General features: G+C 34.8%; 4 protein-coding genes and 1 non-coding gene across 10 annotated transcripts; 3 read left to right on the top strand and 2 right to left on the bottom strand.

The window, feature by feature from the left end:
* Positions 1 to 14,226: 14,226 nt before the first annotated feature.
* Positions 14,227 to 17,579, bottom strand: LOC132276384 (octanoyltransferase LIP2p, chloroplastic-like). 3 transcript variants are annotated; one of them, XM_059777788.1, is made up of 4 exons: positions 17,303 to 17,572; positions 16,964 to 17,228; positions 15,772 to 15,922; positions 14,227 to 14,809 (listed from the first exon to the last, which is right to left on the bottom strand). In XM_059777788.1, exons 1-4 carry the CDS (start codon positions 17,449 to 17,451, stop codon positions 14,466 to 14,468), a joined length of 909 nt encoding a protein of 302 aa, XP_059633771.1. In that variant the 5' UTR covers positions 17,452 to 17,572; the 3' UTR covers positions 14,227 to 14,465. The 3 variants fall into 3 exon arrangements, with proteins under 3 accessions (XP_059633771.1, XP_059633772.1, XP_059633773.1); XM_059777789.1 differs by having other exon boundaries at positions 14,668 to 14,801; positions 17,303 to 17,579; XM_059777790.1 differs by having other exon boundaries at positions 14,725 to 14,846; positions 17,303 to 17,579.
* Positions 17,580 to 17,622: 43 nt separating this feature from the next.
* Positions 17,623 to 21,882, top strand: LOC132276385 (protein FAR1-RELATED SEQUENCE 6-like). Of its 4 annotated transcripts, XM_059777793.1 has the most exons (3): positions 17,623 to 17,782; positions 18,619 to 18,724; positions 20,800 to 21,882. In XM_059777793.1, the coding sequence occupies exon 3, from the start codon at positions 20,822 to 20,824 to the stop codon at positions 21,593 to 21,595; it is 774 nt and encodes a 257-aa protein (XP_059633776.1). In that variant the 5' UTR covers positions 17,623 to 17,782; positions 18,619 to 18,724; positions 20,800 to 20,821; the 3' UTR covers positions 21,596 to 21,882. The 4 variants fall into 4 exon arrangements, with proteins under 4 accessions (XP_059633776.1, XP_059633774.1, XP_059633775.1 ...); XM_059777791.1 differs by lacking the exon at positions 18,619 to 18,724; XM_059777792.1 differs by lacking the exon at positions 18,619 to 18,724 and having other exon boundaries at positions 17,775 to 17,838.
* Positions 17,906 to 17,993, top strand: LOC132280675 (small nucleolar RNA SNOR75). Its single transcript, XR_009471675.1, has one exon. It is a non-coding gene; the product is annotated as a small nucleolar RNA SNOR75 (small nucleolar RNA).
* Positions 21,883 to 22,906: 1,024 nt separating the features above from the next.
* On the top strand, positions 22,907 to 24,750 carry LOC132279419 (uncharacterized). The gene is made up of 5 exons (XM_059781394.1): positions 22,907 to 23,359; positions 23,537 to 23,614; positions 23,763 to 23,865; positions 23,983 to 24,107; positions 24,211 to 24,750. The coding sequence occupies exons 1-5, from the start codon at positions 22,991 to 22,993 to the stop codon at positions 24,448 to 24,450; spliced, it is 915 nt and encodes a 304-aa protein (XP_059637377.1). The 5' UTR covers positions 22,907 to 22,990; the 3' UTR covers positions 24,451 to 24,750.
* Positions 24,751 to 26,670: 1,920 nt separating this feature from the next.
* Positions 26,671 to 52,348, bottom strand: LOC132276414 (exocyst complex component SEC3A). The gene is made up of 25 exons (XM_059777828.1): positions 52,030 to 52,348; positions 50,833 to 50,903; positions 48,762 to 48,842; positions 48,533 to 48,600; positions 48,326 to 48,428; positions 47,312 to 47,457; positions 45,544 to 45,661; positions 44,900 to 45,004; positions 43,079 to 43,180; positions 42,840 to 42,977; positions 37,370 to 37,498; positions 37,201 to 37,281; positions 37,013 to 37,087; positions 35,234 to 35,407; positions 34,963 to 35,116; positions 34,821 to 34,885; positions 33,861 to 34,031; positions 33,691 to 33,770; positions 32,685 to 32,766; positions 31,278 to 31,375; positions 31,040 to 31,148; positions 30,790 to 30,858; positions 29,218 to 29,283; positions 29,054 to 29,143; positions 26,671 to 27,003 (listed from the first exon to the last, which is right to left on the bottom strand). Exons 1-25 carry the CDS (start codon positions 52,205 to 52,207, stop codon positions 26,893 to 26,895), a joined length of 2,664 nt encoding a protein of 887 aa, XP_059633811.1. The 5' UTR covers positions 52,208 to 52,348; the 3' UTR covers positions 26,671 to 26,892.
* Between the last annotated feature and the right edge of the window lie 19,741 nt (positions 52,349 to 72,089).

The raw sequence follows: 72,089 nt of genomic DNA on the forward strand, positions 1-72,089 counted from the left end.
TAAGTGCCATTTTATATGACATACATAATATGAGAAAATATCAGAAAAGGACAAGTTTACAATATGTTATATAAAATGCTGAATTTGACACTTAATAATTAAATTCCATGCCAAAACCATAAAGCAAGTCCCAATTTAATTGATGGGAACATTAAAAACACTTCATCCCATATCAGCAATTGTTAGGATGGCCCCAATTTCTGCCTTACATAGATTTTTGAGGAACAATTGGATTTCCTAACCACAAAATGCAACGAAAAGAAACCAAACACTAGTATGTTGAAGCTAATCGTTCAACAAGAGTAACATATATGCAATCATCAAACACCAAATAAATAGATATCAATGTGGATCACAGTCAATACACCAAATTGGTAACTGCTCATTTGCAGAACTCGTCACCAGAATTTCCCAAAGTAAAGGACTAAAGGGCAAGTGAAACTAGAACAAAATGCAAACAGCATACACAGTTCTCAAAGCAACACCACTAAAAACTACAACCACTGTACTCAGTAAGCTACAATGACCATAACCAAAACCTTACAAAAGATATCCACATTTATTTATACTACTAATAAATGAAACATTAAAAATATGTTATGCATTTGGCAAGTAGTTCTCACCTTTTACCCAAGCATTCCAAACTGATTCTTCACTAAAAGTATTGATCCTCTCTCTAGTGTATTTCCAACAAAAACCTGATTTGGAGAGCATGTTAACCTATGATTGTATAATGTTTGTCCCAAGTTCTTAGACGGGATTAAATGTTTTGCTTCGTGACATCAATACCGAGCTGCTCTTTCAGAGCACTAATAGCAGCAGTCCAAGCAACCTGTTTCCTTGCCAATTTGCCGACAGTTGGAAAGAAGGCTTTTGGCCATTGTAACAGTTGGAAAGAAGACTTCTGGCCGGTCGGAGCCTTGCCCCGTAACGCACACGTATGAAAACAATTTAAGTAGACATGGACATGTAGTAACGAACCCAGAAAATTTTGTGAGGGGGGCGGCTTTTTAATTTGTGGGTACAAAATTATATGATGGGTTCATTTTTGTAATTTTAATAGAGTTTTTTTTCATAAATTTTAAAAATTTTAAAGTATAAAATGAAAAAAAAAAAAATCAGTGGGGCAAATTATAATTCTAGTGGGAGCATCTTCATAAATTATCAAAATTTGAAGTATAAAATGCTAAAAAAAAGAATCCAATGGGGGCAAATTCTAATTTTAGGGGGGGCATTATCATAAATTTTTTAAAAATTAGAGTATAAAATGAAAATATTAAAAATTTAGGGGGGCATTTGCACCCCCCCCGGGTCACCTGCTGGGTCCGTGCCTGTGGACATGTAAATCCGTCCTGGGTTATGAGTTTTGAGAAACATTCATATATATATATATATGTCATATGTGTTATACGTGGATGCAAATTATTGTGTTCATATATATATATATATATATATATAATTATTTATTATGTATCTTTATTATATAAAATTTATATCAAATTTATAGATTTTATAAATTTATTTATCATATATATAGTCAGTCATTTTTGTATTCGAATAGACCAGTATTGTCTTTTGAAATTAACACATAATCAAGAATTAACAAAATAAATAAATTAATAAAATAAAACTAAAAAAAATAAGTAAAAATGAATGAGAGACAACAATAAAACTAGAATTGAAGATCAAATTAAGAGAGAGACCGACAAGCTCATCCTATTATATAAAGCAGAATCACAATCTTGAAAGCCCTCTCTCCATCATATCAGCAATAGTATTTTGATCTCCCTCTCAATTTGATTTATTTCGTACCCTTCGCTCAATGAGAAAATGGGTCAAATTCTACATGATCAAATCTATGGGACCTAAGGAATGATGGAAAGGAATAAAAAAGGAGAGGGAAAAATAAATAAATAAAAATGAAGTAGAAGAACCCAGATTCTAAATGAACAAATTCAAACTTGAAAAAGATCTTTTTGATTCTCGAAGAATGAGGGGCAAGGGGATTGATCGATAAAGATCTCTTGCTCTCATTGTAGAAGGTTCCCACAATCCCACCATTCTCTCCCCTCTTTTTAAAAAAATATCTTCCACTACATGTTTTCATTCTCTAGATCTCTGATATTTTTATTTATCTGTACATTTATTTAGAATGTTGAAGCGGCCTACGTTGGTATAAATAGGGGACGAGAAGCAACCAACTTGCTGTGGAAAGTGTGAGTGAAAAGTGTGACTGTAGTTGTATACAAATTTTTGGTGTGAGTGAGTTGTAAAATAAGCCAAAGAAATAAAAGAATATAGAAGTAGAAAGACAAAGGAGAACAATAAAAAATGAAATAGAATCTATATGGTTGATATGTGTGATTCGTGTGATAGACTTTTTAAAGTGATTGGCTTTCAATTTTATGTAAATAAATTTAGTTGATGTAACAGGAGCGATTTCATGTTGTCGAACGAATTTAAGAGAGAATAGACCAATCCATTCGATTTCTAAAAATGATTACTAATCGTTAACTTTTCGAGGAATCCTTATCAATGGTGGTAAATGACTGATTTTTTCAATCTTTTCGACCTTCGATCTGTTGGAGCAAATTAGGACAAGTCAGAAAGATAATGTTTTTATAAACATATTTTGAAATATACCATAAACATTTTCATAGAAGTGTTTTTCATATATATATATATTTAACTTGTTACTATTATTATTATTATTTTTTTACGTGGGTCTCATTTTATGAATGGGTTACGCCTAATACAGGCCTCGTGCTGTGGTAAATCGAGATTGGTTAAGTTCTGTTTTATTATGCAATAAATGTTCTTTATATTTTTTTTAAACTCGAAATTCCCTTGGGCAGGGCCTTTTGGATCCACCCCAAGTTATAAATCAAGGGTGTTGCAACCGGCCTCACAATGACAGTACCGTTAAATCAAAAATTATAATGAGGTGTTTAAAACTAGGACATATTAGAACCCAGCCTCTTACCTTACCACCATCACCAAAAAAATAAAAATAAAAATTGTTTGCTAAATGCTACCTCAACTTTTGAACGGTAATCATCGAGAGCTTGTTTGGATGAATTCACAAATTATTTTGATGGTGCCAAGAGATGTATGCACTTGGCATTTCCGTTATGGAGGGCTTGTTTTGTTTTGTTTTGTTTTTATTATTGTTTTTTTGTTTATTTTGGAAGTAATTACTGAGGGCTTGTTATCATGAGATTCATCAATTATAAGTTAATTGAGCTAGTCTTTGCAATCATGTTCCGCAAATTGACATATTTAAACCTAACATTAATTAAACTTGTGAATCTAGTTGAAGATTTCAACAAAAGACCAACAACGATGGAGGAATCGAAAACATGTTCGAAATGGAGGAGCCGAAGCTGCTTCTCTACTCAATGCATTGCATTTACCTCAGACATAGTGGAATAATTTGAGACATGCTTGGTTGACTAAAATGGGTGATAAGTGGATAATAGTTGGGAATTTTAATGACATGGTGCATCCTTTCAAAACATGAGGGAGGTACTCCAAAGTAAATTTGGAGATAAGTGAGTTGAGACAATTGTTGGACGGCTGTGATTTTTAAGATTTGGAATATACGACTTCATTTATATGGAAAAGCATCTTATTCCATTTTAATTTGTGTGACTATAATATACTACTATACATGATAATTTTATTTCATGTCGGGTGTGATTCTCACAAACAACGTCAACCCCACTTCACATGAAGTGATTTCACCTTTCCCTTACGGATATGATACCCTGTGGTAAAGTGGGAGAGTCATAAATTTAGTGTATAAGAGATAATCATTAATAATAATATGATAAAAAAATTAATTACAAATGAAAGGTATTTATAAAAGTAAAAAATAAACAACAGATGAGAGGTTATTTTTGAATTTTGATTCTTAAAAAACTTACGTGATCTGATGAATTCAAAAAAGACATGGGTCTTTTCTGAGTTTTAAAATTTTTATTGAGTAAATGAGTTAGAAAATAAAGTGTCCGTTTTTTTTTAAAAAAAAATTATTATTTAATTTTGAAAGTTTTTCTTAAGCTTTCATGTGTTCGTTAATTAAATTTCAAAAGTGCATGTATTTGTAATTTTATATATATATATATATATATATATATATATATCAAGTATAAACCCTATAAAACGTATATCTATTCCTATATCATGTGTAGACTATCGAGACGAGGAAACAAAACCCTCGACTCGACTCAACCTTGTTACAATTATCACCTATATATCATAATATCTCACTTTGTTCACTTCGATTTTGATTTGATTACTCATCATTGTTCTCTCTTGGTTTACATCACCAAACATTATTGCAGACTATTCAGGTGAGTTATGGCGGTTACTCATATTCATATACTATTCATATACAAGTATATATTAGCTGAATTAATTACGATTATTCTATCTTGTTTTCATGTGCTCGAATAAATTCACGCATTTTTAATTATATAAATAAATAACAACAGATTTAAGTGCTATAGCTTTCAATTTTTCTTTTCTTTTTCTTTTTTTGTTTTTATTTTTTAAATCATTAGTTTAAGATTAATTTTTTCCCAATTAATTGATTATTTTGATTTTTTTACTTGGCAGTGGTGTTGGTTATGGATATGGTCTCATTATCAGAGACACAGTCAGATTGGGCATGGCTTCCAAAGAACTTATTGGATATGATTTTATTTTACCTACAATGAAATATAAAAATGCAGTTGGAAAGAAGTGCAAATATGATCAATCAAAAGTGTTTGATCAATCAACTCACTTTGATGTAAGTATCACTATTATTTGAAATTTCTAAATAACTCTCTTGAAGTATATTTTATGCATAAATCCCCTAAACTATCACATTTAATTGCAAAATGTCCCAATGATTATATTTCATTAAATGTCCATGATGCCATTTCTTAATGAAATCTATTTTACTTATTTAAATAAATTATGAAAAAAAAAATACTAATTTGATGACATATTCTCTGTTAAATTTACCTTTAATTTTGGAAATTAATTTTTTAAATAAAAATCTTAAGTAGAAAATTTAAAAATAATTTAAGTAATTTTTTAATTTTTTATTAATATATTGCATAAAAAGAAGGTATTTTTTATTTAAGTAATTTATTAATTTTTTATTAATATATATTATGAAAAGGAAGATATTTTTTATAGTAAAAAAGCTTATAATGAGTATAATAAGTTTTGTTATAAAAAGTAAAGTTTTAATAATAAGTTAAATCATTTTAGAAAATAGTAGTTACAAATATATTTATTTATTTTATCATTTTGTTTATATAAATTACTATTTAGTAAAGAGAAAAGATAATTAAAAATAGTTTAATAAGAAATGACAAACGTAATTAGAAAGGGTAAAATAGTCTTTTTCGATAGATTTTTTTATAATTGCAACAAATCAATAGTTGAGGAGTAATTTGTAGTTCAGGTGTTATTTGCGAAGAGGCAATAGTTTAAGGGAAATTTTTTGCACTTTACCCTTTTATTTATGTATATAATAAAAGATAATGCTTAGTTACTCACTGGTAAGTAGAGTGAAATTACTCACGTCTATGTGGTCCAATAACAAAATAACACATTACCTTTAATAATAAAATAATCCATGCCTTTCTCTACTTTTTCAGATCAACAATTGAATAAACGTATATAATATTTTTAGGTGTAGATTATTTTATTATTAAATGTGATCTGTTATTTTATTATTGGACCACATAGGGGTGTAGTGTTTTTAGGTGTGAATTATTTTATTATTAAATTTGATGTGTTATTTTATTATTGGACCACGTAGGGGTGAATCAGTGAATAGCTAAGCATTATCCTCTAATAAAAACACACGTCACACTTAATTGGTGAAGGGTAGGGACTTCCCACGTACAAATGGAACTTCAAGAAGTATGATTTATACAACTTATCATACTGTATTATAAGATGAGGAATTTTAGGAGTACGTAAGAATTCTCCTCAATATCCTGAAGGGCACGTCTCCTCTCCAAGTAGAGGTTTTCTGTTTTTATCAGAGTTAGGCGATTTCTCCTTGATGGTTTGTGGTTCTTTGGGATGTTTTCCCTTTACTCACCAATTGTTGGTGCTTATGGTATGTATCAGCCAGTGACGGGGAATGAAGGGCCAGGCCCCCCTGGTTTTTTTATTTTTCCTTTCCTATTATATATATATTTTTAAAAATATATATATGGTGCCCCCCTCCCCCCGAAATTTGTTTATATGGTGCCCTCCCCCTGCGAAATTTGTTTTTACCAATTAAATTACTGATGAAGCAAGGGTTTTGATGCACCTTCACCTACACAATCAAAACAATTTTATTCGAAACCCTTTGATCGACTTACCCTTTTCCTTTTTCGATTTACCCCTAGCCTTTTCCTTGTTCGCTCGAAACCCTTTGATCGACTTACCCCTTTTCTTTTTTCAATTTACCCCTTTTCCTTGTTCGCTCTCTACTTCTGAATCACCGACTGAAAAACAACAACGATTCTTTGGTATCCCCTTATATTCGCTTCAATAATTTCCTTCTATTTTTCACCCTTATATATTTTCTTCAATATTTTCCTTATATTTTTCTTTCTTCTTTTATGCTTCTTCTGTTCTTCAAATAAAAAAAACCCTATCAATGATACGGTCAGATCTGCCATAAGAAGAACTGGAATGTTTTCCACATTGACACAAAAAATAAATAAACCCTAAAATTTTTCTTTTCAAAATTTCTTTCATGGTTTCCTTCCTTTTATTATATATTAAAGTCTAAAGTTACCTCTTTTTTTTTTTTTTTTTTATGTCCCCTAATAAATATATCACAATAAATTAATAGTAATTTTTGTTGGGGGGGTTCAAATTTTCAAAATTTTTTTTTTTGATTTTTTTTTTAATACTTTGATTCTATTTTCACAAATATATATCATTATTAGCTTGATGAAATAATTCTAACTAAACATATCTCACAAGGTTTAATAAAACACAATTATTATGATTAAAATATAGTAGTACTTTAATAATTTATATAACGAGTAGTTATAGATTCTTTTATTTATAACTAAAAATATTAACATATATAATATCACTATTGTTGTTGGCATTCTTGCAATCGTGCTCTCACAATTTTTCTTTCTTTCCACTCCCAGGACTTGTTGATAGAAATTTATATATAATTCTAAATAATTTTCTTGTAAACACCATCTTTAAGGTTTGTTTGGTTAAATGGAAATGGTAAGAATAGAAAGAAAATAGAATTTTTTTAACATTTTAAGAGTTTGGGCTGACAACGTTTGCGGTGATGGTGGTCCTCCATGGCTTTTGGAGCATTGATAATTTTTCTAATGAGGGTTACACCATCTAATCTTTTGATCCCAATATTGGAAGTTCAAGAACTATGATTATACAACCGACAATACTTAGCTATTCATTGCTGAGTAGTTTCACCCTACTCACCTCTTATGTGTTCCAATAATAAAATTACACATCAGCTTTAATAATAAAATAATTCACAACCTCCTCTACTTTTTTAGATTAATCATTGAATAAATGTACATGACTTTTTTTCATTAAAATTGATGTGTAATTTTGTTATTAGAATACATAAGAAGTGAGTTGAGTAATCTACTCACGAGTAGTTGGCTAGCGTTGGTGAGGCAAGAGGGTGACCCCCGTTTATCATTGTGAGTCTCCAGGTTTGGGTTGTGCTTTTGATATAACACATACTCCTCTCTATGGGCTGTGTAGTTTCATTGGTCCAGTTGGACCTAAGTTATTTAAGCCTAGTCTTGTTGACGGAAACCACAAATGCCAAAGTTTACTTTATTTGTACTTGGGTTAACCAAACAGCAGGCCCATTGGCTTCTGGGTTGCATCCTGCAAGGTCCACAAGTTCCTGTAGTGAGATGGGGTAAATGTATTAGCATCCTAGCCCATGCAGACACTTATGTGCAAAGTCCAGGGCAGTTCGAATATCCACAAAACCCCCCATCAAGCAGGTGTGAATTTAAGGGAACCATTGGATTTAAGGTTTTGCTCACAAATTTAATTTGTCTTAAATTCATTGTCTAAATGTGGTTCACCCGAGTGTGCATTGAATTTTATTTATTTATTCCATTGAAATTGGTTCTTCAATAGTGTTTACAAAAATCTACTCATCGCAATGTTGGCAACATTAGAAAATCTACAAACTTAAAAAATGATCTAGACGCCATCCTTAGTATTTTTTTATTTAGGGTAAAGTACAAAATAGCCCTTGAAAATTTGCACGTCGGGCTTCCAAAGCGGGTTTGGGCACCCTCTCCAATTGCATGGTCTTGTGTATAGAAAATAGGTATGTCATCCCAGTTTTTCAATGAGATTTTCTTCCAGTACTGTACAGCTCCAGGATGTTCCTGCAAATGCATAAGTTCTCTAACACTACAAAAGAGAAGAATGCAAAATTTCAAATCGATCCGAATCTGGAAGGGTCTAATGACAAGAACTGGTCAGAAGACGCTGCATTATTTTTGTTTAATTCTGGCATGAATTCCAGAAGTAAGAGAATGGTTGCAAGACTAGAAAGAGAGACAAGATACAGTAGTACTTCAACTTTCTAACATATTTTAAATCTTTGTCATGCTTAAACCATAAGCATTCAAGTAATATAACTGCATGATTAGCTATAAAGTGAATCCCATGCTGAGATCACCTTATGCAGCCATAAATTTATATCAATTTATACCATAATTTCAAACACATCAGATGCTAAATATATGACATTATATGAGAAAATATCAGAAAAGGATAAGTTTACAATATGTTACATAAAATGCTGAATTTGACACTTGAAAATAAATTTCCTTGCCAAAACCATAAAGTAAGTTCCAATTTAATTGATGGGGACACCAACAACACTTTTTCCCATATCAGCAATTGTTAGGATGGCCCCAATTTCTGCCTTGGAAATGTTTTTAAGGAACAGTTGGATTTCCTAACCACAAAATGCAACAAAAAGAAACCAAAAATATATAGTAAGGCTCATCAGCAACACAACACTAATATTTTGAAGCTAATTGTTCAACAAGAGTAACATATATGCAATCATCAAACACCAAATAAGCAGATATTAATGCGGATCTCAGTCAATACACCAAACTGGTAATCGCTCATCTGCAAATTTCTTCGCCAGAATTTCCCAAAGTAAAGGGCAAGTCAAACTAGAACAATTTCCGCACTATAACCAAAACCTTACAAAAGATATCCACATTTATTTATACTACTAATTAATGTAACGTTAAAAATATGCTATGCATTTGGCAAGTAGTTCTCACCTTTTACCAATTAGCTTCCAAACTGATTCTTCACTAAAAGTATTGATCGAAAAACCTGATTTGGAGAGCATGTCACTTATGGTTGTATAATGGTTGTCCTAAGTTCTTAGACCAGATTGAATGTTTTCCTTTGTGACATCCATACCGAGCTGCTTTTTCAGAGTGTTTTGCTGACTTCCCTTTCTTGCTGCCCTCTCCGATTTCCATGTCAAGCAAATGCATACACACTCAACTAAGAATACTGGTTTTTCTCATGAATGTTTAAAGTAATTAATAATAAGTTACATCACAAGCCTAACATTCCTAGCAGTAGAATAGTTGTCAGGATTTAAGAATATTAATTACTGCCAACGGAACTTGTCCTGAGAATCACACTGACAAAGATATAAACCCTAATTGAGTATTGAGACATTTTATCCACCAAATTATTTTCAAATGCCACAAGACTGTTTACAAAGGATTAGAAGTCAATGTTCAGTGAGAAGAACACAAGGTGATGTTTTCAATGGTGAGTCCCAACAAATGTTGAAGGTTCAGACTTCAGAAGTCAGAAAAGTCATTTGGAGGAAGATGGCTACTAAATATACCACTCTGACACAACTCATCCTCCTACAAATAATAGGAGTTCTCAAAACAGCCCAAGATTCCTTCACTGGCTAAATATTCCTCTTAGCATACACTTCTGAAATCACAACATCCTCGAGTGGTTCTCAAACTTCAGTCCCCAATCAAAATGAAATTTTGAACATTCTAGTGTTCCGCATCAATGCTTCAAGCATATTAAGATTGAACTTCAGAAATATTTAGTGATTTTAACTAGGCGCTAACCATCTTAATGAACAGCACCGCACCAGAAGCATATTAGTTATGGGAAGTTGGAATAAATCCCTTCACAGATAACCACTTGATAGAAAAGGTGCTCCACAGAGCTTCAACCACCGGCCTTATAAATTCTAATTATCATGTTATAGAAACAGATTCACACACAAAACAAAAAATAGAAGAATTCACACACAAACAAAAAATAGAAGAATTCGCAAGATTAATTATTATGTAAAAACTTTTTGGAAAGCGATCATCAAATATTCATTCTTTTATTTTATTTTCGTTTTGCTTTATTGATAAGTAATGGAAAACATAACATCCTAGCTTCACTATCGGTAATCAGGTTTCTCGAAACTGAAGTATGAACAGAAATACTACTTGCCACTACAAATAGCTAAAACTATAACAGAAATGAGGACTGAGCAAAACAGATTCTGAGCATATGCTTGTGTGTGTGTGATTCAGCCCAAAGTAAAAGATATGCAGACAATAATTTAAGTTTCAAAGTAAAAGACAGAGGGTCGAAATTTCTCTAAAATATTGTGAAAGTAATTTGTCACAATTAAAAAAGTAAATAAAAAAAATAACCCATCCTAATAAAGATATAGAAACTAGAACCTTATTAAGAAGGTAGGATACAAAAAAGAATTAAATTGAAAAATGAATAATGAACAAAGCAGTATCAACTAATTAATCAACTGAGAGTGATAGATAGATAATGATGATGATGATATGAATGTCAATCTATCTCGTCATCAGTACTGTTATAGGGTTACTAATAGGAAAGTCAACTTAATCACTGAGGGGGGGATCCTAGATTAATGCCAACTGTATTTTAATACAAGTTTAAATTAATCAAAGTTGTATTATTAATTTATCCTCTTTACCCTCGAGACAGTGAGTAAGTGCATTAGCAATCCTTTTTAATACACTTTGCCCACTTCAATAATTATTAAAGGATACTAATCAAAGACCAAGGGCTCAATCCTTTGGCAAGCAAATATCATCACAATTCATATATACATTTCAAGACACTTCAAAGAGGGTTGAAAAAAACTCTTCCATTTCAAGACACTTCAACAGTGAGTAAGTTGTTGATAGGTTAAAGAAAAGTTTTGATCAAGCTTTTTACAATGGTGGACTTATTTATTGTCATATCTTTGAGACGATTTCAAATCCCTTGTGTCATATTACAAACTTTTTTGTTAATTTTCTTAAGTTATTTATGATGTCAGTATCCCCATTGTTAGTCAAACAATGAACACAATTACTTGAACGGCTCGTTTCCTACAGTTAGGTGAACTGTGTCAGTTTGCCCTGTGAAGGTGCATTATAGAACACTCTCATAGTTAAACTGTTGGCCTAACAAGACAATTTTCAATTTAGTTCAATTTGAAAACTCATTTTGTTCCAATATAGGCTGCGCAAGGAAAGTCCTGGGAGATCTGTTTGAGACAAAGGTAAGCATGAACCAAGGAAATAATATATATATATATATATGTATGTATGTATGTATGTATGTATGTATGTATAATAAGAGATGTAGCCAGAGTTAAGGATAAGTCAAGAATGTAGACCTTAAAATTACTTTCAAAGCTAATTTGAAATAACAGATTAAAATCTATCTACTCATGATGCTAAAAAGATGAAATGTAAAAAAGGAAACTATATGCTTTTCCCCTCTGAAAATATCAATCTTGATTCATTTTTTACTTTTACGTTGTGTTCCTTTTCACCTTAAACTTGTACTTTTTGTGGAAAATATTAACAGAACAATGTCTTGTAGTGGGGTTGGGGGGTAGAAATGACTGCACTTTACTTCAGGTACTTAACTAAAATTTTCCACGTGAAATTAATTCAGTATGCGCTTGAGCATCTCACTAATTTTGAATAGTCTTATTGTCTCAAAGCATTGAATTCAAAATTTATGACTATGAATAGCTTCATTAATTTCTATCATGGGAGACATTTTTTTTTAGTACGGAATCCTTGTGTAATCAATCTGTTTTCCTATTGTTAAGGTTTGTTGTCCTCAGCTATATTAAAATGAAAGAAAGAAGACAAAAAATTTAATATTGGGAGTTATCAGCACAACTGATGGTATAGAATAATTCTTAGATTTTCTTCAGATGTGACTCTTTCAAGTATTCATCACCTATAAATGTTATGAAGAATTCTTGTATCAAATGTTAAAAGTGACCCAAATTCATCAAAAGAACAAGGATGTCCATATGTGCTATTAATGATGTTGTCAGTGTGGAGGTTTGACCTGGTGTCAGTTTGAAGGTAATATTGCCAAGAAGGGATAACAGAAAAAATGAGGAAGAAGAAAAGGGAAAGACCTCCAAAAGAATTCACTTCTAATACATAAAACCATCATCAAAGCATCATTTTAATACACAAATATAATCAATATGATTAAAGAGAATATTATCAAAGTTATTGTACCAAAGTAAAAAAGTTCTGGCAGGACATTTAAAAGAAAAGGACAAGGTTATGATAGATTCTTCTCTCTAATAATAATAATATATAAATGAAATGAAATAAAAATTGCAATATAAAAAAAATGTAAAAAGAAGAAGCTGCAGTTCTTTTGAGGGTGTGAAATTGTGAATTGCAACTAACTTCCTACCAGCCACCAGAACCAAACCAATTATTTAAAGGACAATAGTTTATTAAAGCAGCCCTGAAAGAGAGGTTCTGGTTGTCACTTTAAGGGTCAAATGGTTATTTACTATAATCTCATGAGGGTCAATAGACACCCCCCCCCCCCCCCCCCCCCCCCCCCCCCCCGGTCAAAAAAATTCACTTGGTTAAGAAATCTCCATAAGATCCAAAATTTCCCCATTTTTATAGGAAATGCCCAACACAGCTTCTATGACAAATTTTATTTTAAAATATAGATGTAACAAGCAAATCTACAACGACATTAGTGCAGTAACATACAAGACAATGAATATATACACCCACTCAAGCCCATCAGAGATTTTGTCATGCACAAAATTATGTTCTCACAACCAGAATTTGAAGCAAAACACAATGAAGTATTTTCTGTGTCCAAAATCAAACAATGTTCCACTTATCAGAAAAAAAAAAAAAAAAAAAAATCAAACCATGTTCCATATTAACATGTCTGCAACTATGCAATTATTAGAGGCAAAAGTCTAGGCAATTAGGGAGTAACACAAGTCCAAGTTCCAAATGCACTGAACAACAAAGAACAAGAACAGAAATCACTCTCTCTAAAAAGCACAAAAAACCACAACATAAAAATCAATGCAAGCAATCAAACCAGCAAAAGCATATAAACAGAAAATCAATTATATTTTCATCATGAAAAATGATAAGATACGTAAATACTAACCTCAAAACAACACTAGAACAGTTTTGGAAATACAAAAATGATGAAGGGGACCTTCACAGTTGAAGAGTAACTGAAGAGAAAGGTTGAGATAGTGATGATTCTCTGCAAAGCAACAAATGCATAGTTAGGGTATAAAGAAGAAGAGCAAAGAAGGGAAAAAAAAAGTAGAGAGAGAAATTGGCATACACTTTGCTACTAATCATGATCTTCATCTTCAACTGCACGATTAAGCTAGGGTTCCAAAATGATGATCAATGAGCTAGGGTTTGAAGGCTGATTGAGATGGAAAAGCTAGGGTTAGAGATGGACAATCTAGGGAGCTGGATTGAGATGGAATGATGGAGTGGAGTGAGCCATAGAGAGATATCGAGAGGCTGGGGTCGAGTGAGTGCCAGGGAGAGAGAGACAGAGAGGTGTTGTGTTGGGTTGGTTTTGGGATTTCAAATCCGTGGTTCGATTGTGGTATTGAAATTGTTGATTTGGGGTGTTTGGGATTGTAATGTAATCCCAAACCCATGTTAGTTATAGTATCCAAGCACAGAATTTGGAATTGGAGCATCCAATTCCAATTCCAAAGCTCCAAAATGGTCCTGCCAACCAATACCCTTAGGTCATTCACTTAAATGAAATGCTTCATTGAACTTAACTGTTTAAGTCTTTTGTTTAAATGAAATGCTGCAAGGAACTATACAGGTATTAAGAGTAATGTTGAAGAAATTTGGAACTATAATTAGTATCCAGAAATATTCATCACAGACAAAAAAATAGAATACAAGGTATCTAAATATTTCAAGAACACATTCCTGCTGCAGGGTTGTTTCATTGAAGTAGATGAGGTCCCAATTTATAGATAGAGAAGACCATAAAGATTTTCAAAAGTATTCTACAACAGATACATTGACTGGCTGAGATGATTCAGACAAGCTCTTTTTAATCTCTCAGTTAGATTAGGTTCCCAGTAAGGTAGGTTGGCAGTTTCCCCTTTCAAAATGCGGGATAGATTTTTGGAGGAGTTCAACTTGGAAAACTTCACAAAACGCTCTGACTAATGATTTGTGAGTAATATCAATTAGTTGGCAATCATCATAACATTGTATGTCCATTCTTCCGCATCCATCAAGTGACAAAGATTCCATCAATAATCCCTTTATGCTTCCAACACGACGATTCCTTATTCCACATGGAACTATTCTTTCAAAAGGAGTTAGATCTGCGGTGATATTCAATGCTAAGCCATGATATGCTACCCACTGTGATACTCGTATCCCAATAGCAGCTAATTTCTGATCTCCTGAAGCAATTCAATCTTTTAGGCTGCTATTGTTTTTCTTAGCAAAATAAAAACAGGAAAAGAAGAAATCAATTATGTTGAATACAGTTCAGGAAAAAGAAAATGTTTAATAAAAAGTACTATTAGAGTAATAATGATAATATGCTATTATTATCAAAGATATTCATAACAAAGATGAAATATGCAGCCCATCTGACTTGTCGAAACAACTTGCGTGAAGACAAGAAATTAACATATAAGATCATCTTTAGACATCCTGCAGACCAAATTTCAAGTAGCTGTATAACCATATATGCAAACAGTGTGTGCATTTTGGCACCAAACTGAGACCGTTAGATCATTGATCCACACAATTCAAATTGATGAGGCATAAATCAAAATAATCAAATGTCAAGTTGACAATGTAACCTCTACAATGCATTATTTTTGTCCTCCAAATTACGAAAAGAAAAAACTACAATTTATAACATTTTACATATCATCATTTATATTTCTTGTTAATATAGAAGAAGATTCCACTCTTATAGAATGAATGAGAATTTTGGATCCACAGGCTTCAAAAAGGCCTAAAAGAAGTGCAAGTACAGAGAACCATTCAAGTTCTGAGTTAGTATTCATTCATGATCAGTGGAAGTGTGTAACCTAGAAACTGTTCCATTTCACATGCATTTACTCAACAGAAGAGCAAATAGTATAATGCTCGCTACATTAATCTTATCTTTGACCAATTCACAGAAAATGGTTAATGATAAAGATGAGCCAATAAATATTTATGGTGTTAAAAAACATAGATGTACAAAAAGGCAAAAAGTTTCAATAGTATTACGATTCTCAGATACTATACATTCCTTTAGAAGTCAAATAATATCACTTTTGAAGCTCATGTAAACCTAGCATAACAAGCAATAAGATAAATTATATAAACTGAAAAAACCATAGATACAAGGATTTATAAAACATACCAACCCAAACACCAGTTAAACCTTCAAGCCGGGAAGCTTTGATAGAAAATGCTGAGGAAAGAGCAAGAATGATCACCTCCTCAAGCGCCCTGAGGTACCAATGCAGATCCATCTTGTGATAACGCAGATTGATAATAGGGTACATAACTAGCTACAGAGCAATACATGGGCATGAAAAGTTAGAAAATACAATAAAGTCGGTTGATCTCATAGTCAATTGCTTCACATACTCAACCAATCTTTTAGCATAATCCAGCATACCCACAAAATGAGACTATAAATCAACACATAGAAATGTTAACTTAGTCTGGATTCATTAACTTAGAAACTCGTATCCCAAATGAGCAACTCGAGACTTGAAAAGGATGCTTTGAAGATAAGCTCTTCTAAATTTTGATCTTTGTCATACATTCATATCACATTTTTCTTTAGGGCAAGCTTACATGCTAATTTCATTAACATTAGTCACCACTCATATTAAGGCTACGAATTTTACATCTCATGTAGATAGTGCTTTAGGGTGTGCAAAATTCCATTTATATATATTCAATAATAGGGAAAATATCATAGTACAAAATACAATGGAGTGATTATCAAAGGAAATCCGGTCCTTGGGCTTGGGCACCTCGGCCCCTATTTATAGGCCCGGGTCCTTACATGAGTGGGGAAGTTTCCTCGAGACTCCTACTAGGGTAGCCATGATGGTTATTCTAGATACAATAGGGGTATTCCCGTACTTTTGTCTTGAGGATAGGTACTACCCATCCTTTCGAAGGTGGCAGTAATTGAACTATATTAATGTGATTGTCAGTGTCTTGGTAATTGAACTATATTAATGTGATTGTCAATGTCTTGGTCGGACTCGTTGGCATTTAGCTTGCCAAAGTGCCCGGCTCGAGTGGACTCTGGTGACATCAGATGTGCCAAGTGGCTAGGTGGACTAAATCCCCTACACTATCTGCTCCAGAACAATTTCATTCCTTCTATTTGCCACCTATTAATGTGGCTTTGAATACGATGCTTTAGAGTATACAAGCAAAGTAAGCAAACGCTAATCATCATCCTTTAAAACCCATTAAACTGATTACCAGGTAAAACAAAAAATGATGAGATTAATATCCATATCAACTATTGAAATTCTACAAATCAAAAGAAAATTAATGAAATGTGTTCAAAATAGCAGAACAATTACCTGCCCTGGTCCATGATATGTAACTTCCCCGCCCCGTTCGGTTCGATACACATCCAAAGGAGCTTCCTTTATGTCAAAATTCAAAAACTCTTCTGAGCTACCAGCACCCAATGTATAAACAGGTTGGTGTTGTAGAATGATCAAAGTGTCAGACCAGTCTTCGTTCCTTTCAATTAATGCTTTCCTCTCTTTGACAATGGATTTTTGCCAAGACCACGCTTCCCCATATGGAATTAGCTCATTATACAGATCAAACCAGTCGCACCTGTAACAAGAGCTGATCAAGCATTACAGTGCACAGAAGATGTTTGTTAAAAAGCATGACATAGCGATTTTTACCTTCTTTTTCCTTTGTGGGTTATGGAGTTGGCCTCTGGAATCAATTTCGACAAGACAGAGTTTGACGGAGAACAATTTGATCTCTTTGAAGGCTTTTGAGATAGACATGTTGGGATTGGCCCCAATTTGAGACTCGCCACAACAATCATATCACGTATATATATGATTTATAATTTATATATAGTTCGAGAAGCCAATTATCGCAGAATTGGTGGAGAAACGAGTCAATTTCAATGGAGATTGAACTAGGGGTTACAAAAGGAGGAGAGAGGGAGTAACATAGCAACGTAATATCATAGCGGTGAAAGGGGTAATTCAGACATTTTGATTTTATTGTCATTATCTAGGAAAATATAAGGCCACTTTTGGTATTCACCATTCCAGCTCCGCGACGCAATAAACCCTAGAAAGAGAGACTGTTTCGGCTATAAAAGGAGCAAATAGCAGTGTCGCCTTCATCGCATTGCTCTTTTGTCTGAGGTAAGTTTCGCATCCAGATTTGTGGTATGAAGATTTCTCTCTGTGTTGCTCACTTGGTTGGTAATTTTTTCCGAGCTTCATTTTTTCATTTTCTTCGGAACAATGTATAATACTAATGGGGTTTCTCAGTGATGATTCAAAATGATGACGAGTCCGATCTATATCCATTCTATTAAACCTGACGACAAATCGAGGCATTTGTCTGAGAGAAACCCTAATATGGTTTATTTAACTTTTTTTTTTTTTTTTTTTTTTTTTTTTTTTTTTTTTTTTCCCCTTGGTTTCGGTTGTTGATTTTTACATACATCTATGTGCAAATATAAACACACACACATGCATGTGATTCCATATGAACACATTTTATCTGCCTTTTTTTTTTTTTTTTTTTTCTTTCATATAAGTACATTTGTCATGTTATTGTATATGAGCAGTAATATTAAAATGAACTTGTTAGGTGTATGCTGATCACTGATCCAAGTGTTTGGATACTTGAATTTTTTCACTTCAATTGAGTTGTATACTTTGTTTCTGCTTTCTTTTTCAAGTTCTTAGCCAACTATATGATTATATAATCTATAAAAGACTCTTAGATTATAAATTAGTGTTGGGAGGTTATTGCTTCTAATAGATTGGTGTATGGTAATCACTAGTGAATGATTTTGTTTTAGAAAGAACTAAAAAAATATATAAACCATTTCCTCTTGTATGAAGTATTATGCAAGAAGCCATAATACATAATATATACCTTAGTAAGATCAGATTTTGTTGGTTGTATTGTTTTTTGTTAACTTAAGGTTCAATTATAAAGTTACAACTAGACAATTATTTACTCGTAGGAAAGCTCTCGAGTTTTTTGGCCATACAATGGTAGAAGGAGTTAAAGCTGAGGGTACTATCCCTCTGCAATGGAGAACCTATGAGGTGTTGAGCAGAAGAGATCATGTGAGCAATAGCCTTCTTGCATTAATGTGATTTAATATAACTAATTGTTGGAAAGGCATATGACTTTTTCGCAGGAGTGGTGTTATATGCACCGATGGAACAGAAGTCCCGCGTCAATTAAGTTGGCAATTTTTTTTAAGTAAGATACAAACTTGACCCGCTGAAACTCTAACCATAGTTTTTGTCTGATCCCTCTCTGCTCTCTTCTCTCGTTATTCCATTTGCTTCTTGTCGCATCACTTCTGAATTCTTCCATAAGATTAGCACCACTTCAGCAAATGGTTTTGAAAAGTGAGTTATTTATCCCCAAAGCAAAGAAATTGTATCAAGAAAGCCAAAAAAATTGGTTTTTTGTAGTTTGGTAGAATTATCATCACTTCAGCGTGGGGTATTATAAAGTTCACTGATGTTCAAAAGTATCCATTTTCTTGAAGTGAAAATTTTGCTCTTTTTCTTACTCTTATGCCGAGTCCTTTTTCCACACTTTTTTATTGCCCTTTTTTTTATTGCTGTTTGGAAATTTTTCAATGATTTATGAGGTTTTTACATTTCATCCCAAGATTGGCCCAATTCAATTGACTAGTGCTGCCAATTAGATCCCAAACTCAGCCTTGCCAGTTTGTGTATTATATATGAAAAGACAGGAATTGCCGACCTCGTGCCTCTTTGAAGAAAGTTCATAGATTGATTTTTGACTAAATCAGAAGTTGCTTTCTCAAAAATCCACTTCAGGAATTGTCGGTTGATTTATCGCTGTTAGGTGGGAGTTGTTAAGCTCTGTAGCTCTGTTTTCTCTGACCAGCGCCCATCTTGCTTGGCTGGCTTCTCTTTTGATGCTTCTCCCCAGTGATCAGGTCTTGCCCTTGCTGGTCTGCTTCTTCCTCAAGCTTGAGTTATGGTTTATCTCTGTTTCCATGGTCAATGACTCAGATATCTTTCCTGTTTATCCAGTTATTTATTTATTTATTTAAAAATAAAAAAATTGGTTGCCACTCCCAGTGGTCTATTTTGTTTTGGCCTATTGTTGTGTTAGCCTGCTCTGGGCTTGTTTCTCGTTTTTGGGCCTCTTTTCGTCTGCTGGGGTATGCCCCTTTGCTCCTGTATAATATTTATTGTGTTGAAAATGTGCTTATAATTTGGTCTATATATATAGAAACAAAAGATGTGTTAGGGAATTACTACTTATGTCTTTGAGTTGATGTGCACCACTTCTTGTCCTTTTGTGCCCAGTTTTAGTTCAAATGTGCACCATTACTTTTGGATTTTTAACTTCAAAAGAAATGAAATATGATTTTATTACATATTATGATTATGTGCCCACTTTTTGTTTGAAAGTGCACGATTTCTAGGTTACAACCCCCCACCCAGCCCCGACCCGCAGGGAAGTTGCACCAATTCTAGTCTGCACCTGTTTAGTTTGAAAGTGTACAATTTTTTAGTTTGCTTGTACACCACTTCTAATTTGAAAGATCATCACATCCAGTTCAAAAGTGCATCATTTGCATGTGTCTAGAAAATGCTTTACTCCTTTGGATTGTTTATCTCAAAAGTACAATAGAAATGTGAATTCATTACCATATTGTAAGCATATGCACACCAATATTAGTTTTTATGTGCATTGTTTTTCGTTTGGGTGTGCACCACTCTTAATTTGATTACCCAACATATCTTTTTTGTATTGTTAATTACAGAAGTATAAAAAAAGTGTGATTTCATTATTATAGTTTGAGCATTTGTACCAATATTAGTTAGATGTGGAAAAAGGCACTATAGTTCAAAGGGCATACCCTAGGTATTAAAATTTAAAAAAAGAAAAGAAGAGAGCCCAACCAAATCAAGAGAATCCAATAAACCCATATGTGCACTACTTTTGTGTGCAATATTTAGTGCCTGCATTATACCTTCTTTAGTGAGTGTGTGTGGCTTTTGTTTTTAGTAGTAGAAGCAAACCTTGACTTTTTGATTTCCATCTTTGAATTTAATTTTGTCATGGGTCATACTAATGCTATTAAAGTTTTTATTTTCACTTGTACCTTATTCTCACCCTTCTATTAATTTTGGTTTTGATGTTGTAGGGTGTTTATGTGTTTGTCTTGAATGGATGATCAGGGTTGTAATGCTGAAGACTCACCAATTGTGTCTCAGCAGCACTCACCAATTGCGTCTCAGCCCCTGGGAGACTCTGAATTGAAACCGAAGTATGGGATGGAGTTTGATTCGGAGGAAAAAGCATATGATTTTTATAATGCTTATGGATACAAGGCTGGATTCAGCGTAAGAAGAGAGTATGCTAATAAGCACCGGACAACAGGACAAATTACTTCAAGATTGTTCGTGTGTTGTAAAGAGGGTTACAGAGGAAAAGACAAGAGGGACCATCGTACTAAGAACCCTAGGGCTGAGACGAGGACTGGTTGTGGTGCATTGATGCACGTCAAATTGGATAGGAACAAGGGAAAATTCTGGGTGAACAAGTTTGTTGAATTGCACAACCATCCCATGGTGAAAGAAGAATGTGCGCATATGTTGCCATCGCAGCGAAGAATTTTTAAGCCTCTCGTGATCGATAGAATTTTCAAAAATAAGGCAGTTGATGTAAATGAGGGTACTCAGGCAATTGATGTAAATGAAGGTGCTGTACAAGATTCATCTGGTGGTGGTAGTGAAGTCGATTTGGATCCGAAATTAGTAATAGCTCAGCGGTATAGGCATCTTTGTCGCATGTACGAAGAAATATGTTTTATGGCGGCGCAGGATGAAGAAATGTATAATCTGGTCCTAGACTCGGCATTGAAGTTGGAAAAAAAGCTTGAAGACGTGAGAAAACGAAAGCATGATGCACTTGAAGATCGAAACTCATCCTGCCAGTAAGTATGCTTTTGATCAATCTAGTAGCCTACTTGATGGAGGCTTTTGTTCATACCCCAGTAATTGTCATTGATCTAGTCTAACAGCAATGACAATTTAGTCGACCAGTGAGAGGAATTAACGGTCCTTATTTGTATTTGTTCTAAATCGGTACTGGGACTGGTAGCCTATTGTTGCATATATATACACATGTACATGTACATATTCATGTATTTAAGCAGGTACTTATTTTATGGATTTTGCTTTATTTATTTATTTATTTAATATAATAATGGAAACAATTTTGTAAATATGGTTGCGAAAGATGGTCCACAAATACGAAATTTGCTCTCTTTTTGTCGTCTTCCTCTCTAATTTGACGTGCATCACTGCACCACCACTAGTCTTGGCTCTTATTTTTGTAAAAATTGATATATTCTACGATAGCAATTTGTTTTTCTATCAATGCTAAATTTTTTAGAGAAAAAAATAAAATAAAATAAAATATGATTGCTAATGCTTTTATTTAATACGAGCGTACCACGGTCTTAACCGAATGGAATCGAACTACATCCAACCATGGTTCGATTTGGTTTTACGGTAAAAGTTATACCTCTGCATCCTCTTTCTCATTTATTTATTCTTATTATTATATATTTTTTTTTGGTGAAAATATTAGACCTATTTGGTTTAGTTTTTGTAGGTTTAGTTTTTGGAGGACCAAATAACTGTTTTTGTGTTTCTCTGAAAACTAAAAAGTATTTTAAATACAACTTGAATAATAATCAAATAAATAAAAAGATACAAAGTCAAAGTTATAATATAAATCAAAATCGAACTTGAGTTGCCTATGAAGGGTTCAGCTTATTTGCTATTGATGTTTTTTTTTTTTTTTTTTATACACACACACAAGAGTCAAAAGTATTTTAAAATCAAAGTCGAACTTGAGTTGCCGTCAATACTCGCACGTGTGTTCAAACAGCTCATTCGCATCTTACTATGTTTTCCGTCAATACTCGCATGTTTGTTCATCGATGAAAGACGAAGCTACGTTTCCAGTTTCGGGTAAAGCCATGCACAATGCACATGCACTCCCGACCAAGCTAACGGTCTTAAAACACCAACCAACCAGTAAAATTCCCAGTACAATACAGCTGCCACCTGTCCGGCTCACATTGCCAGTGGCCCCACACGCTTGACTGAACCCAATTCCACACGTAGACGTTTGGAATTCCAAAGTTAAAAAATCAAAACCACGCTCTCGAAGAAAAGTGGAAAAAGACTAAAGACAACCTCAGTAAAAGACAGACTCAGCTAATATGCTGCGAATCTTCTCTCTTGTACTATAAATTTCATCACCACCAAAGCAACAATTGCTACCAAACCAAACTAAGCTAAGCTAGAGACACAGCAACAACAATGGCAACTACTACTAGATTGCTACGCACTTCTAGGCCATTGGGTCTAGGTTCTTCGTCTTCCTCGTCGCCGTCTTCTTCTTTGTATAGGTTGGAATTGTCTAGGAGTACTAAGACAATTAGGTGTCTAAGCAAGGTGGGGATTGGTGGTGATGGTCACGAGGTTAGGAAGCTATTGGTGCCGGCGGTGAAGGTGTCCGTGGCGGCTTCGGAGAATTTTGTCACTTCGAAACCAGAAACCAAAAGAGGAGGAGTGGATGATATGGTGGCTTCTCTACTTGCAAATGTTAAGAATACCGCGCTTTTGATATTGAAGGTGGCTACCAAAAGAAGGCCATGGAGATTCCATGTCCAGATGCTTGTGGCAAGGGTATATATGTCATGTCTTTTCTTCTATTTTACATCTTATATATGTACTATTGTTTTGAACTGTCACAAGTCTAATAAAGTGCAAGCACTTGATTATGATTGCTTTAGTAATTGACTAAGCATGATAATTGACTTATAATATTAATTTTGAAACTAATGAAATAATAATATATTGCAGATTATAATTGACTGCCGATTCTTTACATTGTTTGCTGTTGCGGGAACTTTAGTTGGTTCAGTACTGTGTTTTGTGGAGGTAATTACATCTACTACTATATACTATATATATCATATATGAAAAGATTGATGCTTAGTTTCATATATATATATATATATATATATATATATATATAATGGTTTTATGGGCAATAATTAACCAAGTAATTCATACTGTGTAATTGCAGGGTTGTTTTTTCGTTTTGGAGTCATATTTCCACTATTTTCATGCATTGTCTCATAGATCATCAGATCTAGGACATGTGGTGGAGCTACTAATTGAAGCCATAGGTACCCTCTCTCTCTCTCTCTCTCACACACACACACACACACACACACAACACAATTATAAGTTTGATTTTTTCTGCAATATATGGTTATTAAATATATAAAAATAATTTTATGCAGATATGTTCCTGTTAGGAACTGCGATGCTTATATTTGGGATAGGACTGCATGTCATGTTTGTGGGATCAAAAGGAAAAGGGACACAGCTTCCGGGATCAAATTTGTTTGGCCTTTTCTATCTCAAGGTACTTTAATTCATAAGTTTCCTTATATATATATATATATATATATATAGCAAATGAAATAAATAAATTACACTAAAAATGCTAATTAATGTTGTTTGTGCAGACACTTCGGACATGGGTTGGAATGAAGTCAGTTGCTCAAGCAAAGTCGAAAATGGGGCACGCTGTGGCGATGCTACTTCAAGTGGGAGTGTTGGAGAAGTTCAAGAGCGTAGCTGTGGTTACTGGCTTTGATCTGGCATGCTTCGCCGGTGCCATCTTTCTTTCCTCAGCTTCAATATTCGTCTCTCTAGACTTGCTGTTGGTCGCACTACTCTATCAAATACTAGCTAGTCCAAGCTAGGAGTTTCGATCAAGATTTTCCAATATCTGCTCAAATCACTGAAAAACAAAACTCCCCTAGTTTTATCACACTTTAGCTGCTGCCTACACATCTAAACAACAACAACGACGACAACACATATATCGATGAAGCAAGCCAAGACTGACCTTTTTGGATACCCATTATTTTCTGTTCAATTATTTTTTTCTTTTTTTAATCTATTCTATGTATCTCAGTTAAAGATCCTTCTTTGTAAGGAATATTATATTGTTGTAATATTTGAAAAATATATATACCGTTCATGAAGCACTCAATTTGTAATCAGATTTCGTAATTGATCATCACTATCATCAATATTTGTGGTCAAGGGTTGAGTCTTTAAAGGAGCAAAGTGATTGTGTAAATATAATGCGTGTGAATTTCTTGTTATTGACTATATATATATATATATACACTTAATTAATTTATTTATTAGTCACTTAATTAATTAATTTATTAGTCCCGATAAATAAGTCACACATTCTTATTTGTACCAATATATATATATATATATATATATAAGTAGAAGTCCAAAAAGAAAAAGAAGAGAAGAAGAAGTCCCTTCCAAAATTGCTTAGAGCAATACATGTTTCACTGTGCGCACTGAAAAATAATCATCTGTGGATGAAAAATAATCAGCACTGAAAATTCGTACTCTCTTTATTTTGAATAATTAGGGCAATGGACAAAGATTAAATATATTAAGACTATGTTTGGTAGGTATGAAATTAAAATTTTAGAAATGAAATTTGTAGCATTGAAGAAAAGCAATTCAGAAAATTAAATCAAAATTTTCTCCAATTATAATTCTAAAACTCTAATTTTATGCAGCCTTAAAAGCTTGTTTCTTGAACGAAATTAGAGAAAAATAATTTAGAAATTGACGTACGGCATTTGAGTCCTCAAGCTGCCAACCAACCATGCAACCTCACCAACCGGTAAACAACCTGCAAATCCTTATACTCTAGAAAGGACAAAAATCATATTAACCTACACATTCACTTGTTAGAAAAATATTCTTCATAACAATATTTTGCTAGAAAAAAATTCAACTTTGCACGCATGTTTGCTTTCACAAGTGCTTGTGAACAAAGGAATATAGTATTTAATCATACAATTTGGATTCTACTTTCTTAATAGGGCAAAAAGAGGCTAATTAAAGATTCTAAAAAATACCTATAATAATAATAATAGTAATAAAAATTTTGATATGAGAACAAACTAATTAAGGTTCAAGAATTAGACTTATAATTGGAGAAAAACAACCCACAAAATTGAATTAAAATTTTCTCTCATTTCAAAGTTCTAATTTTATGTAACCGAACACACCGTATAAAAAAAATTTATTACCTCAACTTGTAGACAGTGATTTAGTGGCAATCTATGTAACACGGACATGTCAAACAGGTACAATGTGGACATGATTACATATAAATATAAATTTTTATTTTTGTATATCTATTCAAAATAGTATTATAAAAGTTTAATTCATTTTTAATTTCTATACTAAGAGTTGTTCTTGATTAAATTAGAAAATAAAATTACGTCATTATTGTAATAATTTTTATATCATATATACCAATATTTCAATACTTTGTCATGATAGTATTCATATTATTTTTAAGATTAATGAATTAACTAGTGTCCGAAAAGTGTCTAGGAAGTGCAGCAAAATGTCCAAAATAATAAAATTAATTTTTATTTATGTCCGACACAGGTACAACTCCTCTGTAGAAGTGTCCATGCTTCCTAGGTGACAATATGGCACTCATAAGCTATTGTACCATAATGCATCTACCAATCCAGCATCCATCATCCTGATAACTGAAATCAAAAAAAATTTAGCTTTACGATCACTAACTCGGCTAAACCAAGCTAGAAACATTATCCAATCAACGCATATACATACATTGTTAGTCATTAGCATTGCATAAGGAGCGTCACAATTAGTACAACGATGAGGAAACCGATATCAACAGTTTAGTATTCTTTGCATTCTGTCAACAAACTTCTCACCAAGATGATAGTTTGGTTGAACCTCGCTTTTGGATGCATCGGCAGTGGCCGACGTTCCCAACCACAAGAACCTAACTAGGTCATGTTCACCAATGCTTGCAAATGCTAATATGTTTTTTATTTTTAAAAAAATATGGGAAGGTAATGAAAGGAAGCAAAGATTCATATCCATCAAACAAGCACGTATATGAAAAAGAAATATACAAATGGGGCAAATAATTTAACCTGTGAAATAATATACAAACATGAGGTTCATATGAACCATTTTAATGCACGCAAAAATTCTCGATCTAATAAATAAAATGGGAAGGGGTGGGGATCAAACAAGGAAAATTAAATTACAAGAGACTTTAGTACAACACAAAATGGAACTTTCCAAAATTATTAACACCAGCCGTCTTTCTCTCTCTACATGGACGCCAAAAGTTCCCTCATTTCTCCTACAGATGGAATAGTCTCATTGGGGTATATCCTGGCAACAAGTTGTGCAAAGCTATCATATTTGTCCAGAAATTCCTTCTGTCAAATCATAAAAACAGCCTTATTAGATGCAAACAAGTAAGATCCTTTAACTATCAACAAAACAGCCTTATACAGCCTTATTAGATGCAAGTAAGAAGCTCCTTCTGTCAATAATAGTACAGTCTCGTGAGATATAAACAAGATCAATAAATCTTCATTCGCGAGTCTATTTCTAGCATATTACCTATCAACGAAAGAAATGCCAATTTAGTCATTATTTTATTTTTTTTATGAGGAGGAAAAAAAAAAAAAAATTGGTGGTCAATCTCACTTTTAAAACTGAAATACAAACCTTCATTTTACTTGCCAAAATACTTTGAAATTTAAGAATATCAATCTTTAAAAAATAAGTTCAAAAAAATTACATTTGATGCAAATCCAAACTATGCAACGGCTCCATTTATGTAAGAAAGTTCTTACCAAGGAAAACAGTATATTTGAACTTTTGACTGCTATGCCATTTATCAAATTATTCACATTCTTCACAAAATGAAAAGTGACCCACCACCACAATTTGGTTACCAATTCCCCATCCTAATTCCTCCTATTTTTGTCCTACCTCATGTAGTTAATGATGCTACATCTATAGCTGTCTCTCTACATGACCTGTTTCATTGCCTTCCATCCCCATTTTCTAACACAGCTATATTTTTTCCCTCAACAACAGCCACAGTTAAAAATTCTACTGCAACAATTGCAATAGCTTTTCCCGCATTTCTATTCCCAACTGTTTCACTCTCAGGCAAGCAGATTACCATCGCCCATGCTGAGGCTCCATTTATGCCTTCTCCATTTTTAAACTCAAAACTCTCATTTTACCTCAAAACTCCTTCATTCTCTCTCCAAATGCCCAAATAAAGAAAATAGAAGAACATCTTAATTCACAAAGCCAAATCAAACCAAAAACAAGTGGTGGACAGATTGGTTGACGGAATGAGTCCGAGGTGAAGAAGCTGTGGGATTGATTTGGATCAATGGGATCATGTAGCGGTTAGATGGATCGGCTGGAGGATACCTGGAGATCTTCAGAGGATGTTTCCAAATTACCGACTGAGATCCCTTTAGCACATAACCAGGCTGTTCAAGTAAATGACAGGAACTCCATTCACCAAAGAACAAATTCCATGCTTAATATAGATGAAGGTCAAGCTGACACTTGTCAGACATTGCAAACTAAGCAGATGAAAGGCAGGAAAGGAAAGGGAAGTCGATCACAACAGCCTCAAGGGGTAAAGAAGTAACTCTAAAGCTTCTTTTTATTGATTAATATATGACCTTCAATAAATTTTGAGGTTAGAATACTTATTCTGGAGAAGCATATAAGCTTAAGTGGGATTCGTGAAACCAAAATACTAGATACTAACGGTTCTCTGCTAGGCCAAAATTCTTCTAGTGTGAGCGTAGAATTTTGGTTGATTCACCCAAATTCACTACTACGCCAAGTTCCTTCTAGTTTGAGGGAATTTAGGCTTGCTAAGATATTGGAAAGTTCTCTGTGTTGTTTTAGTCAGTAGTGAACAAATGAAAGTCTACATTTGTTGCATTAATAGGATCTGTCTTCCTCAACATAGTTCATCCCTATGCTTTCTTCTATGAAGTTGAATTTCTCCTTAGCTCCCCCCAAGTATAACCCCTGCAATTGTATGTATACATATACATATATATATATATATACATATACATATATATATATATTGTCTTTTTTGTTTTTCTAACAAAACCCTAAAAAAATAAAAAAAGTTACGGCCTACGGACGGGGATATCACCAAAAATACCAGTTTACCATCAGGTGTTGCATATATATGATTTGTGGTTTTATTGTTCACTTTTGCTTCATAGGTTTAAATTCAGGATATTCTTGGGGTGGTCCAGTACTGGTATGCCTGAGATTTATATTGTTACAAAATTTCCATTTTTTCACTTTCTATCTGCCTTTTAAACCAAGTTATTCCTTTGTCATATAGCCAGATAATTTTCAACTTTCAATAAATCCTGAACATCTATTGGAGAAGACACTTTTTGTGCTCGGATTTGATTTCCGACATACCTTGCATTTATCCCATAATGAAGGCAGCAATTCCTCTGAGGTTAAGTTCTTCTGCAATTTCTTATACATTATACTGATGGACTTGTCAACCTGTACAAAACAAAATTGTATTAACAAAGTACCTTGCAACTAAAGACTGTAGATTCTAGAGGTTATTGACTTACCCCAGATAAACTGGATTTTACCACCTTCCGAAGATCCAGTTTTGACAATCCAAGCTGAAATGGTATCTGAAATATTTGAAGGAAACTACTCTCAGAAATGACATTGGCCAACTTGGTTACTATGAAGGTGGAAAATAGTAACTGATAGACCTCTGAAGGGTAATACAAGCAATGATGTGAATCATGTGATAGCACCAGTTACAGTAGCTCAAATATATAGCAACTGAGACAGAATGTCAAAATGCCCAGGGAAGAGTAAGCAGTCCTGCTGATAGCAAGGCCCCAGGCACTGGAAAATTTTCAATATCGGAAACTATTTCTTCTCCTCCTTTTTTTTTTCCCCATTGAACATTTAATATACATTGTTTTACATTTAATAGACAAATGATGAAAATAAAGAAGAAAAATCTCGTCATAGAAAAAGCAATTAATGATATAAAGAACAGCGTTAAACTTCCAAATCGAAGGTCGGGGATTCAAGTCCCCATAAGGGGGCAAGTGGGTGTGGGTGTGTTTCTTGCCAAGGTATAAAAAAAAAAAATGTGTTAAACTTCTGCATACTAAGAAATTTCAACTTTTCGACTTCCCAAACATATTATAGTCAAAACTTCCACTACGATCGGTTATTTCTTTCATGATTGAAGTTATTAATTGACAAACCATATTTAAAGTTGCAAGATACAAAGCCATATATAAGTCGACATAATATCACCAAATACAATGCAGCAACCTCAAAGGAAACAAAAAATATACAAGACGCCAACTCTTCTAAAAAAATTAGCATATAAACTGAGATTGCACTTTATGGAGTTGCATAATTCACATATAGTTCATAAAAACATATGTTTTATATCAAATAGGGAATTAAAGATTCCAGGCATACGTGTGACATGTGCACATGATTTCTGAGGATCACAACACACAACACCATAAATAATCTGAGGAACATAATGCATCACTACCATACACTACAAGGCCACTGTATACAATACCCGGGGGTATTTTGACACGTGGTACCCCCCCACCCAATGAAAGCTCCACATTTCTCTTGGAAACTCCTCACTCTCTATTACCAAAGAAAATAGAGAGCTTTCATTGAGAGGGGTACCACGTGTCAAAATACCCCCGGGTATTGTATAGTTTCTCCACTACAAGACATGAAGGCACATGTTCTCTAAAGAAAGTATTAAACCCCTCAAAAATTCCCATGAAGCAAAATTTTACTTGTATTCTTAAGAATGTCCTTTTTATCAACATATATATATATATCTGCAATTAAGCTAAGTTAATCATTTCCTGTCCAGCATCTTGGTCGATGTTGAAAGCATGTGATACACTGTTCCTCAAACATGTCTAGAGGATTAAACTATATGAAACAGGAGTACCATGAGTCTCAGCTGTAACAATAGTCACCCTTCAAACATAGTTCCGCTCATACAGACGCTAACTCAAGAATCCATGGTGTGGTGCAGTAGTAATCTTACTAAAGCAACTACGATATTCTAAGCATCTATCTGCAAATAACATTCTTATTGAGAATAAGGTATAATATGCAATCATTCAGAGACCAACCTCTTCTGGCGTGATTGTGTACATCAAATCCTCGATTTTTCGATGAAACTGGAAAAGTCGTTCAAATTGCTGGAAGCAACAAATTTAGTGAAAAGGTGCCTAGTTATTTAAGAATACATCATAAGAAGAAAACTTGGTAAATTTTTATAAAATATAAAACAAAATTTACAATCAATTAATTTTTTTTATAATTATAAATAAAAAAATAAAATAAAAAATAAAAATAGAGCTTTAGAGATGGATGACTTACATAATATATGATCACGCTGATATGACTTGTGCAAGCTACTTCATACTTTTCACTTGCTTGGTTATAAAATCTTGCTAAAGTGGGCACAACATTGGCAAGGTCATACAGACTGCATGCAACTTGTAATCAGCAAGTCGATGGTGATAATTGTTGAGAAACAAATACAATGCTTTAAGAAGCACTGACGTGAAGATCAACTTATAAAAGCAAAAAAAGTGTGCAATATATTCATGAATACCTATTCTGAAAAGCAGCATAGTTCTCTAAAAGAAAAATATCGGCATATTTTGGGTCTGTCTTGGCAATATTCTCCAAAGTTCCAAACATCACGCTAACCTGTCAAACAGTTATCCCCATATTCTAAATGCTTAAACCATATATTTTAAATAAAAAACTAAATAAAAAATTCAATCTTGCAAAAACAATTAAAAAGTACAAATCCTGAAAAGAGTTAAATGTGCTACCTCACTAATCACAGTCAGATTATAAACATCACGGCAGCATAAGGACTGACTAAAGGACAATCCATATCTTTGGTAGAGGGATACCCATACACTAGTCACCTGAACAGTCCCATTTACATGTTATGTACAGTGCAACACTTCCGAATCTTGAATCTTTTAGGTGAGGGGTGTTTCTCATAATCTGAAGCGTATTTTATGTACACGGAATTTCCAAATTTTAGTCTATGTAATTATAATTATATTGTCTACATAATTATGCATAGCTACCCAAAAGAAGTATTCATGAGTGCAACTTTGTATCTGAAAATGTTTATGTCAAATTATTTAATGCAGTGTAGGTTATTATTGAGAGTAAAGGGTAATACTGTAAATTTAAAGATAATTGCGATAGTTATATGGACTTTAATATTGCATTCACCAAATGTCTTCTCTTTTTTGAATTCCTTATAATGAAATTCCTTTTAGTATTAGGAAGCTCTCCCAAACGCTACCTTAGTATCCCACACTAGCTTTTTTGGAAACAGCAGGAGCTCCTGCTTTAAATGATTATGCTCACTAACACACACAAGGAAAATTTCTAAGCAAGAATCGCTGAATTATGACACAAGAACTATTGCACAAAACCAACCTTCAAGTAAGCTTTTATTTGGAAGCGCTTGAAGCAGACTCCACGGATTCTACTAAACAGTTGAGATGCCCATTTAGTGGATGTCTTCAACTAATTCCAGAAGCAAACTTCTGGATCCTCGTCTCTTTTACTTTATATTGTACAAACCTATATCCATAATTGATACAAGGCCTATTTAAGTCCTTGAGAAAGCTTTCAGGACACGAGATACCACTCTATTCCCTTATGGTAATGATCTTCTAAAAGATCAAAAGGTGCTAAAAGGGATGCTCTTATCATGTTATTGCTGAAAATAAAGACCGAATGATTTAGGTAGGAAAATATTGCACGCATTTCAGGGCTGTCTTTGATTCAGGTATTAAATCAGATCACATTGCTAGAGGTACTATACTGATCAATACAAGAAGGATAAAGACAAATCAACTCAATAAAACTTCACTTGAATTGCTTGCACCACAATTACGTACTCGAGCATTACAAAATCATATAATTTTCTTTGGCAAATTACACTGCTGATAACAACAATAATATGTTGTAAGAGGAGAGTACTCACAAATTTAGTGTATGCCTTGTCAACCAAATCCCTTGATTGCCCCTGGATATACTGCTCCATACGGGTCGCAAGAGTTGCAAATCTATGCAGAAATGTATAAACAACATATGAAATGATTCTAACCAATAACTTAAGTGCTTATAGGGAAAGATAAACTAACAATAAAGTGCCATCCAAAGAACTTAACAAAGCAGTCTTGAAACTTAATTTTGTAACAGGTTCATATAATACAGTAATGCAGAAAGCTAAATCTACGAAATCATAAAGCAAAAGTTTGGATAAATAATCAAAATGGACCAGTTAATTAAACAAAAAAAGAGCATATGTAAGGTAGTGAAAAAAAAGTCCAGAAGGATTATAGGTAACAAACATACAGCAGGAAAAACCGTCCTGAATTTTGGCAGGGTTTGATTCATTTATTTTCTTGGACAAATGTTGTGGATGATAAGCATGATATGCAGGTTCAAGTTTTAGAAAAGCCACTTTGTGGGAATAGTACTAAGTGCACCTCATATTGACAGGACCAACACTTGGTAGTGGCATATTTAACTGGAACTAACAAAGGTTCACAATCATGCTGATAACAACGAACAACTTAAAATTGAAAGAGTAAGCAAATCTGTCATACAAAAAAAGGGGCCAGGTCAGAATGTTCTCTAATTGGAGTTAGTTAAGAATGTACCATTACAGGATTTTTAGATATTTTAGAGCACGTCATTCTCAAACTTAACATCTCCAGGTACAGCTTACTATTTTTGAGAAACATACCAGTTCAAAAGTTATCTTTGATTTTTAGAGGTCACAAATAATGTTTAGAAAATTTTGAGCAATCTGAAAACTGATAGTCCCCCATTGTACATTCCATATATGTCTGCTCCTAATTCATTCCATCTGACCAAAAAGTGGAATTCCTTAACTGACAATTGCCTAGAATTAGTAGAATGGGAGTAGAATGCAACAGCATAAATCACTTAACAGAAGCATAAACCTGTGAGATCCAGTTCACCTTGGTATATATGACAAGACGCCCATTTGCCGAACATTTCGCTCATTTCTTTCAATCTGGTGACAAGCTTCATCAACAAACTGCAATAGAGTTCACTACTTGAGTGGGTAAATGTCATTACAATAAGAATGCAAATGGCTGCAAATCATTCAACATAAAGGGTAACTCACCCGACTGAACTGCATAGAAATTCTAGATTCTAGGTCATCAAGCAAGATACGGACAAATCCTGCTGCATCAGCTTTCTGACCAGAAATATAGCGTTCTGTGATCCCATGCATTGATATGCAGCGCAAAGGATCAATCTTGTATGCCCAGTCCACCACAGCATAAAAGTCTTCCTAAAATTTAAATAAATAAAATATAAAATAAATAAATGATTGGCGAACAGCCAAATACACTGCTGCAAAGCGACATTTGAAAATTTTAGAATGCAAAAGGAAATTGTTGCTGAAAAATCTAAATAATTAAGGCAAATGTTAGAGGAGGAGAGACAGGGAGAGGGGGAGGGGGGAAAGCAAGCAAAAATTAACATGAGCACATTTAGTAACAAAAGATGTGATAACATGTGGTTGGACTGAAAGTATGGCCTTTCATAATGTAGAACGAGAAAATAGGATTCAAGTAGCCATCCTCAAATAGTTGAGAAAAGCCTTTGTTAAGTGTAACAAACCATATACATGGAGAACTATACAATTCCTCCGGTATACAAACCTCAGTTCAATCTCAAGTTCAAACCAAAAACCATCTAATAGAATTTAAATCTCCATACTAAGGACAAAACCAACCCTGACCGGTATAGAACTCAACTGAAACCCATTGATGAAGTCTTCTTAAAAGAGATTTTTAATTATAAGTTCGGGACTTCATTCTGGATCACCAGGCATTAGATTCTACATAGAATAGTGCAGATGTTAAATTCTACAATTCCAACATAAGCCAACAATTATAATCTGAACTTGGTGACAATCAACAAATTCTCTTTTTCTTTTTCCGGGATAAATAGGAGCGTCAAGAATGTTTTACGTTATAAAGTAAACTCCACCCCTTTAAAGAGGCATAATCATTACATAACAAAAGCCAGAAATAAAGTTCAGTAACTGATATAATGAAATTAAACAATATATTACCTGTATCCCATCAAGTAAATCCTGAAGTGATTCATTTAGTGCTCCCAGCTCTGAAGAATTTTTACCTAAAAAATTAAATAAACAGTGCTGAATCAACTTTAGCAGGGATGAACAAGATCAGGTCATTTGGGAAAAGAATTACCTGTTTTGCTGTCATTCTCATCGATGTCCATGATGCCCAAATCGTCATCATTGCCATCATCGTCATTGGTTCCAGTCTTGTTACCATTGGCAAGACCTCCTGGTGGGACAAGTGCAGGAACTTCAAAGCACATGAAGTGTGCAAAAAAAGAACTCTGCAGTTTGAGCAATGGAAGAACTAAAGTGTTAATACAAGGAAAAAACATATCATTGAAATTTAAAAGTTATAAAAGAAAAGAAAAAGAAGAATAATAGATAATTAGGGTTGCAACCTCATCGACAAGAAGTGGGATAAAGATCGTAAGCATTTTGGCGTAGGCCTCTGAAACTGTAGAAGTATCTGCATTGTTCACACTTTGACTGGAACCTGTGGAAGCTTCAAGCCATACTGTTGGATTTCTTGATGCTTTGGTACTAGCACGAAGCTCATTTGCAAATTCACGAGCCTGTAAATGATGAAGAAAACTTTCATTCACCACATTTTGAAACTCCTGAAATTCCTAAACTGTAAGAAATCCTACACCCTCCACCTCCAACAGAATTAACATCAGTGGATAAGCTTTAACATTAGTATAATCCATAAATCATAAGAGAAGGCCACATATGATGATATAGTAGCTATATGAAAAGAAGGTTTTAACACATAAGATTTTATATGAAGAAGCCCAAAAGGTCCTTATAGGGGGTCAAAAAACAGAAAAGATCAATGGAGATATCAAATTTCACAGAGAATTGACATATACTCTTAAGGTTTGATCAAGTGCAATGTGTTGAGTAAATCTTATGGAGTTCTTAATATTGGGGAAGGGAATGGGAGGTGATAGGTTTCCAAATTCCACATTTTCAGATTAAACAGGAAAAAAAATAAAAATTAAACATGAATTTAGCAAACAACATTTGCATAGTTACCACTTAGCACTCACCAGCACAACCAAAAACATCCTAAACCATATGAATTGAATGGTGGAAAGGTTTACACAACAATATTTTAGATGTAAAAGTAATTTCATATTTTCATTTATGAAGCATTTGATGTATATGTTGTGCATAATGAACAAGCCCAAAAAAGGCTTACATAACCTGCCCCAACAAGTTATGACAAATACTTGTATGCATATGTATATTACTTTCACATATAAATACACTTATGTGGGGAAGAGAGAGAGAGAGAGAGAGAGAGAGAGAGAGAGAAATGCATTATCAGCCGACTGTGTCAACCAAACTTGATAAACCCCCTAGAACCAATTCATTTGTTAATGACGAATGGATGAATTGTTTTCCTTATTCTGAAGCCATCTTTCTTCATCCTAATATTTCTGACCATAGCCCTTGTGTGGTGAGAATTTTACCTAACATGCCACAGAGTGCCAAGCCTTTTAAATTCTGACTTCTGGGCAGTTGATGAGGAATGACTTCAATAGTCAAGTTTCATCAGTGTAGGAGCATGCCTTCAATCATTGATAAGAACTCAGAAGTTGAGTGCTGGTGATTCAACAAGCATCAGTTTGTCAACTAAGAACTGGTGAAGAGTCTTAGTTTTACTGTGAAGGTTCTTGAAGAGGCAAGGAGATTACAAGTCCTACCAAACTCTACTTATCAAAAAATTAAAAATAGAAATAAAGTCCTATCAAACTCTGACCCACTTCAAATCCACCAACAGTTTTATTAATAGTCCACAGATGCAAAATATCATAAGAGGCCTGTCTTTGAGACGCTATCCAGCTCTCCGACACTGAAGAATATTTTGTATTCTATCCAGTTTTCTAGCAAGATATACAACAAAGAATAGGTGCTACCGTGCTAATTGGTTCTAAACCAAAGTGACCCTGCTTGTGCTGGCTCAACTATAGATTGATACTGGATTGAACCTAACTACCTTACAAACTAAGTCATCAAGTGGATGGTGATGCCAGAGAGTTTAAAGACAGTTTCTTCAGAGATAGTATAATTAACCATTATGGTTTCATGAAGTATAATCCAAGATAGGAATAACACCAACAGAAAAAAAAGTAACTGCAAGTCAATTAAATAGAGGTTTATTGTCCTCAAACCTCCCGGCGTAGAAGCAAATTAAGGGAGCTACAGTAAGCTTTCCTCAATGGACCCAAGCAATTCTTATCAAGAGACTGCAAATGCAAAAGAAAAGAAGAGAAGATTCAAAAAAAAAAAAAAAATTGAAGTAGAGAAGAAGGACTAATGATAACTATTAATAGTTGTGGAAGTTTCCAAGAAATTTGACCTTCAGGTGTTGCAAAAGGCGAGCATATGTCCTGCACTTGTAACGCAGATCAGCGTGATCGGGCCTCTTCAATTGTCCACGCTGTTAAATCCAAGAAACAAGTAAAACTCAGGATTTTCATTCCCTAAGACTAACAAATACCATAATAAGCAACATCTTGTGGGAGTACCTGAGAGAAGTAACTCTTGTCACTTATCATGAAATCCACGAGACTAGCAAAGTAGTTTCTCAAAAATTCAGATGCTCTCCGAACAAAAGTACTTTTCAATTTTTCAAGTTCTGCCCGCTTCTCTTTAACCTGTAAGAGTTCTATCTGCTTTTTAGAATAGGATTTCTCAAAATATTTACACAGAATGCCAGTTTGCAATTCAGTTCAAAGGCAAGAAATAAATTCTCATGACTGATCAAAAAAATTTGCCATTAGGGTGGGGAAAGGCCTTCTACTAAGGCTCACACCACCTATTCATGAATGTGCAGCAGAGTCCCTGATCCACAACCAGGGAAAGAACAGAAAGGCATGTGACTGCACATTCAGGTCGACTCCTGAACACAGAGTCTCTAATCCTCACTATTGCAGGGGAAAAAAAAAAAAGTAGTTAATATCAGGTCATGGGAAAATATAGTTCTAAATGGGAAAATCAAAATTAAGCCTTACAGGAGCTATACAGTATATGGGCTTGACTATAATTGCCATTTTTGAGGTTACCAAAGAACCACACTGACATCCAGCTCATAAAGTTATTCTAAAGACTAAAAGACCTTCATGGGTTGATTGCCTTCTTGATCATATAATTTTTTAACCATAAAACTTAATATATCAAAAAACATATATTGTCAAAGAAAATGAAATTTCAAATTGATTCTGAGATATGAAAAGAGTGTGGGAAAGGCAAGAAAATTGCGGCTGTAAATTAACACTTGATTCAGAAAATTACAAAATCACAATAAATCCAGATCCTATGCAATACTAGGTACACATCCCATGGCTCATGAAAAGATTGGCATCATCAACCCCAGGCATGCTATGTGTCAGTTTCTTATAATAGCTCATACAAGCATAGATATCGAACCCAAACTAGATTGGCAGTTCTATTGTTAAATATGTGAATTAGTGGGATGAGTCTGTTGGGCCATCTGCAAACCTTAGACCTGGCTGATATATATATTTTTTTGATAAGTAATAATAACATAAAAAAGGCGTTCAAAAGGGGAACGCGTTCCTTATACAGAAATGGAACCGGGACGAAGGCCCCAAAGAATCCAAAAAAATAATTAAATCTTCAGAAAAAGAGCAAGAGCTCCTCTTCACATAATTGAAAAGAGAACGAAGAATGTGAAGTTTCACCATTGCCGTAGATGACTCTTTCTTTTCAAACATTTTACTATTTCTCTCCCTTCCAAATGCGCCACCATACACAATGTGGAACAATTCTCCAGAAATCGAGTACATCCCTTCTCACACGACATCCTTCCCATACATGAATCAATTCCTAACAACCCAAAAAAAAGATTCCAATAGTCGTTCGCCACAAGGCAATGCATAAGGAGGTGATCAACAGACTCCCCATCTTTCTTGCATAGACATCACCAATTAACAATACAATTGCCCTTTTTCCTCAAGTTATCAATTGTCAGAATCTTTCCCCAAACAGAGGTCCAGATAAAGAAAGCCACCCTAGTTGGAGCCATGGACCGCCAAATAGTTTTCCACGGGAAGTCACGATTAACAAAATTAGACAGACATAAGAACAAGGATCTTACTTCGAAACGACCGTGGGAAGAAGGAACCCAAATCAAATCGTCATTATCTCTGCCAACACCCTCTTGCCGATACTAAAGATACAGAAAAACACATACCTCATCCATCTCCCAATCCTGAAAAGAGCGCCGAAAGTGCACATCTCACGTAATCCCACTGCTATCAAGATGATAACAATCAGCTACATAGGCGTGTTTATCAACTGCAATACTAAACAATCTAGGAAATGTACAAGATAGTGGCTGATCACCACACCAAAGATCTTCTCAAAACCGAACGCGACGTCCATCACGAACTTTGAATTTGGTATGAGCAGAAAAGGCATCCCAACCCTTCCGAATAGACTTCCACATCCCTACTCCTCCCACAATAGTAACCGGACGTGTAGACCAGCCTCCATCCTCTTCCCCAAACCGACGGGAGACTAACCTGCGCCAAGGACAGTGTCTTTCCCTCCCATATCTCCATAACCATTTACCCAGGAAGGCTTGATTGAAAAGAACTAATCGTCTTATGCCAAGTCCACCTAATTTCACAGGCTTGCAAACTTGCTCCCATCTGACAAGGTGATACTTGAACTCATCGCCCCTTCCTCCCCATAGGAAATCCCTTTGAATTTTTTCAATCCTATCCGCAACAGAACAAGGGATTTGGAACATAGAAAGAAAATAAGTGGGAAGGCTCGATAACGTACTCTTAATAAGAGTAACTTTACCCCCCTTGGACAAGTATTGCTTTTTCCATCCTACCAATCTCTTTGCATACCTGTCAATCACTGAATCCCAACTCCCCACTATCCTTGAAGAGACCCATAGGGGCAATCCCAAATAAGGAATAGGGAAAGAACCCACCCTGCATCCAAGAACTGCAGCTAAAGAGGAGATATCCTGAACATTCCCTACTGGGACAAGCACACTCTTAGCCACATTGACCTTTAGCCCGGAAACCGCCTGAAAATAAGTCAGGATGCACCTCAAATAACGAAGTTGAGACACATCAACATCACAGAAAACCAGGGTATCGTCTGCGAAAAGTAAATGAGAAATCTCCATCCGATGGACTAAATCTCTACCCACTTTAAATCCCTTAATAAAACCAAGGTCCTCTGCCCTGCGCATAAGTCTGCTTAAACCCTCCATAACGACAAGAAAAAGGAGAGATGACAAAGGATCACCTTGTCTTATACCCTGGGTGCAACCAAAGAAACCAGCGGGAGAACCATTCACAAGAATTGAAAACTTGACAGACGAGAGACAAGTCTCAATCCACTTCCCCCACTTACTTCCAAACCCCATTCTTTGTAACAAATAGAGTAGGAAATTCCAGTTCACATGATCATATGCTTTCTCAATATTAAGTTTGCATAAAACTCCAGGAATACCACTTCGCAATCTGGAATCCACACATTCACCAGCAATAAGAACTGAATCAAGAATTTGTCGTCCTCCAACAAAATCATTTTGGGAGTCCGAAATAATCCCATCCATTACTTCCCTCATCCTTAGAGCAAGCACCTTAGCAATAAGTTTGTAAATACAACCCACCAAACTAATAGGACGGAAATCCTTTATGTCAGAAGCACCTCCCTTCGTAGGGATAAGGGCAATAAATGAAGCATTAAGCAACTTCTCAAAGACGCCAAAAGAATGAAACTCCAGAAAAGTACCCATTACCTCATTTCTTACTATCGCCCAACTTTCCATCAAAAAACGCATAGTAAAACCATCAGGCCCCAGAGCTTTGTCCTCATTACAACTTGATAAAGCCTTTAGAACTTCTTCTTCAGTAAAAGGATTCTCAATCTTATCTCTATCCAGCTCAGAAAGAGCCTCAAAATAGAGACCATCAAGTTTGGGTCTCCAAACTAATGGCTCGGTATAAAGCTTCTGAGAAAAAAGAAACAATCCCGTTACGCACCTCCTCCTCTCTCCACAGCTCCACACCTTCCTCCCGAATTCTTCCGATATGATTACTCCTCCTATGAGCGTTAGCTAATCTGTGGAAGAATTTTGTATTCCTATCTCCTTCTTTTAGCCAAAGAGCCCAAGATTTTTGTCGCTACGAGATCTCCTCCATAAAGACTCCACATCCCCTCCCACCTCCTCAAGACGATCAATCTTGGAAAAATCAGCAAGGACTCTGTTTTTCCTCCATTCCAGATTCCCGAAAACATCCTTGTTCCACTACTTAAGAGCGAATTTGAGAGCTCTTAACTTCTTTGTTATTATGAAACTGGGCGAACCTGAAACAATGACTCCCTCCCACCAAGATCTGACTTGCCCTTGGAAATCCTCCGCTCGCAGCCACATATTCTCAAATTTAAACGGAGTTCTTCGAGAACACAAACCCCCGAGAACACAAACCCCCACAATCCAAGATCAAAGGAACATGATCAGAGGTGACCCTTGCTAACACCGCTTGAATGACATCTGGGAATTTCTTTTCCCACTACCCAGAGATTAAAAATCTATCCAGTCTTGAAAGAGTGAATGGATCCCTACCATTTGACCAAGTATAGGCTGCACCTTCCATTGGTAAGTCAACTAGAAGATGCTCATCAATAAAATCAGAAAATTGATCCATTTCCAAGGACCTTCTTCCCCCTGTAGAACTCTCTGACGGGTACCTAACAGAGTTGAAATCCCCTCCCAAGCACTAAGGGAGAGACCACAATCCTTGGACATGGCTAAGCTCCTCCTAGAAGATAGGTCGCTTATCATCAACAACCGGTCCATAGACTCCGGTAAAAACCCATCTGAAATTGTCCTCTTCCATATTAAACATACAAGACACAAAAAATCTCCCCATCCACATGTCCGTTCGAGATAACCATCTGATGTCCCACATGATTAAAATCCCACCCGAAGTACCTATAGCATTCAAGGCCTCCCATTCCACAAACCTTCCTCCCCACAAACTCCTAACCACCCCATCAGAAATGGATGCCAACTTGGTTTCTTGTAACCAAACAACCTGGGCACCCCACTTCCTTAAAGCTACCTTCACCACCCTTCTCTTGTTCGGATCATTGAGACCACGAACATTCCATGTAATGATTTAATGACCCAAATTGTTAATTCTTTTCTTCTTCTTTTTCCCCCAAAGGAATCCTCCCACAAGGGTGTAAAGATAAGGTATTAAACTCTTTTATATTCAATTACCTCGAGGTGTTTGCAACCCATTTTGAGTCAAAACTAAACCCTACAGATTAATGCAATCACCCGCGAGCCATGTAAACCCAGTAGGCCAGAGATAGTCGAAGTCAAGGCATCTGGTTCCTGAGACATTTCCTCAGCCAGCTCACCTACCCATGCGAGATAGGTAGGAATTTAGCTCTAGTTTACTCTTTGATAGAAGGAACCCTACTATCACTGAGTTACAATTGTGTGCTATGCTATAACTTGGCCGTTATGTTACAAATATTAATTATATGATATCCAGGCAATTTATGAAATATCATAACACAAACTATTAAATATGGCTAACATACATGGATGCCTGTGTGTATCTAACATTTACCAATTAAAAATAAAAAGAGACATAGAAACATGTATATACAACAAAGACGTAACATAATAAATATATAAAATCACTAATATGTTACTATTTCCTGGACACATTATTATCTACAAACAAAATGCAAGCAGTGAATAAATACATATTATGCACACATTTATAACTAAATTCCCTTTTGTGAACCAGTGAACTAGTGACAGAGCCCCTTGACAGTGTCAAGGTCTGATCTGCATTTTATATCCATGCTTAGAAATGAGATACATGCATGTCTATGTCAAACCCACACTCCCTATATTAAGAATATGCTTAAATGCATTGCAGTAAGAGAAGTAACTGAAAAACGAAATACAGACAGTGCACATACAGCTCGGATGTTTGCATAGCTAGGATCCAAATTAGGTGCTGCAAGACCACGTAAAGCACCAGTCAGCCACTCGCATGCCTCAATATTCTGAAGCATGCGTGCCTCATCAAATGAACCTCCTGTCAGACATGCTGCATACTGCAACAAACAGAACATCCTTAGAAGTTAAAAAGATTAAACAAGCTGACCAAACTCAAACTCATCATTAAATTCCCATAACGGAAGTTATGCAAGGACACCTCAGAAGGGACACGCAATCTTTCAAGAAGCTTATCAAGTTCCTCAATTAATGCTTTATTGTTTACAAACTGCATTTCCAGATTGTTATTGCGGGTTTCTATCTGCAAATCAAAACAGAAAACAATGCAGGTCAACAAAAGAAGAGTTGTATTAAGCTGCAAAATATTTTAATCGCCTTAATTTAGGCACAAAAAAATCTAACATTTAGTATAAAATCATGAAGAAAATATGGCACCCAGACAACCAAATCGAAATTTATGCGTGGACCAATGAAGGGATGGCCCCCAAAAATTTTTATAACCCCAAGGAATCAAACTTACTCTAAATAATGAGCTGGAAAACAAACAAGCAACAACATATGCCCACAATGTCCAAAAAGATCTCAATTTGGGCTCTTTTCGGCTTTTCCTTCTGGAAGCCCGCAATTAAAGGGATAGGTCAAAACCCAAACACAACACGCATCCCCTTCTTCTCATTTCATGCACTTAATCGATGATGGAATACTTTTGATTTATAGGCAATCTCATCTTGAATATTCTTTTATATTTCAAAATAAATAAATAAAAGCAACTAAGATACCTATTCTAAACAAAAATATATTATAATTTTAATTTTAAAAGTTTTATTTTTTGTAATACTAGTTCAACCCCTCCAAGTGAAAATTCCTGGGCCCTCCCCTATGTAAATCCAACTCAGTTTCTCGCTAGCAAGGGATCATGAACATTCTAAAGATGAGTTGTAACTGTATTGAACAACAATATGTTTTGTGCACTCCTAAACCCGTATTTAACACTTTATGGATCTGTCTGCAATTTAAAAATAGAACAACAGTAGGCCAATATTTCTTGGATACTCTCTGAAAATATAATCAATGTAGCATAATCACTCATTAGTAGGAAGCTTGTCCAGACTCTTGAATCTGAAAATAACACCCTCCAATATTTCCAACATTGTCTCTTTAGGAAAAAGAAAAGAAGAAATTTGTCATCATATACATGGCCTCCACAAGTCAAGCATGCAACAAATCCCATCTGAAATAGGAGTAGAATATAACCTTAAAGAAACAAATATAATAATTTTGTAGTGATCCTATTGTACATAATATAATTATGTATAATATAGTTTGCAAGTCCCATTTCTCCACATTATGCAGTTTACCATAGAAAAGGCCGTTACTTAATGCTGGTCCCATCTATACGGGGTGCTCAAAGTGAAGACTGGAGACAAACCAATTTTTTGGCATTATTTTGCACAATTGGCTGCTCTTGAACTCACATTCCACCGTTTATCAGCTTGAGTATTTACCAGTACACCAAACAACTTAACTATAAAATCTGTGAGAATTAATCAAAGTTATATGTTCATCGTATGATAATGTATGTATAAACATATTTATTTATATTTCTATGTCCTTGTCATGTCCATTTCCTATTTTATAAAACTTTTCTGTATCAACATAACCGTGTCGTGTCTTGTCCGCGTATGGCCTCTTACAAAGTAAGTGGCAACTGGCAAGCAAATGCTAATTTTCACTTAACAATGAATGTATGGGTTTTTGGAGACCAAATCCATCATAAGGTCTGAATAGAACAGAATTACATGTGCTAATTACATCTCAGAAAAGATAAGAAAAATACATAGAGTGAATTTCTTGTTTCTGATTAGAGTGTCAAATTGTCAATGCCCAGACATAGGAAGAGAGAAGCAATATATATATATATATATGCACATTCCAGTGACAAGTCATGAGATATGCAAATAAGTTTGGGCCTGATACAAACACACTTCATTATTACAACATAGAATGCAGAGATTCTTACTGATTCGATATCCTCTCTCATGTGTCGAAGTTTTACATTGAAAATGCTTAGCCATTCATCCATATCCTCAACACAGTTTATGCTCAAATCAAGTCCACGCAATACCTGCAGAACTCAAATTAATAATTAAAGGTCCAAACTGTAGCTATCACCTTAGAAGACTAGATAGATGAAAACATTAAATAAGAATTGTTGCTCAAATAAAACAATATGTTGAAAGATAACTGATCCCGTAACGGTCATGCATATATTATGTACAGTTGTAGCTCCAAAGGGAAATTTATGAAGCAGGGTTGCTCATGATGGTGGGCTTGATCACTAGTCCGTTAACAGAAATCTTGTGATCAAATGCAAGTTGAGGGTTCCATACAAGGAGAATAAAGCCAAGATTAAAGTTGATTTGTACAGTGATCAAAGAGATGATCTTGGATCAAAACAGAATGGTAAAGCATTATATGTTTATTTGATTAAATAGCTGGGACTGGAGGCGAGTGTCAACGAGACAATGAACCACAGGAAGCATGACATAAGAGACTGATATTTTCTGTGTGTGTGTGTGTGTGTAAGGAATCAATAAGATGAACAACAATTCTGCCCCAATATAGGAAATATTTATGGACATTCTTATGAAGTAAAAGGATTACATCATCTATCAAAGGTTCACTTTCCAAGATCGCATGTACATTTGCTGCTTCCAAAGCTTGAAGTTCTCGCTTCAACCGCTCAGAAAATGCTTCGGCTTCACCAATACCCATCACATAGCTGCAAGCAATTCCACGCTCAAACAGTCAGCATTCAATTAAGATGACTGCAACAATGAAAAGAGTGATACAGGATCGTTGGTTTATCTGCTTATATCTCTGTAAGTCAACAAACAACCAAAACAGAAAAACAAGAATGGCACAGAATACAGAACGCTACCACAATTAATGGAATGAGTCAATCCCTTTTAACAAGAAGATGAAAATTGAATTGACCCCCAGGTCTAATTTTTCTATTAAGCAGGAAGGGATAATTAAAAAACAAAGTTCTTCTAAAAAAAGGAAGAAATATATATATATAAGCTTGAAGAGAGCAATGCACACTAGCCCGTACAATGAATGCAGGATAACAAATTAAAGAATTTTTTTGGAGTTTATCAGATCTACTTATTCCCATCAAGCTAAAAGGGAAACTGTCAACAACTTTAAGGCCAGCAAAGCTTTATGGTATAGAGTATTAGGTGGTAAATGAGTAACATGTCATGAAATGAGTCCATACTTGAATATTCTTGGATAGACAGGTGGTAAGACGAAAATGGAAATAATTAGATATGCATTACCAAGTAGTAGAGGTAGCACTAGGCTGTAAGGATGCTACATTGTGACCTGGAGGTCACGGGTTTGAAAAGGAAAACAATCTCTCCACGTGCAGAGGTAAGGCTGCATGTATTTGGGGCTCAAAAGTGGTCGGAGCCTCATGCATTGGGCTAACCCTCATCTACATCCTGCCTGGTTAATGCCTTGTTAAGTCCTACTCCTTATAGGGTTTCCCTAGTCAGCATATGATACTCATGTCATGTTATGCCTATGACTTTCTCCATGCTACCTATGAATCCCCAATAAGATGAATGAAGAAAATGGGTTCGTGCAACAGACCCTGTGTAGCTAGGAAAAGGCATGCAGAATTGTGTTTATTTGTCTTCAACATTAATCCAATATAACAATGTACCTGATCATTAGTGCACTGTACTCATAAAATGATCCTGAGGTTACCATTAGCATGTACTAAATATCAAGGGCAATTTGGCGGGCAGGTAAAACCTTTTTGTGTAACTTGATTCAGGGAACTACCTAAGATAGCTGATTTCTAAGGGCCCATTTGGCATGCGATGCGTTTTAAGCGTTATGTTTTTGGTCAATACCAAAACAACCGTTTTGTTGTAGAAGTGTTTTGGGTAGAAATCGGAACCATGTTTGGTAACGAAAATTTGTTTTGGAAAATTTGGAAATTTGCTTTAGCTCCTCCGCTACAGTACCAAAACACACAATATCACCAATTTGGTGATATGCGTTTTGGCCATAAAATCTAATATGTTATGAACTATTCCAAATCAATATAAGCCATCCCAAACATGATATGGGCCCAAATTTGGATACCGATATCAGAAAAACTATATCATAACACTTCCCAAACAGGCCCTAAGAATTGGAATAATATTTTTTCTTCTCATTTGTTTACTCATGCATTATATACTATTCAAGGAATTTCTGTCATCATAATCTTATTTCATTCACAGTGTATCTCAATTTTACCAATTCAAAACAAAATGTCCAAATATATAAATATAAACTGCATATATATATTTTTATTAGACACATGTATTATATCAAGCATAAAATCCACCTCTAGACAAGAAAAGAAAATACGTACGTGCCTAAAAGAGCCTCCATGTCCTCTTCCTCTGCTTGAGACACAAGTTCTTTTTCAACAGTCACTTTCATGTCACTTTCGGTCACCGTAGCTGCAACAGGCCCATCTTGAAGATTCCTTTGATTCGTGATTGTGGGTGTATTTTCCTATATTAGATACAAGTTGAAAAATACTGATCACAGAGATGTAATCATTCACCAAGAAAACTAAATCACAAAATAAAGTCTTGTGCAATAACTTTTTACCACAGAATACCTTAAAATGTCAAATGAGGCAGATTCTTTACAAATTGAAATAGAAAAATATATAATACCAATTATATGACAGTTGAGATCCTTTTTGGCTTGGAATACAGATCTTTGTTGAAGTTGGAAGACTGGGCATCAAAATAAAGGGACTTTTGCTTCAAGCTGACATGTATCATAAAAGTATAAATGAATCAAAAAATACATAGGTTTTCTTATATTATTCATAATTGTTCCGCCGATCTTACAACATTTCATCTATTTACATATGTTGTAATGGTAAGCGCCACTCCTTGCTAAAAAGGCCATTGGCCCATTACCAGTCTGGTCCTCATTAACTGAGGATGTTGGGAGGGACAAACTAGGTAGAATTAGAAACCAAACCTCTGACATTATTTGCACAAAATGGTTGGCCTCAAATCTAAGCAGTAACCACTTGTTGCCGATAACATCAAAATTTAACATTTGTACCTAGTCCATCCTTTTTATTACTCTGCATTAGCAACACTATCACTAGGCGAATGCCTCTTTACTACACATGTGACAGGTGACAGTGATTATGTTCCTAGAGCAACGAGTGAACATCATTAATATGAACATATAAAGATCAAAGCAGCACCATGCATGCCACGACTCCCAGAAAGATGGCTCTTCTTAAGATGAACAAATGATAAATGAGCAGGAAGTAAGTGCTTGAATCAGATAAACCACATAATATAATGAGGTAAAGGCATTATATAGATTTGACGTAAAGAATTATCATATGCACCTTAGCCCAAAGAGCCATCTCCACGACATCTATTCCTACAACTTTGGGAAGTCGACCCAGCACGTCTTTGCAGATGTTTAAGATGCAAAGTAGAAGACGGTTCCTAGAACACAAGAAAATTCGTAAAGAACCATAACGAAAAGAGAGAAAGAATTTCATAATATGAAAATGAGATACCTATGTGTGTCAAGTTTCCTATATCATTACCTGTCATCAATATTGCGCATAGTCCACTGAGGTGGGGCAACACTCTGGCTTCTAAGGTTATCAAATCCCTGTAGTTCAATCAGAAACAAAGTTTGAAAATGAGAGGGAGAATGTAAATAGATGAAGAGATTTCAAGGAAGAATGGGCCACCAAAGGGTGATGTTTAAACCATCAGAACTCATACTAAATGAGCAGTTTTACCAAAGTGATTCCAAAGAAGAAGCATTACCAGCATAAATGTAAATCCGGTGGGGTCATTAGTTACAACTTCCACCTTCGTTAGATGCTTCAGTTTGTATAGTTTTGCAGGCTACAGGAGCAAGGAATATTTTTTAAAAAATATCAGCTAAAAAAACCTTCAAGTTAATAAAATCATAACAAAAATCAGTACAATAATATTCTTCATCAGTATGGATGAACCAAGTATTGGCTATTAAGGCTTTTTTCATATTCATTCTTCTAAAAGAAAAACAAGAAAACAATGTAGAGCCCACTTGTTGAATTTTCTGAAGCACTGTTTCATTTGTTAAATAAACAGTCTGTCTAATTTGAGACACTATCCATTAAATAGTTAATTTCACTTATGAAATAAGTTGCAGCTTCATATAGATATAACCAAATGGTTGTGGAACTACTCAAGAAACACCAGATGCATTATGTGTGGCTTGTGTTTTCTATAATAAGAAAATGAACTCACCAAAAGGTGAAAAAGACATTGTACATGGTTTTTTATATCGATCATCACCTAGCCATTATGAAACAATATCATCAAGGAATGAATCTTTTACCTGCCAATATATTAGTCCTACTAAAAATAAGTCATGAACACACTACACCATTGTAAAAGGCCATAAGGGCCATTAGGTCACTAAAATAGAAGTTTTTACAAAAAAGATTTCAAAATCCTCTGTTCTAGCAAGTGTTCCCAACTTCTTCTTTTTAATTTTAGCTTTTAAACTCACTGCAAACACATCCGAATACTGGATTTACTGTGAAAAAACTATATAACACAATATATAAACTTAAATCTTGAATTAAGAGCTTTGAAAAAGTTATTTAATCAATTTTTGAATTTTTTTACTTGATTTATATTTACCAAATTTGTTGTTTAATGTTATATCATTAAAGATTGTTCATGAATCTTTCACAACCGACAGATAGAAGAAGAAAAGCATGTCGAGGATTGCAATTGACTTTAGTTGGAGGCACTCATAAGAGGAATAGAAGTGGAGGAGCTCATTAGGTGAGGGGGCTACAAGAAATTGTTTAAAGAATTAAGATTGTAAGGAAGAGTCTACAATCTACATGAAGTATGGCAAGAGAGTAATGTAATTCTATAGGGATAACTGGGAGATGATCGTGAGACAATTTTTGTAAGTAAAGAATAATCCCATAACCAACAGTTAACGTACTTCTAGTTATAACTAATTTACTTCAAAACCATGAACATAAGAAGAAATCCTGAATTAGATAGAGTAATTTTTATTAATTTTTTGAAGTACAATGTTTGATTAGAAAGAGACTTACAAAAAGGCATCCTCCCATGGTTATTTGAATTTATTTTAGTTTTTCCACTGTTTCATCATAAACAACTCATTCACGAAGTCCAACTAGCAAAGCTCTGAAAAATACTTTGACATTTAAGTGCATTTTTGTCATAAAATTAGTGGAAATTATTGAACTTTTCTCACAGACGCAACTTAAAATTTGATATAAAATTCACCCCTATAAAACCATATTTAGAAATTGTTAATTAATATTCATTTGAAACCCTATTTTATAAGACTCTACAACTAAATCTAAAAGTATCTATATATGTTGGAAAAGTGTGATGAAAATGAAATAGAATTCATGACTTAGGTAGTTGCATCCATTATGTTACATCTGTTAGCATGGATGCATCACCACAGTCATTATCGTTAAATTTTTCCCTTTAAATAGGACATATATAATACAAAAGTTGCAATACCCTGTAAAGATACAAAGGGATCCATATTCTTGCTCAATGGAAGATTCAACTTTCTTGAAACCCAGCTATGTAATACTACAAAAACTTTGATTTTCTAGATGAAGATATATATACATACACATACACTTTTTCCTAGTTGTTAACCCCCCCACCCCCACGGGTAAAAAAAAAAAAAAAAGGAATTGTTTGCACCCAAGAGGAGTCGAACCTTAGACCTGATGCTTCCTCACCAGGGCCAAGTGACTTGCCCACTTGAGTCAACCCCTTGGGGTTACAATAAGAGTATGACTAATCATAAAAATAAAAAGAATGAAAGAAACATTGAATTCACCTCAAGAACTCCTCCATTAGAATCCTTTAAGACATGAAGAAAAGCTTTGTTCCGCTGGCCTTTTGGTTTTGCTGCATAAAGTACAGGCTGTCACAAAAATTCCCACACACGATGACTGGAACCAATTCGTGAATTTTAATATTAAATTTAGTTTGATTAATAGAAAGGGCAGAAAGGCTTATATTCCTCCCACTCTAGTATCAAATTGCTCAAACCGATAGCCAGAAGATAAGTAAATGAGTCTCATATCAGCAAACAAACAAGATAGTATGGTCCTAATAAGCTATACAAGATTTCATACACATTGAGATATTCTAATACTGCTGCCGGTAAATGTAATGGTAGTCTAAAGGTCAATATCTGTATATGCTGAAAGGGCCTTTTGGAGGATTCATCAAAAGACCATTTACAGTCCTGTCATAGACGAAGAGTCAATTTCAATCATTTTATACTCAGTGTTGAATAACTCCTAATACCGAGAAAATTCTAGCAAAATCCTCCTGTGATGGCATAGCAAAGCATCCTTGTGGGTGTCAAAGCCTTATGAATTTAATTGAGCAGCAGGACTATGGCATCAAATATCGGGTAGGACACTTATCAAAATATATATATATATATATGAGGTAGGACAAGAAAGCTTATCAAATTATCACATTTTGTCAGTTGATACAACCAGAATTTTTAAGGCCTTTTGTTGCATAGACCTCTCCTTCAAAGTGCCACATATATGAGCTTATAGGGATGCTTTATTTCGATGAACCAACCGGACAGTTACAAACAACAATAATTTTCGGTCGGTAGCAACAGGACTACTCTGCATTCAGCATTTTCATCATGCTAGAGCCTCCACTAACACAACCCTCATCTCAACTTTCCGTCTCCATTAACATTATCAGCAAGAAATTTCTTAGCAAAAATGAAGGAATAAAGGTTTGAAGTCTTTCTCCATAGTAATATGCGTTACATGGACTTCAGAATTTTATTTCAAAATAATCAAAAACGGAACAACTAAAATAAACAAATTTTCAATTGAAAAAGGTAAAAGTGCAATCTAGTGTGTAACAAACACAGTTAAAGATTGATTGAGCAAAAGAAGTAGCAAAATTTACTTAATTAATTTCAGTGTGTTGTAAGTAAATTGCATAGATGATGATTCTGAAAAAGATAAGATATGGGAATAGTTAGTTGATCTCGTACTGGTAATGGCAAGAACCCTAGCTTTGGTCATGTGGCTGCGGCCTAATTTGCCGGCCTTGCCCCAGATCCCGCGGCTCTTGGCGACGCGGATCGACATCACTACCGTCTGCATCGTGTTCTCGATCGCCGCCTGGCACGCACGCCTCATCTCCTCGTCGTCTGCGCTCGATTTCGCCATCCTTCCCTTCTCTTCCCCACTGGCTAAGCAGAGAACAACAATCAGGCGAGCGATGATTACTCTGACGTGAAAGAACCAACTACAGAAAATTACTCCGCAGATAGGACGACCTGTGAGAGCACGCGTCGGTGTAAAAAGAAATATGTGGATATCGCTTTGGACCCGAAAATCCGTGTACCCGCCAAGTTCGGGAAAGAATATGGCACCAAGAATATAGCACTCCTATCTTTCTTTCTTTTTTATTTATTTATATATATATAGTCCTAGATATTGGGAAGTGCTGGATTCACAAAAATTAAAATACAGTTAGATGTGTATTTATTTTTTATTTTTTACTATGATTGAGTTATGTTACTCCATAGACATGTCAATGGATTAGATTTTAATTTTAATCGAATTAAATTATAGATAATTCGATCGGATTACAATAATATAAATATATATATTTTTACAATTAAAATGTACTAGATATGAATGTTATATATATTAGTTATTTATTACTCCGTATTAAATTTACATATATTAATTACTTATTATTATATTCATTTAATCATATATTCATATTATGCATCATCTTATGTACTAATAATTATTTACTCCCTTTAATTTTATAATTATACATGTAAGTGAATATGATTTTAATTTAATTAAAATTATATTCAAATTCAATAATTCGTTAGCTTAACAAACTATATATGAATTTGATCAATTCGTTGGCAGGCCTAATCATGTCAATATTTTATTAGCAAATTTTTTAGTCTGGTCTAGAAATTAAATTCAAGGGGTGTGTAAAAATAAACAAAAAATTAATAAACATGACAATAAATATAAGTTCTTCAAATCAAGAGGAAAAGAAAAAAAAAATTATTTAAAATAATATGTCAATTAATGAGTTGTTTAAGAAAAAAATAAATAAAAATAAATAAATAAACTTTGATTCAAAAAGAAAATTTTGATATATGTTTTTTTAAGGAAATTAAACGAATTTCAAGATTCTTCTATTATTTGAATTCGATTACATAATTTTTTTCCATCCTGCTGTCTCCAAACAAAATTTATGTGAAAGCATGGACCATATCATATCAAATTTAGAACATAATATATGTGTGTACATATTTTGCTTAATGTAACACAAGATCTAATATACCGCACAATCAATCTGGTCTTCAATGCATCTCAAATAATAGTACCTTGTTAACTGATTAATTATAAGCATTGTTTGTGAATTATGTTGCAGATGTGATGGTATTCACAGCCCCTGTGCCATCTTTCGCAGATACATGGGATGGGTTATGTTTAGTAATTAATTACAAGAATTGCTTGTTGAATGAATAATTATTTGCAGATACCTCGATGGTTCAATGAGTTATTGTTTTCAGTGAATTTTAGAGTGTTAGGTTTCGACTCTCTGTATCTATTAATCATTTTTGCCTTGTAAAAAATTAATAATAATAAGAATTATTTGTATATAATTGGCTTATATAAATACCTACTTGTATGAGATTAACAATTAGTTCCAAGCATTACGAGATGTTTTTTGAAAATATTTTCTAAGAAGAAAGTTACAAGAGAATGAATTATAGAATACACTATTTTATCATTTGAAAATTATTTTCATTTTGCAGTGCTATGTCTTAATCTCTCATTTTTGCTATATATTAAGGGCCAACCATATCATATATACGAGTTACCTATGATGTTAAGGCCAAGTATGATATGCTCACACGTTTTTCTCATAAAGTTATAAGATAACATTTTGTACTTTTCTAAAAATTATATATTTTCAGAGTTATTGAAAACGATTTTTAAGAAAATTGAACAGATGAGTCCCAAGAAACTTCTCCAAAACATTATGCTAGAGGTTGGTTTTTATTTTATTTTTTTAGTAGTTTTTCAGTTCTCTAAGGACAAATGATGGATAACTCAAAATTTTGTTTGTTGAGTGTTTTATTAGGCAACATGATTAAAAAAGAAAATAAATAAAAAGAGCACTCTCATGAGTTATATGAATCTGATTTCTCACTTGCAGTTCCATATAAATTTCTTTTTTATGTGTTTCCATTTGATCATATCGTAGAATCAAGCTGGTTTGTTACTATGTGTATTTTTCTGTTGCTTTGAATGATTTATGGTGAAACTGTACTGGAAGTAACTTAGGTCTATTCGAACTCCTATGCGACTAAACTTTATCAATTGACTGAGCCATTTTTTTTTAGACAGAGCAGATAGAACACCTCTTATAAAGAAGCTACATACTTTGGGTGGAGAGGAATTAGTATTTGTTTATTTTATTTTATTATTTTATTTTGACAAATTAAGAAGAGAGGAATTCGAACATGAGTACACGTGTTCGGGAGTTTGACGCTTTACTAACTAGGTCACTTAGTATTGTTCAGATATTTGTTATTACATGTGATTTATTATAATCATTCATCACCTCATCTCAAAAAAATACCTTTATGTATGATAAACTAATTAATCTATTGAATGTCGGATCTTGAATTATATATTTTTTATTGCATTACATGATCAAATTTAAGTTGTAACTGCTATTAGTTTAGACATTTCAGGCATTGTTGTTTGGGTATTGGTGTTGATATTTTGGTATAGGCTCGTGTTCGGAATTTATATGTCACATTGTAGCCCCTGGTAGTACAAATAGTTTCTACCACGATCGAAGCCGTTGGTAGAAAGCCCTTTAGCAACTATCACGATTGATAATGGCATGGGCCAAAATTGTGGTAGAAACGGTTAAAAATCAATTTTCTTATATTTAAATAGATTTTTTTTTTTTTATTACTATTCACTTCATTTTCATTTATGTTAGTGTCCATCTAATTAAATACATAAATAAATAGAGTGGCCTGAAATGCGACATAGCCCTGAAATGCCCTGAAATGATTAATTGGATATAGCCTGTCATGTTGATGTGATCATTTGTGTATATAGTTGAATAATCATTATCATTTGTGTATATTGTTGAATAATCATTTCATGGATTTTCTCCGCAAACCATTGGTGAATCCATTTCCCACATATTTTTTCAATGCCGTTTCTCGTCAGGGTGTGGAAGACCAAAGAAAGATATGGTCTTTATGTGAACAACTTGGCGTTTGCTTGGTGTGAGGTTGCACAATTTGAAATAAGTTGTAAATTATAATCTAAAAACACTTAAAAGGAGGCGAATTAGTGTAATTTTCTCCTTTATTCAAATGTTTGTTTAAATTAAATTTACAGAATTAATTATAATCAATCAATGCACAAAGAAAAAATAAATGCAAGTAAAGTAAATTAAGTAGAGTTAGAGTGATACAAGATTTTTAGTGAAGAAACCTAGTTAGAGAAAATCATTCAGACATCAAGAAAACCTCGGAGACTTTCATGCGAATTCGAGCAAAACGATCCACTGTAAATGAAGAAAAGTACAATGAATTTCAATTTAGGCTCACCCCCCTTCATTCTACCAAGAATCAATTGTTAAATGCCTCTGGCTTTGCGATGATTGCTTTAAGAGGTATTTTAATAATTTTTGCACTTATTATGTTGATTTAGTGCGAGGATATTTATTCATTCTGAATTCTTTATTTCGTGTGCCTTTTTTATCATCATAATGAAATTCCTACAACTATTGGACATGGCCCTAACTTGGGTGAACCAAGTAAAAATATGTTCTTGTTGTGTGTGATTGATATGTGTTTCTTTATTTTCTACTTAATTTCACAACACACGACGTGATCCCACTCCAAAAGCTCCCGATTTCAGGCTTATTCCTTTGATCCCTATAGAAAGATTTTGGATAGATCAATAACACCCCGTGAATGCTTTTACCCTTTTAAAGTGTAATCACTCCCTCATTTTCTTCAACTCTAAATTGATGAAGATAAATAGAAACTCTATTTTTTCTAAACGGTATCAGTGGATCTTAAATGATTCAAATTTCGACTAGATAAAGAACGACGTACTAAATCACTCGCGTGTATGATATGTGTGCTCTCAATATGAAATATAACAAACTCTAAAAAACTCACACAAAAGGCTCTCTAGTGTTACTGAAATTTTAAATGAAAAAGCCATAATGAATTGTGTAAGAATAAGAGTTTATATACAAGAATAGAGAGACCTGTTAGGGTTTGAAAACATATACAATTTTGTGCTAAAGCATCCCTTTAATTCAAAATTTAAAAGGCTAAAAGTTGGCTAAAACAAAATTTTCCTTTTTCTGTCTAGGACAAGTGCAACCGGTTGTACTTGAAAGTGTAACCGTTTGAACTTTTATTGAGTACTGTTTTTGTTTAGATAATGCAACTAGTTCCTTTGTGAAGTTCAACCGGTTGGACTACTGAAAAACCTCAAGCACTCTATCCAACTTTAAATACATTCTAAGTGATCCTCACACACTTAACTTGACTAAATGTTGTTCAATGTCGGGCCGAATAAGTTGGTATGAGTATTCTTCACTTTATAAATTTTCTGCTTCCGAAAGCGAGATACAAATATAAATGAAAAATTATAACTCAATCGCGCGTTTTGATCACCAAAATATGCTAATTATAGTTATCTACCTCATACACAATTTACAGCATCTGAACCTGGAGAGAATACAACAACAAGGTGTATAGAAGCAAAGTCAGTCAACCCGTTATCAAAACAATTCAAGACACAGTGCGAAGTAAATTGTTCTCAGGTTCCTTGTGGACCTTTTTAATTACAAGCACGTTGCGGGTATCACATCCTTCCATCCTCTTGGTCAGAGTTTATTTATTGGGCATGCCATCATTGGAAAGGTATCTCATAATTCCATAGCAATTGGATCTAAAAAAATGAGCCTCGCATCTCTGGTCTACAACATTTGGACTGAATGGAACCGTCGAATCTTCAAGAAGAAATCCATCTCTGCCAACTCATTTATGCATCTCACCTTGGAAAGCTGTCAGAACCAAATTTCTCTCATCCTCAATCTCTGATTTACATAATGCTAGAAGAATTGTGGCTGAATGGGAACTCCCTGAGTCTGTTGTTTGTCCACCACCAAAACCACCAAACCACCATATCACAGGACAGGGATTAAGGAATGGAGGCTTCATCGCCATGATCATTGGAGCTCTGTAGTCTATAACGGCCATATATTTGAACTCCTATATTGGATCTGTTTTCTTGGGCTTGGCCTTTGGCCCTTACTAGCTTGTAATTATGTTTTATTTTATAAAATTGAAATTGACCTTTCAAAAAAAAAACAATGTGAAATCCATGCAAGTTAAGATGATGTCTATCTGCACTGAAGATGAGCAAATATTTTTAAGATGACGATGTCTTTAGTTACAAGTCATTTTCTTCTGAAAGACTAACTCTCAATATATATATATATTTATTATTTTTATACATTTATTATTTTATTTTTTTTATCACTCATGTACACACTCAGAGGTTCATGTTCGAAATTTGAACTCTATCTCGACTTCTCCTTCCACTTATTAACTAGTACAACCTAGCTGTGACTCAATATATTGATAGGGGCCAAAAAAAAAAAAACAGACTACTATCCAATAATAAAAAGAAAAATGATAGGTCTTTCGACCTCAATTGCCAATTTCTCGTCCGAATACAATGTGATTGGAAATGAGTCGAAGAAAAATAGATGTTTATGGGATTTTTTTTTTTAAGAGTTCCAACATGATCCAACCACATTATATTAGAAGGAGGAGTGGGCAATTGAGGTCGAAATTAAGACCTATCATTTTTCTTTTATTATACTATAGTAGTCGGTTTTTTTGGCCCCTATTAATATATTGAGTCACTAAGCTAGGTTGAGGTCGAAAGACCTATCATTACTCGTAATAAAATTGAGTAATATATTTTGAGTTTATGCAAGAATATTAATTTTGAAGACTAAGATAACAAAAGTCCATGTACCTTTTTTCTTTAAAAAGTCCATGTACCTAGCTTTCCCAAATATGGGGAAAGACCTTTTCCAGATTTGGGAAAAGATTAGAATATTAAAACTCTAGATTACTATACAATTAATCAAAACCAATTAAATTAATAATGTAAAAAATTCACGGTGTTAATATAATATATATATATATATAATTTTTTTATATTTTCAGTGGATAATTTTTTTTTTTTTTTTTCAGATGAAGCCCCGAGGACACAAGCTACAGCAAGAGCCAAAGATCTAAAACAGATCAACATAAACATTCAACTGAAAGACCAGAGCTGAACATAAATATAGAGCTAAACACTAGCTAGTGCACACATAATTGAAAAATAAAAAATAAAAAAAATTGCACACCAGCAAAGTTATCATTAATGAATTTACCGGGGAAAAAAATATAACATTAATGTAAATATATATTATCATAATAATAAAATTTATAGGATCTAAATAAAACATATATAAAATTTAGGGGTTCAAACAAACCTTTCACCCGATCAATTCAAACCTTATGGTTTGATTTGGTTTTACTTCAAAAATTCAATTAAATTTCATAAATATATAAAAGGAATGACACACTTCATATCAAACGGAAACCGAAGAGTACTGGTGCTGCATGATAGCCAACAAATTAAATATAAACACCAAAGTTAAATACTATTTAGAAATCAGGAACCAAATTAACCATATATACTTGTTTCAAGATTTCTTCATTTATTATAAGAAAGCTAAGGAAAAAAAAAAATACGCAGATATATGCATATATATATATTCGATCATAACGGACTATATATATAATTGAAATAAGTTAATTACAGAAGATATATAAACCTGTAGGCTCCATCATCCGAATTGCATAGGTCCTGTTTGGCTGTAAGGATAGGTTCTTTACGTTTTTCTTGAAGTAGTGTTCGATGATTAATATTCGATGATCATCAAACACTACTACAAGAAAAAAGTAAAGAAACCATAACCAGAATCATTCTCCATCACACGGCTAGAACCTGGAAAAGAGAACTCCCATATAGATGATGAGACGTCCAAAGACAAGTAAGCCGTGAATATGATCATGTGTGTGTATATATAGATATATATGCCAGCTTCATATATAAGCTAATTAATTATAGGATTATTGAAGTTTTTGATCATATACCCTAGGACGCTAGCTTCATATATAAGCTTGAATATGTGGAGGGAGGGAGGGAGGGACGGAGACTTGTACTGCAAGTCAAAAAGTTGGGATCGAACTGAGTTTGTTGCATGAGATATCTCATAGTATTTTTTGTATCCTTAATTGTGGGATAAGATAATGATTTAATTACCAAGTACTAGTTGTATGATTAATTTTCAGATTAAAATTGACAAAAACACAATTTTTTTGATAATTATAGAAATGCCTCAACCAAACTCTTAAAATTTCACAAAAGACCCATGGAGCTAGGGGTGGGCACCCATGGCCCCACCAAAAAATTTCAAATTTTTTTTTTCTTATTCCCCAATTAAATTGTTATTTTATATAAATACCCCTACTTTTTTTTTTCTTTTATTATTATTATTATTATTCTTTTTTATTTTTTAGCTAAAAGGTAAAGCTTGTATATATACTTTTACCTAAAAAAAAAAAAAGCTTGTATATATATATATATATATAGAAAAAGAAGAAAGAATATGCATGGAACCCGAAGAAGGGGGAACAAAATATGAGACACAACACCAAAGGCAACCATAGGAAACGACACAAAACCCTTCCGAAAAAAAAAAAGAAAAGAAACCCGCAGGTACAACCCAAACAATTTAAAAAACCAAGCACGAGACAACAACAGTGAAGTTCTACCAGTAGAAGCAAAACCTTACAACAAACTCAACATATTGCAAAATCCTGATGACTGTGGGATGTGTCAATCAGAGAGAAACTAAGATTGTCCACCAGCAAAAGCACATCCTTCCAAAAACAGCTGCTTAATATCCTCCAAAGATCCCATATGCTTCATCTCAGCCCGAGTCTTAAATACTAGTGAAGCAAACCTTGCTCTAATGCAGGCCTTGATAAGACAAATGACATGTTGCACAGATGAATATCGACTTGTTCCTATATACCCTTACTTGTGAGTTGTGGCCCCTAACATTCATAATAAAAAATAATAATAATAATTTCTACCCTCAAAATTTTTCAGAACACTGATTTTATTCCCCAATAATTATGAATTTAGAAATAAATATAACTTGTGTCATCTCAAAAGTCATAATAATTTTTAATTTGGACATTTTTAATTAACCTACTTTTGAAAGCTTAAATCTTAACAAATAAAAATAGAAGTTCATTTTTGGTAGTTTAAAAAAATAAATAAATAAAAAAAAATAAAAAAGAAGAAGAAGAAGAAGAAGAAGAAGAAGAAGGAAAGATGATAAGAATGCCAAAGGGCCAAGTGACCCGGGAGTACTAGTTTTTACTCCCCAAATGAAAGGTCCAGAGTTCAAGCCTAAGTGGAAGCACTTGTGTGTGTGATTACTATTTACCTTAACTTGTCACTTGTAATTAGATGACAAATTCCACAACTATTATTCTTATTATTTTTTTGAAAAGTAAATTTCAAAGTTTTATATATGTATAAACATTACAGGCCATGAGAGGGCAAGCCCATTTAAGCACCTAAAGGAAGGTCCATGAAAACTCAGGCCCATAGGGGCCTAAGATTACAATATACTCAAACAGGGGTAACAGGAATGATGACCATAACTAGTTTTACAAGGGTAATTTGTCTCACATTGGATTCAGATAAGAAATTGATTGGGTATAAATGAGTAGGTATGTAGTACTACCCAATAGCTTGAGTTTTTGGGTAAATGGGTAAGTACCCACCCGTTACAGTTTGTATCAGATCCAAACCCAGTTCTTAGTTCTATGCCACACCAAGCGTCCGGCCAGGAAGGTGCCCGGGTGACTCACCCGGGTAGGTAGGATGGCCCGACAGTAACGAGGGCGTTGCGAGTTATTAAGGTGGGAGAGAGTGTTACAAGGGTCATTTGTCCCACATTGGATTTGGATGAAAAATTGATTTGGTATAAATGGGTAGGTATGCAGCACTACTCAACAGCTTAAGTTTTTGGATAAATGGCATAGGCAAGTGCCCACTCGTTACAGCTAACCAATTCAACATCCGATGATGAACATGGAGATGATCTCCTCAATTCCTCTGGTCGGGAGGCTAAGGTGGTGGTCTCAGGATTGAAAGTGAAAGTTCCCATTCTGCAATTAGTTTTCGCGCGCTTAGGGAATCAGGGATGGAAAAGGATGCCAGCTTCAACCTGATTGCTTCCAAAGTTAGATGTAAGATGGAGTTTTAGGAGAGGAATTTCTTCTTGAAGATCCTTCGATTGCGTTTTGTCCAAATGTTGTACACGAGGGATGCCAAACATAGTTTTGACAGTGAGCTGTTGTGAATGATTGAGCTGTCTCTCCAGTGGTGAGATGCCTATGCAATTAAGTCTGACAAAGAAGAGGGGTTGATATGAAACCCACAACGTGCTTGAAGAAATGTAATACCCCTAATTTTAAAAAGGATATTTCTGGTATTTAATGGTATTTAATTTATTATTTAAGTGCATTTTATTTGATTATGTGTCATTATTTTTTTTATGAGGTGCTTAATTGTTTTCTTTTGTGGTGATTTAATTTATTTAAATGATATTTATTTTTAGTTATTTGATTGGAATTACCTGTTAGTGTTTTAATTATTTAAGTGGCATTAATGGTTTAAGTGTAATTGGTTTAGTTATTTGATTAGAATTACTTGTTAGTGTTTTAATTATTTAATTGGCATTAATGGTTTAAGTGTAATTGGTTTAACTATTTTATGTGTGTCTTATTTTATGTGTGTCTTATTTGGGTTTAATTGGGTTTACTAATTATTATTTTGTTCAATTAGATTATTTGTTAAGTATTTAATGGTGAATAGGGTAATTAGGTAAATATATCTAACTAGGGTTTTAATTACAGTATAAATTAGGGTTTTATATTATAGCCGTCGTAGGTTTCTACGTTAATTGGATAGGCCGGTTAGGATTGTGAGTTGGACTTAAATGAACCTAGGGTTTAGGAAAACTCTATAAGTATAAGGTAGACGTCTGTGTAGGGTTTTTTTTTAAAACAAAGCACACGTTTTGTGGAAGTGGAGAAGGAAAAACGCAGTTTTTCACATTCTGGCAAGGTTTGATCAAAGCGCCGATCCCGCTTCGTTCGTGGTCCGATCGAGCTAAATTTTAGAGGAGAGGTTCACGACTCAGTGACGCACAATCTGAACGGTGGAGATTAGAGTTTGACCTCGGGAACAGTGATTCGTACTCGTGAACAGTAACTGGGTCGCACAGGTTTTTTTCCATTCTATCCAGATTTCATCAAACATCCGATCCTGCTTTGTCCGTGGTCCGATCGAGCTAAATTTTGGAGGAGAGGTTCATGACTCAGTGACACACAATCTGAACGGTGGAGATCAGAGTTTGACTTCGGGAACAGTGATTCGTACTCGTGAACAGTAACTGGGTCGCACAGGTTTTTTTTCCATTCTGCCCAGATTTCATCAAACATCCGATCCTACTTCGTCCGTGGTCCGATCGAGCTGAAATTTGGAGGATAGGTTCATGACTCAATGTCGCACAATCTGAACGGTGGAGATCAGATTTTGAGTTCGGGAATAGTGTTTCGTACCCGTGAACAGTAACCGGGTTTTGGAACTCGCCGGGATTTTTTTAAGAAGACGACGTTGAAACTTTGAACAAAAGTTTCTGAGGCAAGATTCTATCCTTACTTTTTCCCTTAGGCTTCATACTCTTTGCACTCTTAAATGATTCCAGGATTAATGAAGATTAAACCAAACTAAAATGATATCTATTTTGCTATGAAACTGGTAGTTACAGTAGTGTTGTATGCTTGTTCAACCTAGACTAAGCATGTTTGTGGATGCATTGTGGTTCTGTGGTTCAAGTTTTTCTTACCACTGCTAGTATAAATTATTGGAAGGATGGGTCTAGATGATAGATATCTTAACTTCTGTAATAGTAACTGTTGGAACTTAAATACTAGGAGGATTTGAGTTTAACACTAGATCGGTTTTGTGGAACACTATAATTTGAGCATGTCTACATACATACTGTGAATATTGTTTTGATGCTTACATTATCACAGTTAGTATCAACTGTGGAGGTTAGGATTTTGTGATACATACCCTACATATCTGTATATCATTTGTAAGGTGTTAAATGAAAGTTTTAATTAATTATGTCTTTATATCAGACTAAAGGGAACAACTTAAATTGGGCATGTATATGTTGTTGTTGTGACCCTGTTTATCAATGCTTATTTTATCACTGCTAATATTGAATGTTGGATGTTGGAATTTAGTTGATATATACTTGATTTATTGGTATTATTGACTACTGGAGGATTGGAAAATATGCACCGGTATGGGACGGTGGCATACTAAGGATGGGTTTGGTTTTTAAAACAATACCATTACCCACCTACTTGGAATAAGGATGGGATTAACTAAAAGTTAAGTCCCGTGGATTTGTATTGTCATGGCAACTACTTGTTGAGCGGCAATACCAGGGATTTTGGATGGATTTTATATATGTACTGTTATGGTGCCTCGGTATGAGCTTGAGCCTCAGGACCGATGGCCAGGGAGCGTATATGCATCGGGATGTGTAGCTGGCTACGATGGTTGGAGGTGTACCTTGTTTAGGTATAGGTACATATTCCCACTTCGTGTGCGTTTTATCATGTTACCTCTATTCAGGTTGAGACCGGCCTGTAGTCCAGTGAGAGTCCTTTAGTGTGACTATATATATATTTACGGACTATTAGCTATTGTTGAATTGTTTAGGATGTACATGCGTGTCGGGCCTCTGTTTGGATTGTAGTAGTATAGAACTTGCGCGTGGGCCTGACCCACTTTTATTTTTCAGGTACACGACAGTTCCAAGCTTAGACGTGTTCGTGCTGAGCAGAGGTCTCTATTCACTCTTCCGACGATGTAGGGCTCTCTCTATAGTTTTATTTCTGGACGTTTATTACAGTTGTTCTATCTTCCGTTTGGATGTTTAATAGGGGTCCACTAGAGATGGATTCCCAAGTTGTAAACTGATGGAGTTTTGGAGTTTGGGTTTGATGGATTTTAATAATTATAATATTTTGCGGATTCTATTTTTAGTTCCTTCCAGCTTTAATTTCATTTCTTAATTTATTTTGTATTCCGTATTCATTATAAAATATTAATTGTTTGATATTCCCTCGGGTTTGGGCCTGGGCCTGATCAACCCGTGTCTCGGATCCGAGGAGTATCACAAGAAACACCCATAAGGGCCTGGCAAATTGACATTTGAAGAATAAGTGGTCATGCGATTCCAAATCTCTATTGCAGAGGTTGCATAGTGTGGCATTGATATGAGAAATACATCTTGTATTAAGAGTTGGGAGTTTGTGCTGGACAACAGCCTATAGTGTAAATGAGTGTTTTGGGATTATTGGCTTGGACCATACCAGGTGAGTCCAAGGCAGGGAAATCAAGTGTTGGTTCAAATGTTTTATTGTTTGTGAGATTGAAAACTCTCCATTAGCAGAGGGTATCCATTTGATCGAATTTGTCTTGCTTTTGTGGGCATAGTAATGGCAATCTAAATTAATGTGAATTGTAACTGGGGTAAAATGTTGGTTATGGTGGGTAGGAAGGACCAAGATGAATTAGCAATGAATGAGCTAAGTTTGGTTTTGCTGTCATGGTTGGAATCAGTAATTTGTTGGGGAGTGATAAGAAGGTGTAATGGACCAAGATAGCACCAATTGTCAAACCAGAAATTGGATTTGCTTCCATCTCCAATTTCGAGTTTGACAAGAGGTTCGGCTTCTGCTCTAATTAAGGCTACGGAGGTTTCTCCAAATCGAAGAACACTGGCCAGGTGTTATCTCCATAACTATTTCTTGTATAAATTATTAAAGCACTATACTATTTTATTCATGGTAATTGTGTTGTGTTAAATTTTATTTAGTTAAAATGTTATATATTTTCTCTTAATATTTCATCAAGGTAAAAAAATACACATCGATCTGTCTCAAAATGGAATCAAAGTAATCAAATTTTAATTTTTTCAAAAAATGAAACAATTGTTGAAAAAAAATATATTTCTTGAATAACGTTTTTTCTTCACTTCTTCTTCTTTTTTACTTATAACTTATTGCCTCTTCTTAATTATTTTGTTTCCTTTTTTATATAAGCTTTCATAACTACTCATTTAGGTTTAATTTTTCTCATTTTTTTGATTGCATTTTTCTTAATTTATATACTAATAAGAACAAAATTATAAGAAAGAGAGTCTTTGGGTAGCCTGGACTTACAGGTACCTAATCAAGGCTAAATCCACTTGGACTGTCAAAGCAACAAGCACTCATTCAGGGTTTTGGAGAAGGCTGCTTAAACTGAGAGGTATGGCTAAAAGACTTGTCAAGCATATAGTGGGGGTTGGGAACAACACAAGCCCGTGGTTAGACTATTGGTTACCAAATGATCCAATTGTACAACTACTTAGCCTAACTGAATTGGAAATTCTTCAATTGGACCCCAGGTCCAAGTTGATAACCTAATTTCCAATACTCAGTGAGCCATTCCAAATTCCCTTCACCAACTTCCTTTCTTTCAATCACAAGATTTCATTATTACTCAGTTATAATACATCTCCACACCATCAAATGATACTGATCAAATTCATTGGCTCCCCAGTTTAGCAAATGATTACTCTCATAGGCTCACCATGGCTTACTTCTCACATCCTTCACTAGTTTTTGCTTGGGAACACCTCATATGGTTCAAATATCGCATTCCCAAACATGGTTATATTGCATGGTTAACACTCAAAGAAAGATTAGTTACACTAGACACAAAACCAAGGCTAAAAAAACACTACACAAATGCACGTCGCCTGTGTCTTGCTGATAGAGAATCTGTGGATCATATATTCTTCAAGTTTAAGTTCAGCCGTTTGGGATTTTGTTCAGCATGCTGTAAGGTTCTATATCAAACCAGATAGCTGGAGGGACCCGATTGCTTGGTGCTCATCAACTTGGACACAGAAGCACTTTATAATCACACACAAACTTCTCATTTCTTGTGCAATTTATTACATTTGGCAGGAGAGAAATGCAAGTGCTTTAACATCATCCATCTTATCAAAGGTTGCATCAGAGCAAGGTTTGCTTCTCTCAAGTTAAGAAATGATACATAATTAAGAAAGATTGGCACTCTTGAAGCACTACAGCAACTATTCATGCAAGGATGTTCCTATGCAAGTGGACAAACCTAGTTTTTACTGCAACAATGTATGCATGGATTCACCTGCCGCTGTGGAACAAAGAAGAGCCTAGTGATATTTTTGCTAACTAAGGACTAGTAATAGCCCTATTGTTTGTAGAAAGATTGTATGGCTTTCATTGTAAATGGTACACTGCCATGGAAACTTTTTCTTTGGGTAGTTGGACATGTTGTACATATATATATATATATATATATATATATATATATATATATATATATATATATATATTTATAAAGCTTACCTTTTTAACAATATATATATAAAAATTGCAAATTACAATTTATTTTTAAACTTTTAATTACATAGTACTAACTCGATCGGCCCCCAACATAGAAATGATAGAAATCTCGTGTGTATTGAGTTATCCTTTTTTTTTCTTTTTTCTTTTTTCTTTTTTCTTTTTTTTTTTCTTTTTAGTTTAACAACCAAATCAAAATTTCCCGCCCATGATGCTTAGAGTGAATGGTGGAGATCGATCTCCACCATTCAACTATGCACTGAATTGACGCATGACAAATACCTCTTAAATAGTTGAAGATGTTATATGATATATGTATCAAAATGCAATAGACTTACCCAAAAAAGAAAAGTTCAAAATGCAATAAGGTGTTATTCCATAAAAATGGAAAGTCCTATACTATAGCCTAAATCTTATAAATCACATAGGGTGGTTCGACAATCGTCTCAACTCATAAGGGTTTGATTGGAAATCGTTTTTATTTCGTGTTTTTGTTTTAACCTAAAATAGAAGCAACGTTTTTGCTTTCGAGTGTGTTTATATTATTTAGAAGCATATTTGGTAGCATTATATTTGTTACACGATTTTTAGAAATAAAAACATGAAAACGTGTTTGATAAAAAAGTGTTGTAAGTTTGAAAAATAAAATGACTAGTTAAAAAGGTAATTTGAGAGTTTTTTTGTTTTGTTTTGTTTTGTTTTGTGTGGGGGTATTGTTAATAGCTACAATGCTTTTGCTACATTGTCAAAGTAACCAGACACACCCATTTAGTGATTTCAGTTTTGGCCTCTTTTTAAAAAATATTTCGGTACTGTTCAAATCGTAGCAAATGTTACTAAATACACTTTCGTATTTTGCTTTGCTTGTAGTACATTGTCCAAAACAAAAAATATAAAGAAAAAATTTGTTTTGAAACACCTCTCATTTTGTTGGAAGGATGCAACATGCATGTCATTAAAATTTAATTCCAACTAATATCCACGGATCACATCACCCAACATACATGTCTCAAATGGTACAGTACGTGGTCTCTTTTTTTTCTTTTTTTTTCTTTTTTTTTCTTTTTTTAAAGTTAAAGGATAAGCTTGTATACAATGAAGAAAGGAAACCTCCTCCAAAAGATTTATGTGGCTCCATTTCAACCAAGATACAATCCAGATATAGCACACCTTCGGAATCATGAGAGCTCCCAAATCTTGCCGTCCCTCTCTCCGGAATCCACTTCCAAACCACCATTTTTTAGCAACTCACTTCCAACCCACTCTCAGCCAGGTACAACTAACATCCTGAGCAAGCCACTTCACCATCACCAGAGTCATGCTCGACCTCCACCTCCCCCTCATTCCATCCTTAAAAAACCTCCATCATCTAACCAATTACCCATCAAAACCCCAATGTCATCCACCACCTACTCACCTAAAAGTTGCAAGAAAGTCACATTCACTACCCCCACTGACAGCAAACCCCAACCAAAATTCACTGATGATCACAACCATATCATGGATGATATTGACCCTCACAACACCCAAGCCATGATTGATGAGATTTTCAGGCTTCGAGTTGAGCTTATGGAATATAGGAGCAACTACAAGTACAGCTATCTTCTTGAAGAGGTGGATTGGCTTCGTGATATCATTGGTGTTGGGCTGAAGAACCAAGTAAATCTTAGAGCTCGGATCAACATTCTTAGTGACTACATCATTAATGCTAACCATTCCCTTCCTCCCCATAAGCCAGATAACTTCACCAATGATTATGCAAACTGCTCCGACAACACTACAACCATTGTCTTGCCGGAACAATCATTTCCTCAGCCTTGCTCCACCATCAACAGCCACCTTTCCAAACACGCCAGCAGCCTCGAAGATGGTGAGATACAACAGGGAAATTTAAATTCAAATCCTAATTTGAATATCTCAGGTTCTCTCCTTCCTAACCCTTCACCTAATCACAATCACATCACGCCCACTTTAGGCAATCTATCTGACAACCTCCCATGTGACCCTCTCCCCCCCCCCCCCCCCCTTACTCCCTGTACACGGATACCTTGCCTAATGTGACCAACTGCTGTACTAGCCTTACCAAGTCAACAGCACAGGTTCATCCCATCCCAATGCAACCAGACCATAACCTTGTTTCTACTCAAACCAAACTTATCAGCCCAACTAATCTACCACCAGCTCCGAACCAAAGTAGCCAACCCAACCATATCTTAAACCCACCAGAACTTACCTCTGCCACTCACCCTAACCAGCAAACTAACAAGACCTGGGTTGACATAGCACAATCTTCCAAACCATCAGACCCTATGTCCCTAAAATACATTACCCCTCGCGCTATTGATTTCATTGACCCCCCAAAAGAGATAGCACAGGAAGGGACATCTTTTTGGACTTCTTATCATATTGTTGGAATTTACCCACATAAGAGGCTGTCATTCAAAGCTATGTAGGCTGCAGCGCAAAGGCTTTGGGACCATCATGGCTTAACTGCTACCATTGCAGGAGAAAATGGCTCTTACTTATTCAAGTTCAAATCTAAAACCATTGTTGAAAATGTTCTTGCCCATGGCCTATCGTCCATTGCAGGTAAACCCCTTATTCTCAAAAGAGTTGAGCAACCCTCTCCTGTAACCATCTCTCATTCCAACTCATCTGTCCCTATATGGGTTAAATTCTACAATATTCCAAAGAACTTTTGGACTGGGAAAGGTCTCAGTATTATTGCTAGCAATATTGGTATTCATTTATATGCTGACCAAGCAACCAAATCCAGAACGAAACTCAAATTTGCTAGAATTTGTGTTGAAGTCAACATGGCTCAACCACTGCCAAGCACAATCAAGCTCAAAGACTGCAATTCCTTTGTTAACATTGGGATTGAGTATCAATGGCTCCCTAAGTTTTGTAGAAGATGCGATACTCTCTTTCACAATGAGTCAGCTTGCCCATCCTTAATTCTCATGGATCCTAAGCATGCAGCCCCCGTTCCCTCTAATCATGAGAAATGGGAGACTGTAACCAGGAAAAGGAAAGGGAAAGCCATCGCCGCTGTTGCTACACCACCCATTATTTCACCATCCCTCTCACCCTCATCATCCCCCACATGCAAATCTCACCCCTCTTCTCCCTTAAAGCTCCTCACTAGACCTTCAAGCTCCACCCCCATCTCTCCATTAACCCAACCCAATGGAAAGCTCACAATAGATTTGTCTTCCGTTAATATCCAAGTTATCACTAACCAACCCAAGGAGAGCCATACTGCCAATAACCAAAGCCCCACAAATTCAACCTATGCAGCACTAAAGAATATGTTCTCCCCTATCCAAAATATTTCCATGATCAAAGAGGCTGGTAACTCTGAAAGCTCCTCCCAGTCCAGTGGCCAGGATGATATAGAGAATGATGCATCCAGTGGAGTAAATCTTCCTTCTTGCGCACCTGTCATAGCCAAAAGTACTGAGCCAAGGAAGTCTAAAAGTAAAAAATTCAAGCTAATGCAAGAGTTTGTACCCTCCAGCTCCAATGGAATGAGGTACCTGAGAGGTATTACCAAACCCCCTTCCCAATGATTTGTATTCTTGGATGGAATATTAGAGGTCTAAATTGCCTCTCAAAGCAGTTGGAGATTAAAAAACTGATCTCTGATCATAGAATTGATATTCTCTCAATCATTGAGACCAAAGTTGCCCAGCAAAACATCACATCCATTCACCAGATAATTGTTTCACATTGGTCCATCACTCATAACTATAATCACTCTCCCCTGGGTAGGATCTGGATACTATGGAATCCAACCAAAATTAACCTTTCTGTCATCACTGAATCGAGGCAAGCTATCCATTGTAATATTGCCATGATAGGCTCCCCTACCTCAGTCAACATCTCCTTTGTTTATGGATCCAATTGTACTATTGAAAGGAGGGCTCTATGGATGGATCTCATCTCTCACTCCACACTTAACCTATCAACCCCCTGGCTTGTAATGGGTGACTTCAACACCATTGTCAGTATCAATGAAAAAAATGGAGGTTCTAACAGACTCACTCCTGCAATAACAGAATTCAGAGATTGCCTTCTTGAAGCTGAGCTGGTGGATCTGAGATACAAGGGTATCTTCTTCACATGGAATAATCAAAGTTTTAGTGAGGCTTGTATTGCTAAAAAATTGGACAAAGTGCTTGTCAACTCCTCCTGGCACTCTATCTTCCCCCAATCAGAGTGTACTTTTTTGCCACAAGGAGGCTCTGATCATAGTCCCATGGTTGTTAAGCTCACCATTACACTGAACCCTCACAAAGCTATCCCATTCAAATTTTTCAATGCTTGGTTCTCTCACCCCTGCTTTCTTTCCATTGTTGACAGGCAATGGAAGACCTTTATCCATGGTACTTCAATGTTTTAAGCTGTCCAAAAACTCAAATCCCTGAAGCGGCCACTTAAAGATGAATTTAGGGATAAGTTCTCTAACCTGCAGGAGAAAATTTCCAAGGTTAAGTTGGAATTGGACAGATGTTAAGCTGAACTTGATCATAATACCTTTGATGCTGACCTCAGAAACTTAGAAAAGACTCTTTCAGCAGAACATTCCAGGCTCCTATTTGCTGAGGAAGATGTAATTAGGCAGAAATCAAGGACCACCTGGCTCAAGCTTGGTGATTCCAACACATCTTACTTCCACAAGTCATTTCCTTCAAGGTCTAACTCTAAAAGGATTTTGAGCCTCACCTCCACCACAGGTGAACCTATTACCACCCCTGAAGGTATAAAAGCTGAAGCACTTGCATTCTTCAAGCACCTTCTAGGTGAGAATCCTTCTCCCCAGCATGGTCAAGAGATCCTGAGCCTTTTTATCACCAAAACTATCCCTCCACAACACATCCCACTCCTTGAATCCATCCCCACTGATCTTGAAATCAAACAATGCATCTTCTCAATGAGCAAAGATAAAGCTCCGGGACCAGATGGTTTCAATGCCTATTTTTTCCATCAAGCTTGGCCAATTATAGGAGGTACCATCACTAAGGAAGTAAGAGAATTCTTCCTTAATGGGAAACTATTGAAAGAATGCAACTCTACCTACATTGCCCTTATCCCTAAATGCCAAAACCCTACCACTCTCAATGATTTTAGACCAATTAGCTGTTGCAATGTCATTTACAAATGCATTGCAAAACTCATTGCACTGAAAATGCAGCCCTCACTACCACATATAATTGAACCAACACAGACAGCCTTTGTCCTTGGAAGGAAAATCACTGATTCTGTTCTTCTTGCTCAAGAACTTTTGAGAGGATACCATACCTCTACACCATCTCCTAGATGTGCTTGGAAAGTTGACCTAAGGA

This window comes from Cornus florida, unplaced genomic scaffold, assembly GCF_030987335.1.
Source record: "Cornus florida cultivar Cherokee Brave unplaced genomic scaffold, ASM3098733v1 CherokeeBrave_3.0.0_Hap2_Chr10, whole genome shotgun sequence".
Lineage (NCBI taxonomy): Eukaryota > Viridiplantae > Streptophyta > Magnoliopsida > Cornales > Cornaceae > Cornus > Cornus florida.

Bases quoted from the DNA above. Each gene is read 5' to 3' on its own strand.
- LOC132276385 (XM_059777793.1), top strand. From the start codon at position 20,822: ATGGATGATCAGGGTTGTAATGCTGAAGACTCACCAATTGTGTCTCAG.
- LOC132279419 (XM_059781394.1), top strand. From the start codon at position 22,991: ATGGCAACTACTACTAGATTGCTACGCACTTCTAGGCCATTGGGTCTA. The intron at 23,615-23,762 runs GTAATTACATCT...GTGTAATTGCAG, and splicing joins CAGTACTGTGTTTTGTGGAG to GGTTGTTTTTTCGTTTTGGA. The intron at 24,108-24,210 runs GTACTTTAATTC...TTGTTTGTGCAG, and splicing joins TTGGCCTTTTCTATCTCAAG to ACACTTCGGACATGGGTTGG.
- LOC132276384 (XM_059777788.1), bottom strand. From the start codon at position 17,451: ATGATTGTTGTGGCGAGTCTCAAATTGGGGCCAATCCCAACATGTCTA. The intron at 17,229-17,302 runs GTAAAAATCGCT...CTCTTGTTACAG, and splicing joins ACCCACAAAGGAAAAAGAAG to GTGCGACTGGTTTGATCTGT. The intron at 14,810-15,771 runs GTATGTTTTATA...GAATTGCTTCAG, and splicing joins TTTAACTGGTGTTTGGGTTG to GAGATCAGAAATTAGCTGCT.
- LOC132276414 (XM_059777828.1), bottom strand. From the start codon at position 52,207: ATGGCGAAATCGAGCGCAGACGACGAGGAGATGAGGCGTGCGTGCCAG. The intron at 42,978-43,078 runs GTGTCCTTGCAT...TGTTTGTTGCAG, and splicing joins GATTGCGTGTCCCTTCTGAG to TATGCAGCATGTCTGACAGG. The intron at 29,144-29,217 runs GTAAGTCAATAA...TGTTTTGTACAG, and splicing joins TAAAATCCAGTTTATCTGGG to GTTGACAAGTCCATCAGTAT.